The 60948-nt window shown below is 52.4% G+C and overlaps 24 protein-coding genes across 24 annotated transcripts in view; 11 read left to right on the forward strand and 13 right to left on the reverse strand.

The window, feature by feature from the left end:
- The window catches only part of MYCFIDRAFT_63916 (uncharacterized protein), a gene marked incomplete at both ends in the record, with an annotated part of 1297 nt that extends 881 nt beyond the window's left edge, over positions 1–416 (reverse strand). The window contains 2 exons of the mRNA XM_007931591.1: positions 1–258; positions 308–416. The exon at positions 1–258 is cut by the window's left edge and continues 881 nt beyond it. Coding sequence (XP_007929782.1) covers positions 1–258; positions 308–416 — 367 coding nt within the window. The remainder of the gene's footprint in view (positions 259–307) is intronic.
- A 369-nt stretch (positions 417–785) lies between these two features.
- On the forward strand, positions 786–1997 carry MYCFIDRAFT_124120 (uncharacterized protein; the record flags this gene model as incomplete). Its single annotated transcript, XM_007932009.1, has 1 exon — positions 786–1997. A coding segment is annotated over one exon (1212 nt), but the record flags the coding sequence as incomplete, so codon positions are not given.
- Positions 1998–4060: 2063 nt separating this feature from the next.
- On the reverse strand, positions 4061–6879 carry MYCFIDRAFT_114849 (uncharacterized protein; the record flags this gene model as incomplete). The annotated part of the gene is made up of 4 exons (XM_007932010.1): positions 4061–4877; positions 5004–5739; positions 5989–6080; positions 6188–6879. Coding segments are annotated over 4 exons (2337 nt in total), but the record flags the coding sequence as incomplete, so codon positions are not given.
- Positions 6880–9289: 2410 nt separating this feature from the next.
- On the forward strand, positions 9290–12149 carry MYCFIDRAFT_156783 (uncharacterized protein; the record flags this gene model as incomplete). The annotated part of the gene is made up of 1 exon (XM_007932011.1): positions 9290–12149. Exon 1 carries the CDS (start codon positions 9528–9530, stop codon positions 12147–12149), a length of 2622 nt encoding a protein of 873 aa, XP_007930202.1. The 5' UTR covers positions 9290–9527.
- Positions 12150–13463: 1314 nt separating this feature from the next.
- MYCFIDRAFT_143453 (uncharacterized protein) lies at positions 13464–15068 on the reverse strand (the record flags this gene model as incomplete). The annotated part of the gene is made up of 4 exons (XM_007932012.1): positions 13464–13927; positions 13985–14234; positions 14328–14746; positions 14780–15068. The coding sequence occupies 4 exons, from the start codon at positions 15066–15068 to the stop codon at positions 13464–13466; spliced, it is 1422 nt and encodes a 473-aa protein (XP_007930203.1).
- A 1985-nt stretch (positions 15069–17053) lies between these two features.
- On the forward strand, positions 17054–17816 carry MYCFIDRAFT_110781 (uncharacterized protein; the record flags this gene model as incomplete). The annotated part of the gene is made up of 2 exons (XM_007932013.2): positions 17054–17364; positions 17426–17816. Coding segments are annotated over 2 exons (702 nt in total), but the record flags the coding sequence as incomplete, so codon positions are not given.
- Positions 17817–18655: 839 nt separating this feature from the next.
- Positions 18656–19547, forward strand: MYCFIDRAFT_34427 (uncharacterized protein; the record flags this gene model as incomplete). Its single annotated transcript, XM_007931439.1, has 2 exons — positions 18656–19192; positions 19254–19547. The coding sequence occupies 2 exons, from the start codon at positions 18656–18658 to the stop codon at positions 19545–19547; spliced, it is 831 nt and encodes a 276-aa protein (XP_007929630.1).
- An 85-nt stretch (positions 19548–19632) lies between these two features.
- Positions 19633–20183, reverse strand: MYCFIDRAFT_178095 (uncharacterized protein; the record flags this gene model as incomplete). The annotated part of the gene is made up of 4 exons (XM_007932014.1): positions 19633–19686; positions 19710–19798; positions 19833–20106; positions 20142–20183. 4 exons carry the CDS (start codon positions 20181–20183, stop codon positions 19633–19635), a joined length of 459 nt encoding a protein of 152 aa, XP_007930205.1.
- Positions 20184–20241: 58 nt separating this feature from the next.
- Positions 20242–22414, forward strand: MYCFIDRAFT_178096 (uncharacterized protein; the record flags this gene model as incomplete). Its single annotated transcript, XM_007932015.1, has 8 exons — positions 20242–20261; positions 20328–20350; positions 20392–21630; positions 21676–21862; positions 21903–21944; positions 21978–22109; positions 22157–22299; positions 22344–22414. 8 exons carry the CDS (start codon positions 20242–20244, stop codon positions 22412–22414), a joined length of 1857 nt encoding a protein of 618 aa, XP_007930206.1.
- A 316-nt stretch (positions 22415–22730) lies between these two features.
- On the reverse strand, positions 22731–23544 carry MYCFIDRAFT_212235 (uncharacterized protein). The gene has a single exon (XM_007932016.1). It carries the CDS (start codon positions 23509–23511, stop codon positions 22957–22959), a length of 555 nt encoding a protein of 184 aa, XP_007930207.1. The 5' UTR covers positions 23512–23544; the 3' UTR covers positions 22731–22956.
- Positions 23545–25571: 2027 nt separating this feature from the next.
- Positions 25572–26853, reverse strand: MYCFIDRAFT_212236 (uncharacterized protein; the record flags this gene model as incomplete). Its single annotated transcript, XM_007932017.1, has 2 exons — positions 25572–25940; positions 25998–26853. A coding segment is annotated over one exon (735 nt), but the record flags the coding sequence as incomplete, so codon positions are not given.
- On the reverse strand, positions 25574–26853 carry MYCFIDRAFT_183736 (uncharacterized protein). The gene is made up of 2 exons (XM_007932018.1): positions 25998–26853; positions 25574–25940 (listed from the first exon to the last, which is right to left on the reverse strand). The coding sequence occupies exon 2, from the start codon at positions 25853–25855 to the stop codon at positions 25646–25648; it is 210 nt and encodes a 69-aa protein (XP_007930209.1). The 5' UTR covers positions 25856–25940; positions 25998–26853; the 3' UTR covers positions 25574–25645.
- Positions 26854–27172: 319 nt separating this feature from the next.
- MYCFIDRAFT_199247 (uncharacterized protein) lies at positions 27173–28255 on the forward strand (the record flags this gene model as incomplete). Its single annotated transcript, XM_007932019.1, has 3 exons — positions 27173–27300; positions 27402–27513; positions 28190–28255. The coding sequence occupies 3 exons, from the start codon at positions 27173–27175 to the stop codon at positions 28253–28255; spliced, it is 306 nt and encodes a 101-aa protein (XP_007930210.1).
- Positions 28256–31583: 3328 nt separating this feature from the next.
- Atr5 (ABC transporter, PDR type) lies at positions 31584–36231 on the reverse strand (the record flags this gene model as incomplete). The annotated part of the gene is made up of 2 exons (XM_007931545.1): positions 31584–32363; positions 32427–36231. 2 exons carry the CDS (start codon positions 36229–36231, stop codon positions 31843–31845), a joined length of 4326 nt encoding a protein of 1441 aa, XP_007929736.1. The 3' UTR covers positions 31584–31842.
- Positions 36232–38274: 2043 nt separating this feature from the next.
- Positions 38275–39213, forward strand: MYCFIDRAFT_178101 (uncharacterized protein; the record flags this gene model as incomplete). Its single annotated transcript, XM_007932020.1, has 7 exons — positions 38275–38469; positions 38513–38573; positions 38603–38681; positions 38709–38728; positions 38770–39052; positions 39085–39102; positions 39144–39213. The coding sequence occupies 7 exons, from the start codon at positions 38275–38277 to the stop codon at positions 39211–39213; spliced, it is 726 nt and encodes a 241-aa protein (XP_007930211.1).
- MYCFIDRAFT_79429 (uncharacterized protein) lies at positions 39188–40845 on the reverse strand (the record flags this gene model as incomplete). The annotated part of the gene is made up of 2 exons (XM_007931953.1): positions 39188–39250; positions 39319–40845. The coding sequence occupies 2 exons, from the start codon at positions 40843–40845 to the stop codon at positions 39188–39190; spliced, it is 1590 nt and encodes a 529-aa protein (XP_007930144.1).
- A 424-nt stretch (positions 40846–41269) lies between these two features.
- MYCFIDRAFT_212237 (uncharacterized protein) lies at positions 41270–42210 on the forward strand. The gene has a single exon (XM_007932021.1). It carries the CDS (start codon positions 41534–41536, stop codon positions 42032–42034), a length of 501 nt encoding a protein of 166 aa, XP_007930212.1. The 5' UTR covers positions 41270–41533; the 3' UTR covers positions 42035–42210.
- A 51-nt stretch (positions 42211–42261) lies between these two features.
- Positions 42262–44596, reverse strand: MYCFIDRAFT_208814 (uncharacterized protein; the record flags this gene model as incomplete). The annotated part of the gene is made up of 13 exons (XM_007932022.1): positions 42262–42845; positions 42881–42986; positions 43013–43047; positions 43090–43119; positions 43149–43888; positions 43918–44012; positions 44046–44123; positions 44153–44263; positions 44293–44308; positions 44345–44362; positions 44395–44416; positions 44468–44480; positions 44504–44596. The coding sequence occupies 13 exons, from the start codon at positions 44594–44596 to the stop codon at positions 42766–42768; spliced, it is 1437 nt and encodes a 478-aa protein (XP_007930213.1). The 3' UTR covers positions 42262–42765.
- Positions 44597–47680: 3084 nt separating this feature from the next.
- MYCFIDRAFT_124842 (uncharacterized protein) lies at positions 47681–48150 on the forward strand (the record flags this gene model as incomplete). The annotated part of the gene is made up of 2 exons (XM_007932023.1): positions 47681–47961; positions 48012–48150. Coding segments are annotated over 2 exons (420 nt in total), but the record flags the coding sequence as incomplete, so codon positions are not given.
- Positions 48151–49718: 1568 nt separating this feature from the next.
- Positions 49719–50938, forward strand: MYCFIDRAFT_204848 (uncharacterized protein; the record flags this gene model as incomplete). The annotated part of the gene is made up of 3 exons (XM_007932024.1): positions 49719–49849; positions 49915–50132; positions 50278–50938. 3 exons carry the CDS (start codon positions 49719–49721, stop codon positions 50820–50822), a joined length of 894 nt encoding a protein of 297 aa, XP_007930215.1. The 3' UTR covers positions 50823–50938.
- Positions 50939–50981: 43 nt separating this feature from the next.
- On the reverse strand, positions 50982–52074 carry MYCFIDRAFT_34055 (uncharacterized protein; the record flags this gene model as incomplete). The annotated part of the gene is made up of 2 exons (XM_007931419.1): positions 50982–51685; positions 51750–52074. The coding sequence occupies 2 exons, from the start codon at positions 52072–52074 to the stop codon at positions 50982–50984; spliced, it is 1029 nt and encodes a 342-aa protein (XP_007929610.1).
- Positions 52075–52440: 366 nt separating this feature from the next.
- On the reverse strand, positions 52441–53315 carry MYCFIDRAFT_34034 (uncharacterized protein; the record flags this gene model as incomplete). The annotated part of the gene is made up of 2 exons (XM_007931416.1): positions 52441–52635; positions 52686–53315. Coding segments are annotated over 2 exons (825 nt in total), but the record flags the coding sequence as incomplete, so codon positions are not given.
- Positions 53316–53904: 589 nt separating this feature from the next.
- MYCFIDRAFT_143599 (uncharacterized protein) lies at positions 53905–55436 on the forward strand (the record flags this gene model as incomplete). Its single annotated transcript, XM_007932025.1, has 5 exons — positions 53905–54056; positions 54111–54462; positions 54528–54704; positions 54758–54767; positions 54817–55436. 5 exons carry the CDS (start codon positions 53905–53907, stop codon positions 55434–55436), a joined length of 1311 nt encoding a protein of 436 aa, XP_007930216.1.
- A 1203-nt stretch (positions 55437–56639) lies between these two features.
- On the reverse strand, positions 56640–57254 carry MYCFIDRAFT_100847 (uncharacterized protein; the record flags this gene model as incomplete). Its single annotated transcript, XM_007932026.1, has 2 exons — positions 56640–56752; positions 56804–57254. Coding segments are annotated over 2 exons (564 nt in total), but the record flags the coding sequence as incomplete, so codon positions are not given.
- Between the last annotated feature and the right edge of the window lie 3694 nt (positions 57255–60948).

Consider the following 60948-nt stretch of genomic DNA (forward strand, 5'->3'; position numbering starts at 1 on the left):
CTGCAGCCTGGAAGGTGTCGGCGGTCTGCCTGATCACCTTATTGTTCCTCTGCGCTTCATCGCCGCCGGTGAAGACTTCTAGAGCGAAGTTTTCTATGTATGCCTTGGCTGCAACATCGTCTATTACAGCATCATTTGCAGCATTCTCGGCCTTGTAGGCTTCCAGCTTGTCCATTAATCGTATTGCATAGTTCGTGCAGTCTTCGTCTGACGTATGTAGCTGTCGACTTAGGATCTGTTGCAGAATGTAGTATTCGCCTGATGTTTCTTAGTCCTACTCATCGATCTTCCGCCTGGAGGGACATACACCAGTATGTTACGATCGGCCTATGCTTTGCAAGCTGGGCAGCTCTGGTCGCGAAGCGCTGTACATCGGGGGCGGCAGCTTTCAATTTGGCTGGTATCGCCGTCGCCATGTTGTATGAAGGCGGGTGAGAGTGTCATGCAAGGTTGAGGACGGGAGCGTATGATGTATGTATGTGAGTGCCTGACCACCGATGCGGCGAAGAGCTCACTTGCCCGCTAAAGCAATGCCAAGACGCGGCTTCCCTCACTCAGGCACAGACTCAGACTCCGTGCACTGGACCCTGGTGCAGTGCAGATTGCGGGGGAAGCTAGATTAACACTATCCCAGGAAGGACAACTTGCATTCACCAACAACAAGGAAGCATATGAGTACGACGTTTTGCATGTAAAGAACATCAACCACAGCGTCCACATTGCCCGCCATCATGGCCAAGTATACGATCGCCGCCTCCCTGCTCCTCCTCTCAACAGCCAATGCCTTATACTCCAGTTCATCACCAGTTCTACAAGTCACCACAGAAACATTTGACAGCCTGATCCTCGAATCGAACCACACGAGTATGGTCGAGTTCTACGCGCCATGGTGTGGTTATTGCAAGAAAATGGCGCGAGACTACCAGAAAGCAGCTAAGGCCCTCCAAGGCCTGGCCAAGGTAGCTGCAGTCAACTGCGATGTGGAGAGCAACAAGGGCTTGTGCGCGTCCCTGGGCGTGCGCGGTTTCCCTACGCTCTATATTTTCAAGCCGGGCAAAAAGTTCGGACAGCCAGATATGGAGGGCTACGACGGAGCAAGAACATCCAAGGCGATAGTCGATGCGGTCGTCGAAAACATCCCAAACCACGTCAAGAGATTGAAAAATGCCACCTACGCTGCATGGGTCGCGGATGACACGAAGCCAAAAGCCATCCTGTTCTCGAATAAGCGCCCTGTTAGCGCCCTGCTCAAGTCAGTCGCGATCGACTTTCTTGATGCGATACACATAGCTCAGATTCGGAGTAAGGAGACAGATGCCGTTGAGGCGTTCAACGTGGACAAGTTTCCTACATTGGTCCTTCTCCCTGGGAATGGCGCTGAACCGATCACCTACGATGGCGAGATGAAAAAAGACTCGATTGTCAAGTTTCTCTCAACTGTCGCAAGTCCCAATCCTGATCCATCTACGAAGGACAAGCCAAAGGAGGACAAGGAGGCATCGAGCGGGTCTTCTGACACGGACAAGTCTTCTGCATCTCCCGACGCACATGAAACTCCTAAAGCACAACCACTAAAGCAAGCTTCCCCCAAGGCTGCGAGTGATGCCAAGGCAATTCCTTCAATTGCAGACGGCCTGATACTTCAGCAAAAGTGCCTTAATGACAAAGCCGGTACCAGTATCCTTGCCATCTTGCCTGAAGAAGATGAACCATCTGCTCAAACGAGCCAGGCGGTCAAGAGTCTCTCGGAGCTGCACCAGAAGCATGAGCTTGCTAAGCGGAAACTTTTTCCCTTCTATCAGCTTCCACCCAGCAATGACCAAGCAAACGCTCTGCGCAAGAAACTCGGACTTTCGACATCTGAGGTCGAGATCGTTGCAGTCAACGGTAAGCGCGGATGGTGGACCCATTTTCCGTCGAAGGAGTTCACGTCTATCAAGATCGAGAACTGGGTGGATGCCATTCGTATGGGCGATTTCAAGAAGACAGATATGCCAGCCGTAAGTGCGAGAGTCATTGCATGACATGCGAGTATCTGCTAACGATACATAGGGATTGATCGTCAACCCCTCCTCCCTCCCAGCTGAGCAAGTCGTGCTCGAAGATCCAGAGCCAATCAAGCAAAAGGAGACCAAGCCTGGCCCAGATCAAGAAGAGCTCAAGAAGATGTACGCTGACCTAAAAGGTCAAATGCCAGAGGGCATGGACTTCGAAATTGAGGAGATCGATGATGATGAGTACGAAAAGATCATGAAGCAGGGTGAGAAGGCTGATCCCACTGCTTCCGCGAAGTCCCAAGATCACGACGAATTGTAGACAGTACTGTAGGTGTACAACATGAATTAAAGAGCATTGGTCCATTCCACGTCAGTACTCTTGCAGGAATCTGCTGCCTACACAGCGTTCAAATGTCGATAGAGGTGGCACCCTGAGACCCATCAGCCGGCTTCACAGGCCGTCTACCATGGTTCAACCACGAAAGTTGTTTTTTCGGGCTCTTAGATTTATTCTCTCCACACCAGACTTGAACTCCAGATCACGAGCGCGGCCGCCACTCGTCATCTATTCCTCCGTTTCCAGTCATAATTCGGCTGCTCACCGCTCTCCAAACCACGACATTCGCATAGGAACATGATCCTCTTTACATTCTTCACGCTTGCTGTGCTTGCAGTAGGGGCTGGAACACTGAAGAGCTCTGAGCATCCTCCAATCGAGGGATACCGGGCACCGAAACATAACACCAAATTCGAGATCGACTTCGAGCGCTGGCGCAATCGAGGCTGCGCGCAGGACATGATTGGCCTCCGGAGCTTAGCTTAGGTTCACGAGCTACGAGAAAGTGACTCCATAACTTGCGACACGCGCGAGGCGAAGATCCAGAATGATATCCACGAAGGTGCAGTTAGCATGAAACCTCGGAAATCAAACCACCATAGTTCCCCAGATCCATGTCCAGAACGGAGTTGAAAGCAGACAGATGAGGTGAGTCCGTGAGCGCTCACTTGCATGCGCCGCGCCAGAATGATTCCATCAGGTTCCATGTGGCGAGAAACCTCGCAAACCAATCTGAGGGCCTCAGAAGCACATCCAGTACGGAGTCCAGATAAGCCCTGGAGAGCGGCTAAGATAAGTCCACGCGAGTTCACCTGCCCACACAACTCCGAAATACATGACTGGGCTGAGACCTCGAGAAAGGGAATGGTGAGCACACTCACCTCACTAATCAACGAAGCCCTCTTCCATCCACTCTTCGGCTTCTCCTTCACATAACCCGGGCAATCGATCCTGAGTGGCTGATCGCCATTACCCTGCGCACGGGCCACCGCCAAAAGCAGGAGTGAGGCAACTACACGAGGCACTCAAATCAGCAAAAACCGTCTTCGAAGGCTAAGGTTTTCCCATTGAGTCAATTCTATCTCCAAATCTTCCAACCAGGCTTCACTTTCCCACTCGCCGTCCTCCCCAAATCCTCCAATTTTCCCTCCCGATCCCCAAGATCCACCGACTTACGCAGCTTGTTTCCACCAATGATTCCAAAATATTTCTCCACTTTCGAGGGTCTGCGCTGCGGTGGAGGGGCCTGGACGTAGCTCTCGTTATCGGAGAAGGAGCCATCTGAGAAGCCATCATCGTCATTCCTGCCGTAAGGGCCTCGATGCGGAGCAGGAGCGCTGACTCGGCGGTAGCCGGAGTCAGGATATACTGCGCCAGCTCCGGTCGGGTGATGACTCTTGAGACCTCCAGTCGATGGTTGGTTGGCCGAGCCGATAGGTGGAGAAGCGAGCGAGAGGCCTTTGTGGTAGGATTCTTGCTGTGGTTGGCCTCCTGCTCTATAGCCGAGATTCGGATTTGCGTTCATGTTGGTGTTCTTCTCAGTGGCTGGGTCAAATTTGTCAGATTTACCAGGCGGCGGTGGTGAAGGCGTTCTGCTTCCTTCGCTACTTCCGCGATATTCGGTATAGTTATCGGCGTCATCGTGCTGAGCTCCATCTACGTACGCCTCTCTATTACGGTTCAGACGCAGTCGGTCCATGAGTGATTTGCGATGACTCGAAAAGCGAGCAGGATTTGGATCGCCTGAGCCTTGGTATGACAAGGCAGGTACGAGGAGGCGGTATGGGACAGTAACGCCGGAAGGATCGTGCTGGTTGACTTCCATACAGAGCGAAATATCGAGGCCGCCTTCCAGATCAATGTGGCCGAAATCAGCGTCTACAGTGCCATCGGTGTGCCCAGCAGCCTTTGAAGCGCGCCGAGCGTCCTTTTCTGAGAAGTTGGTAGGACGTCTTCTGAACGTCGGTCGCTCGAATTCTGGGTTCTGAGGAGAGCTTCCGGAAAAGTGACTCGAGGGCGCGGCGGCACGATCTGTAGCGGAGAGGCTGTTCGCTCGCTGTATAGTGGAGCTCGGTCTTCGATCATCTTCATTGACAGGGCGTATCTGATCTGGAGCAAGGCTGATTGGTGGTGGTCCTTTCTTAGAGGAGCCGCTCAGCCTACGGACCAGATTCATAGGGCCGCGAGTGAGGCTCATCGTCCGATTCATGCTTCCAGGCGGGAAGCGACGATCCTTGGGCTTCTCCTCATCTTGGCCATCGAAGTACTGTGCAGGACGCTGGTCCTGAGTATGCTGGGGTAAAGGCGTACCGGGTGGAGTCGATCCTGGCAGGTATTCGCTGATTATGCAGAAATTTCTTCTTGGCAAGAGGTGGTTATTGTTGCGCTTGCTTCCATCGACATCGTGGCTGAACATCGGAATCATGTTTTCGTCAGTTTCCTCGTCAAGGTGGTGGATCTTATTGCGCTTGTTCAAAACATCTGCCATCATTGTCGGAGGAGGAGTGTTGACGATTGCGCTGGAAATGACGTTTGGCATGTACCTGCGGAAGGAGCGTCAGTAAAGTGTCGCTTTTGAAGTGAGTGCCGAGTCGAGGTGCGGCACGATACATGCGATGCGAAGCACTTGTCTTGCGACGGAGGCAAATCAACACGAGCGGCTGGCTTACCTATGGTCTTTGTCCTTGGCAATGCCTAATTTCTGGTTTGAGAAGAACTGGCCAACAGCACCAAGGTGGACATCACCGCCTAGAATGGTGACGCGGACGCTCTTCTCGGCAGCCAGATCTTGTAATTCCTGGATGAACCAGTTCCGTTCTTGCTTGTGATGCTTGGCGGTCCAGTGATCGTCCAGATCATCGAGAATCTCTACACCGCCATCAAACTTGTTGACAAACCCTCCTAGCGCTCCAGTCCTGCCGATCGCCTTTATTGGGTCCATCATTCGAGACGTAAGCATGTTCTCGAGGAAGTTCAACCGCGGGTATGCAATCGGTACTCCAAGAAGCACGACCAGGTGTTTCGTCTCGCCTTTGACAAGCTCTGCTCGAAGCCGGTCGAAGACTATGTCGTATGTCTCTTGGCTCAGAATCTCATCTCGCATACGCTCGGTTCGACAGTCCAGTCCCAGAAAGGTGATATTTCGACCTAGAGACATGATCAGACTGCGGCTGCGTTCCTGTATGTATGGACCGGGGCTTGTGCCAAGCAACCACGATGGCTCATCTCGCTCAGTTTCTGCAGGAACAGACTGGTGCTGGAAGAGCATGTAGTACTTGAATGCGATGGCGCCCAGACCAGAGAATACTCTGGTGCTCATGAACGAATGCGGGTAGCTGCCATAGCCGTCAATGATGTCGTGGTCGTCCCAGATATTGACCATTGGTATCTGTGAGTTTGCCATGCCTAGAGAGGAGAAATCATTAGTATACGCATGAATCACTACAAAAGCAGAAGCTGGAGTGACCGGGAGATTGCGGTTCGCGACGTGACGTGCGCGGCGCACCTGCTGCGGCGGAGTCGGATGAGGTGAGGTGAGGCGAGCGAGCAAAACCTTCAGTCGCTCCAAAAGCCAACGCTGGATTGAAAGGACCGCCTGCGATTCGCAACGCGTGGAAATCGTTGCTTCACGGAGCTGAACAGAGCTGCACATACCGAAGAAACCCTGACTAAACCACATTGCATATCTATGTAAGTAAAACTCCTCAAGCTCATCCTGCATCTCGACTGTGAAATCTGCTTCGTGCCTGGAGAGCAAATGTTAGCGTGACTCCAAATTGTGAAGCAAAGCCGAGCATGCTGTCTGCGACCCAGAGCGCAGGGCATGCGGTCAATCGCAGAATTGCTCACTTACTTTGCTTGCGGATTCTTGATATGCAAATACTCCTTGAACAGCGTAGTCTGATGCATCGCAGCGTCGTTGTAAATTTGGTCGCCTCCTCCTATCATGACGTGGAAGGGCTTCGATTGGTGGCGGTTCAGAACGTCTCTCCATAGCGGGTCAGGACCAGAGAATTTGTTGCTATCGACTGTGTAGGAGAAGCCGTTGCAGGAGTGGAACATGATGTTCATCGTCTCTCCTCGAGCAGGAACCCAGAAGCCAATGGCAGGGCCTTTATTGACGCGATACGCTACCCGGCTTTGACGGCTGGTGAGTTCGATCTCGACATTGAATCGCCAGAACGTGTAGCCGCGCTCTGAATGAAGCCGTATGGCTCTCGTCTCTCGGTATCGTCCAGCCTTTTCGCCATCTCGACTCTTAATTCGCGTCTTATCCTGAAAAGTGATGTGCTGGGTCTGCCTGCCATCGGGCCCGATGCTGGTCTGAGGTCCTAAAATTGGCGTGCGCGATGCTGAGTAGAGACCATGATTGTTTTCTTCGCGTGACAGATCAACGTCGCCATCGATCTCAGCTACAGGACGCACATAGAGAGCTCGACCAGTCCTGGAGAGTTTGACTTGTCCTGCCACAGGATCTTCAAACTCGGGCGGAAGTTCGTGTCCTGAGTGCAGCAAATGCTGGGGAGGGGTTTGTTGTAGGTCCATTGGCTGAGCGAACAGACGCAGTGTGGGCGGCGACTGCAGATCTGACTGGTCGTCTTCGGTCACAATCATGATACTGCCGCGCCAGACTTCTCGTTCGCGTGCTGTGCTTGGTCTCGAGCTTCCTGTCCGGGTCTGTACTGTCTCGCGATTGATGCCGTTGTATCGCAGCAGAGGTCCGCATTTCAAGAACAATCGCGGTTGGAAGCCATTCGCCGTTTCCTCATATGGTCCATCCCATTGGCTCAAACTGGGGGTCGCACGTTTGGAGCTCGAGGAAGAGCGACGCGGCTTCTCCCACCAAGCATCTTTGGGATCTTTGGCCCCGGCGGAGGCGGACTCGAGGTCCATGTCCTCCGCCGTGAGCCTTGCCGCTCGAGCTTGCCTCCACTCTTCGAGCGGGCGAGAACCGAGCTCGTACGCTCGGTGTTCGTGGGAGCGGTGGAAGGGGTTTACGTGAAGATGGTGCTTTTTCACCTCGGGAGGTGCTGTGCGCTTCTGAAATTCTTCGGGAGCAACGCGCTTCTCAAGTATTTGTGTGGGTTTATTTCCGGTTGGATGTGTGGAGTCGCTGATGTTAGGTGATATGGGGCTCACCGGTGATGGCTGCCCTTGAGGGTGACTCTTTCGGCGCTCGTACGCAGCTTTCCCTGGCTCAGCTGCACCACGGTGATCCGAAATCATCGGCGCTGCCGCAGCGGCTGCTGCTCCTCCCGCGAAGCCAGCGTCTCTCGCTCGATACTTGCGACTCCCGGAGCGACCGAGATCTGTGGAGGCGCGTGGCGCCTGCGCGGCTTCAGGCGGTCTCACATTTTCAGAGCGCCTATCATATGCTCTCGACTGATTTGCAATTGGTGGAGGTGGTTGGTGGACTTTAGGAGTCGTTGGAGATGATTCTGTTTTCAGAGCATCGCTTGCTTGTCGAAATGGCTGTGCTGCGTTCTCTGCTTGATCTGCGGGCACACTTCGAGATGCTGTTGTCTGGCTGTGACTCGGCGCCACGGGATCGCTGACCACTCTGCCCTTCTCAGTGCGCAGGGAGGCATGATGTCTGCTGGGGTCGCTTTCCCGTGTCTGTCCTGATAGGCTACGCTGACGGACTCTCTCCTCTGCCTGCGCGACTCTTGCTCTCTTCTCTTCTTTACTCCAAGTCTCCAAGCTCTGTAGAGGACTGCGATCGGGGACACTGCCTCTGCGAATGGCCTCAGATATATTGCTCGCGTTACTTGGCTGTCTGGCCTTGACGCTCTGCTTTCTTTGGGATTGACCCTGGGTCTGGCTTTGCTTCTGGCTCTGTGGCTGGGGTATGGTCCTTGGAGACATTGGATCGGGACTCCAGGCTGTAGATCTGATATTGTTCGGCACGTAGTCGGGATCGACTGTGAGCGGCTTCGGATGGGTTGCGCCTGGCGCGGGTGCGCTAGTGCTGTTGACATGTTGTGTGCGGGCAAAATGGTCACTCGTGGCATCGAGAGTATTGCTCCTTCCTTTTCTGCTCTTGCCGGCGCCTGCCTCTGGATTGGGTATGCCACTGCGATCGGAGAAGGAACGGCGTGCATCTTGCTTTTGCGACTGCGACTGCGATTGCGATTGCGATTGCGATGCGCGAGGTGGAGGCTGATAGTACTGATGCGGAGGTTGCGGAGAGATGTGTGGTTGATATGGACCGGCAGCAGCAATGTGTGCTTGCGGTAATGGGACTTGCTCATAGAAGCCTGTGTCTGGATTGCGCGTCCACAGACCGGATTGGCGTCGGTCTGACATGTTGATACGGTCGTCGATTGTCTGCGAGATCGAGTGTGCAGCTCGCGGGTAATGGGCAGACCAGATCATTCGTCAAAGTGAGGCGTCCAAGTGGCTAGAATATATGCGCGCTTAAAGCTGCATTGCATGCTGCGTCAGATATGCCAAGTCGCGGAAGCTGCGCGCGGGATGCTACAAGACATTACAACGAAGAGAACAATGCTGAACGGCGGCAGAAGGAATTTGAAGTCTTTACAGACTTCTGCGTGCGCGGTGGCTGGCAATGGTGATGACCACTGAACACCGACCACCAAGCTCGTCAAGCACCTGCATCTGCATCGGCACACGTGGTGTCGCCAGCCAGCTTCACAATGCTTTTGTCTCGGGGCGTAACTTGCATGGAAGACATGCTCCGTATCAACTCGCTCACGTGAAAGTGGACTTGACCTCGGATTCCGGTGCCAAAGCGAAGAGAAAAATCATGTTCGGTGCTTCTGCCAATGATTATATAATCCTGGAGTCTCCACATCACAGCTCGCTTTGTCCCTGCTTCCCGCTTCTGACCAATCGGGACCCCAGAGTCGGGCCGGTCGATCCCTTGCCGAGTCAAGTGCTTGTGGTGCTATTCGCTCGCCTATTCGACTCCGTTTCCACTCACCACCTGCACTCTCCACTGCTTTGAGTGTTTCTTCCCACAGACCGACAACCATCCAATTCTCTACGAGCCGACCACACCTCTCGAATCGACCAAACGCCTCTCCACATCCTGGCGTTGGTAATGACAACGCCTATATGAGATTGCCCATCGACGCCATCCACCGCCGCCGCCGCCCTTCTACCCCCAATCGCCGCATGCCGGCATTCCTTCTCTTCCGAAGCATCGCATACCGACACCTCTCCTCGCCGCTATGAGGTTGCCGATACTACTGCCTCTGCTTGCAGCTTCAGCAGCATGTGCCATATCTACCCATTCTCCCCGCCGAATCCGCAATTACGATGCCCACGATTATTACGTCGTCGAGCTTCCTGCTCACATCAGTGTCCAGGCTGCTGCCCAAGACTTAGGCTTGCATTACGATGGTCCGCTGGCTGGCCTGGATCATCACCACATCTTTCGCACTGACGACGTGCAGCACGGCTACGACCATATCAAATCAGTGAAAGAGGATCTCAAAAGGAGGAGGAGAAAACGAGAGCTTGGCGCAGACAAGGAGCATGTCCTGGACCACAGGCTACTAGCACAAAAGCAAGAGTTACACAAGCGCTTCCCCTTGGTCAAACGAGGTGCTATACCAGCTCCGCCTCCAATCCGAGTGAGCACAGAATTCCACTCCGAACTTGATGCTGTGCCCGAACTTTTCGAGGAAAACAAGAGAATTGCCTCAAACCTGAGCATAAATGATCCTACCTTTCTCGAACAATGGCACCTGTATAACCACGTCCAGCCCGGCCATCATATCAATGTTTCCGGTGTTTGGGAGCAGGGCATCAAGGGGAAAGGCAGCACCGTTTGCATCGTCGACGATGGCTTGGACTTCGATAGCGATGATCTGAAGGACAATTATTGCGCCGAGTGCAGTTGGGACTACAATGATCCCGGTCCAGACCCCAAACCGCGACTAGATGACGACCGCCATGGCACACGATGTGCAGGAGAGGTTGCCGCTGTGCGAAACGATGTCTGTGGTGTTGGCGTCGCATACGAGGCGAGAGTTGGAGGAGTCCGCATCCTGTCCAAAGTCATCTCGGATATTGACGAAGCTGAGGCCATGACTTACGCCAACCAGCAGACCCAGATCTACTCGTGCTCGTGGGGACCGCCAGACGACGGCAAAGCAATGGAAGCACCGGGCATTCTCATCCGAAGAGCCATGCTCAAAGGCATTCAGCAAGGTCGCGCCGGTCTTGGCAGTATTTTTGTCTTTGCCATTGGCAATGGAGCTGCCCACGACGACAATTGCAACTTCGATGGCTACACCAACAGCATCTATTCCGTGAGCGTCGGAGGCATCGATCGCAAAGGCCTACATCCCTACTACAGCGAGGCATGTTCCGCACAGCTGGTCGTGACCTACTCCAGTGGCTCCTCCGATGCTATCCACACTACCGATGTTGGACAAAACTCGTGCTATACTAATCATGGCGGAACTTCGGCCGCCGGCCCATTGGTGGCTGGCATCTATGCTCTCATGCTCGAGATCAACCCGAAACTCACTTGGCGAGACATTCAGTGGCTGACAGTCATAACCGCCGTGAAACTCGAGGACCAGCCCAGCGACTACCAGATGAATAAGGCCATGAACAAGGACTTCTCCCATCAATTCGGTTACGGCAAGGCTGACGCTTGGGCCATGGTGGAGGCTGCCAAGACCTGGAAGAACGTCAAACCTCAGGCCTGGTATTACAGCCCGTGGCAGCACGTGAACCACGACATTCCGCAAGGAGATAAGGGCCTGGCTTCGACCTTCGACGTGACAGAGGACATGCTCAAGGAGGCGAATCTGGCGCGTATTGAACACGTAACCATCACCATGAATGTCGAACATACTCGTCGTGGTGACCTGTCTGTAGATCTCATATCGCCAACCGGAATGGTGTCGCAGTTGTCCACAGCTCGCCGCGGCGATGAGGCGAATGTAGGATATGTCGATTGGACGTTCATGTCTGTTGCTCACTGGGGAGAGTCTGGTGTCGGCACTTGGGCGGTCATAGTCAAAGACACCAAGGTCAATGAACACAGCGGGAAGTTCACGGATTGGCATATGAAGCTGTGGGGTGAGGCAATTGATGGCAAAAACCAACCACTCTTGCCATTGCCCACGGATCGCGATGACGACGATCATGACCTGGTCCTTCCGACCCAGACAGCCACCGTTCACACCACAACTGTCGCCGTGCCGACCGAGACCGGAACCCCGGCAGGCAATCCGGAAGACCACCCAGAACGTCCGGTCAAGCCAACAGCAACACCTACACTTGAGCCTATTCCCCCAATCCCGACCCCAGACAAGGGTGACGGCAAGGCAGAAGATCTATCAGATATCATGCCTCCGACTGCCACCGACACATCCAATCTCCTCCCACATCCCTTCCCAACCTTCGGCGTCTCCAAAAAGACCCAGACTTGGATCTACGGCTCCATCGCCCTCATCCTCATCTTCCTCACCGGCCTCTTTAGCTGGATGCTCTGGCAGAAACGCAAGAAGCAGAGATGGGGACGAACCGACTACGACTTCGAAATGGTTGATCGCGACGATGCCGACGAGTCGGCTCCTCTCGCTAGCAGCGGCTATGCGAATGGCGGAACTGGCACGCGCAAGAAGCGCGGCAATGATCTCTACAATGCGTTTGCGGAAGGTAGTGAGGATGAAGCTGAGGCTTTTGAACTGGGAAGCGATGATGATGAAGACGACGGTGTAGAGAGTCCGAGCGAAGGTAGCAGTAGAGATGCTGGACGAGGTGAGATGACTGGCCGGCATGGAAGATATCGCGATGAAGAGCCGAAGAGAGAAGGACTCAATGTCGATTGAGTCTGAGGGCGGAATGCATTGTTTGGGCTTGTGAGCACTGGCTAGGCGCACATCAGTCTCAACTTTCGAGTTGAGAAATTCGGAGCATTTCCAATTCCTGAAGCTTGATCACACATTTCACACTGTGTTACCTGCCGTGCCACACACCATCTTCTCGTCCAGCGCTACTACCATTCATAACGTAACTGAAGTGTGGGCATGCAGAGAGGACCAATCATCGACATTGCTCCGAGTGAGAGTCATCCAACGAGTTGGGATATAACTGCCAATGAAACCCGCCCAAGTCGCCTGCTGCCGAATTTCAAGGCCAAAATTTACATATTGCGTTGAGCAGAGAAGAGGAAGGCGGCGGATCGGTCAAATCATACTTTCGTTCGAAAGTGCAGCAGATAAAATTATGTTTGATAATTTCATATTTGAGATCGGAGCTGGGCACCCACCCACACATTGTGAGCTTTGCCGCGTGCATTGGAGAGATCTTCGTGCCGCGCACTGTCAGATCGCCCGCGTCAGAGGCGTACGAAGCATCATCAGTCCGTATCCGCGCTCGCCCAGATATTCTTTCTACTGGGCTCGCGATAAACGACTTCGAAATTGATACCCAAAATCGGGTCTCGGACAAAAGCGCCGTAGTATCCAGGATGATACTCAGGTCGAGGTCCCGGCTTGCCATTATCTTCTCCGCCGGCTTTCACCGCAGTCTCGTGCCATTGATGGACTTTTTCAACGGCTGTGCGCGTCAGTGACCGAGATATTGGGTTTCAACAGGTCTTACTGACATTCTACGGTGAAGGCGATGTGCTGTTTCCTCCATTGCTGGATTTGGTAGTCCGAGGCTTGAGTCGACGGATCACTCCAGATCCAGAGGTAAGGGCGATCTTCTCCTAAGCCGACGACGTGAGGAAGTGGTCGCAGAATTTCTTGGAAGTTGAAGAGAGAGTTGGAGGTTACAAGCCATGCGACTATTTCCTCTAATTTGTCTTCCGGGACAATGATGCAGAAGTGGTCGAGAGGCATTGCGAGTATTGGGAAACGTTTTCCTTTTTCAAAAATGACGTTTCCTAGCACTTGATCGTAAGAGACGTACTTAGAGGGCATTTGTACCATGCTTCAGCTCGCGTTCGCTCGAGCTCCGCTCAGCCACGAGCCTTGGCCTCAGGTTTCATTGGCGCCAAATCAGGCAGCAGTGCACGTGTGCCCACCTCACGCGTCAAGTAGACATCTCAGGTGAGTAGTGTGGACCATGGGAGATTTGACGCCTGTCGAGCAAGCGCGACGGTTATGGTGACTACGAGGTCGATAGCCTTAATTGCCTCAATCAGATCTGTCCTGCCGCTGGTGATCCGATGACATAGATGCAGCTTGGTCGGCGTGTGTCTCATCAGCTTCTCGGTGCTTTGCATCAGATCTGGCTGCGGCGTCTCGAGCACGCAAGGCTGTCGATCCGTCCTTGATGTAGTCTGATTTTGCCCGGACGTCCAATGTGCTGTAATCGATATGAAACGTGCGGCCTAGATGGGTCACCAGCGCATCAATGGTGTACTTGCGAAGCTCTGCTTCTTCTCGCTGATCTTCTGCGCGCAGTCGAAATATTTCGGCCTTCGCCATCTCCCGTCGGCGCAGTGATCGTATCTCATCAAGGATGTGCAGCAAGACTGGCTCGGGACATCTATTGCGGACCAACGCATGGTCGACAGGATTGCGAACATACCGCCTGGTGACATCGTTGCAGCCGTCAGCTGAGAAAGCTATGCAATAAGATAACTTCTTCTTCCATCCTGTGGCAGTATTTCGGTCAGTCGGACCAATGAGTGAGGAGTATGTGATCAACATACCTTGCGTATAGAGTAGAGGGGCATTCCATGCTTCTTCACAAGCGTCGATATGTATCCATCGTCTGAGATGATCACTGTAGACTTCAGTCCAGACATGATCTTCAGCATTCCATACCCATCTCACTCTGCTTCCCATAGCTCGACAAAGCATGGTGAAGCAATTGGCCCATTCACCTACTCGACCTCTTCTCGTTTGAAGAAGCACAAAGGCGTCGTTGTACCGAGGAAAGCGCTCGTATGACATGCAATTCTGTGGCAGTATTTCATTAGCCGTCATTCCTTGGGAATGCATACTAGACCGCTTGACCAAAATGTCTATCAATAGACATCGCGTGACACTTACCTGAGAGCTGCATTGATACAGTTCAACGCGCTGCGCTCCGCGTGCGGATTCGTCTGGTAACGGCGGCACCATCCCTTTGCCAGTGGTTGGCGCGTGACAAACCGAGCATCGCGGATTGTTCACCCAGGAAAAGAACTCCCGTTTGAACCACCGTAACAGCGCTCGTATCACGCAATCCTGATAGCCCCATGCAGGTTTCTTGTTCGACCCTAGAGAAGCCGCTTCGGCTGTGAGAAGGTCACATTCCTCCTGTGCCTCATCATAAATGCGCTGCAGTGGCACAAGCTGTAATGCTTCATCCAGTAAGCCAGGATTCTCCCATTTGAGAGGAAGGGACGATAGCGAAATCAACATGTTACGCATTCGTTGGGATTGAGTATCTTGAGGCGCCATTGGAACAATCGGCATGTTCTTGAGAACTTTCGGGAAGTCCTGCGCAACAACATTGTCACAAGAGAAGTACTTGGCTGCAGGTCCGGAGTCGTGCTCTAAAGTACTCCGGGGCCGGTCTCGGGAGATGCCTTGACGTGGTTGCGGATATAGTGCAAGCTTCTCCAGTCGCTTCTTTGACAAATTTCGTCGAAACTGTGTTGTCAGATCACTCACCCAGTCCGAAGGCAGGGATTTCTGCTCAGCTTTGATGACACCTGTCTCCGGTATGGATTTGCGTCGCAGAAAAGTTCGTCGTTCATTTATAGTTGCCTGTCCCTCCTCCTTCGCTGCACTGCGCGAAGTTGGCATACATCCCTCGCACTGCTCGGAGAGTCGAATTTTGCTATTGAATCTTTGCTGGAGGTCTTCCATCACTTGATATGCGGGGACGATCAGCGCAGTTCCTGCTTCTGGGCTGCCCGCGACAATGTGACCTTCAAGCGCTTCTGAATCTGTGCCGATTACTACGGATCCGCAATCACCGTCGACTAGAGTTCCTTCGAGATGAACGGACCACAATTCTTGAGTGATCTTACCGCCCGTTAGCGAGAGGAATAGGGGGGTACCTGATAGCGACCCATGTGAAGCTTTCCGTGAGCCAGTATAGGCGATTATGGGGCTGTCATGAGCCTCTGGGCCCGAGACTTTCTTCGGCAGGACTGAGTGATACGAGCAGTTGTCTACTTCCGTTGGCGGTTGTCTAAAAACTCTTTCGTCGTCTGTGTTCAAGCCGATCAAGCAGTAGTCGAGCCGAGACCTGTCCTTGACTTGGGAGGAGAACACAACATCCTCTTGTGTGTAGAAAGGCGTATCTGAAGTTATTACAGATTGGCCCAGCGATACCTCAGCCGCGCTTGTAAGCGGTGAAGTGTGTAGCTCCTCTAAGGGATGGTCGTCCATCTGATCGGACACCAAGTTTGACTCGTCAGGCGAACAATCGATACAGCCCTCGTCTTCTTCGCCGAAGTCAAATTCCAGATCGATATCAATGCCAGTACCAAAGTCGAAAATGGCACCAATTGCGTTAAAGGCATGGGCCACGGTGGTGAAATAAAGCGATTCCCCTACTTCCAGGATAGCGCCAATTGTAACAGGGACCAGTGAATTCGAGCCCTCGGTTTGCTTTACCATAATACTCGTACCCAGTGGATTACTGCATGTAGTAGTCAAATAGGCCGGCGGCGGCGGGATTGTGGATGTCGCTTCTCCCATAGCCAGAGGTCTGAGCTGACTCAGGTGTGGAGGTCGATTGCAATCACCTGTGCGGAATGCTGGATAGCGCGCCAGGATGCCACTGCTCTCGATCTCTTGCCTCACGTCAAGGCGAGCTCTCGTATCATTGCTGCAAAAGAAGACTACCGGACTTGCTGACTTCTGAACTCGGCCTACCATGTATGCGGACCAATAGACTGTCGAAGACACCGTATCCCCATGCTTCTCGAGATGCTCTTTGATATCGCGTGCGAGTTGTAGGAACGACTCTCGGGCCTTGCCGCACATCTCCCAGTATTGAGCCTTTCCAAGAGTGCCGTAGAGCCTGCCGATAGACTCCTCTGGATTCGGCCATGGTGACGTTGATGTTCTCCCGGGCGGCTTGAGCGTTCCCAGCCGCATGCGGCGAAGTACGGACGTGGTGGTGCTTGTCGTCGACATGACTGAGAGAACATTCTGGAGGCACGAAAGGCGGCAATTGATGTGTTCAGAACAATCAAGGGTCATGTTCAGCTGCTGCGGCATTACAGTTGGACAGGCGAATCCTTCGTGGCTTCAAGGCCACGTCGGCGCCGCGAGCTCAGCCACCACATTGCGGTCGAGCTGTCCGAGTACAGATCGATGCTGTACTTTCTTTCTGCTGCTTCACTCAGCATTCGACAGCCATTGCGATGTCGAAAGTGTCGAAAGAGGACGCAGACTCTGCCTTTCACGACCACGACTCCTTGGCAACCGCGGTAACATCCGCTCCCGCCTCACTTCCCGCAAGATCCCGCCTCGTCCAAACTTTGCTTGGGAACTCATCGCGTACGACGTCGTCCTCATCGTATACGCGTCACTCATTCGACGCGTACCTCGACTACTATGCTCACCAATGTGACCTCTTCTCCATCGAGCTGAGCGGCTGCTTATCGCACAGTAATGCTGGACCATCTCATATCACCACCCATCAGGACATTGCCAATGTTGCTGAGCTGCTCACTGCAGGAACCCGCACCCGGGAAGCCGTGATCCACGACTTACAGGCGCCCAAGCCTGCATCGGACAATGGCCCATCAATCACCAGAGACGATATCGCTGTTTCGATCAATTGGGCTGCGCGACTGATGACTATGGTCGACATTGGCAAGCTCTCATATGCATTCTCATCCCGCAAACCACTGCTCTGGGAGACGGGGTCGTTGCGGCACTTCTTGGCTGAGCTTTTCCATCCCAGAGAGCCAGATCAAGGACATGTACGGCTGGAGAAGTCTTTCAATGCTCGAAACCTAGGTCGTCTTGCTGGCGTAGAAGTCGAATGGACGAGCGACCTATCGAGCCATTTGAGCCTCAGGGATGATGACACAAGACTGTTCGTGTTCCATCACGCAACTTTTCTGGAAAATGTAAACAGGTGTGTCATGGCCTGATCGCTTTCGAGTTCTATCGGAAGCTGCTGACCATTGTGTGTTTAGTGATATCTTTCCGCCCGGCTTCTGTGAAGAGACCCTGCAGACTATCGCTTTGCTATGCCCGTCCTCAGACCCAGACACCAGAAAATGGTATCGCAAGCAACAGCCTGCCCACAATCTCGACAGTAGAGTCATGAGCTGCCGCAAGCTTCGAGCAGATGATCGCAGGATAGAGAATTTTCATTACTGGCGAGAGCGATTATGCATATTGAAACAAGTATTTGACGAGGCCGAACCCAGCACATTGTCTCAGTGGTGGTATGACCGGCGAAAAGGCCCTCAGTGGTACACATTTTGGGTTGCCGTCGCCGTTCTGATACTCACCGTCTTCTTCGGAGTCATCCAGTCCATCGAGGGTGCTTTGCAAGTCTACAAGGCATACCATCCGTCATGATGCTGGGGTCTACGATTTGCACCTGCGCACGGAGAGAGACCTCAATTCTGACAAGCACAATCTGCTCACTGTCTTCCTGCGAGTTGAGCATTCTACGAGTGTTGCTTGTGCTTCCTTTGATGAGAAGGAAGCTGATGCCTTACGCGAAGTACGTCGCGCAGAGTGGCTAGAGAATCAAGCGGCTGAGGAAGATGAGAGGCAAAAGTATCTGGAGAGAGCGCTGACTCAGAGCGAGAATCTGAGCAAGGTCTTGAAGACGAGTTCCTAGGGCCTCTAGGCGTCGGAGATAGCTCTTATAGAGAGCGGAACGCTATGGACGATCCTCGGAATGAAGTGAATGATCAAGTTTCGGGAATAGACCAGGACGATTGGGAGGACGTTTCTAAGGAGGTAGTTGAAGGGTCCGAGCCCACAGAACACGGAAAGGCTGCGAAAATTCTGGCATCATCTGAGCGACAGAGTGCCAGGACTGCCGAAGGAGACTCTCTGGGCATCTTGAGGCTGGCAATCAAGCAGAGCATGAACGGCGCGAGAAGAATATTCGCAAGTAAACGCTAAGAGTTGGGCGAGTCATTCGATGACAGTGGGCCGTGAGAAAGTCATAAGGCGGTATTATGTGGCCACAATCATTGCCAGACAGTACGTAGCGCAGATGCGGTGACTTAGATAAATGCAAGTCTGTGGTGTCTCTCTTTTTCGAAATATATAGGTGGAGTCAGGTCCGACCAATCAGCTGCGTCTTGGCAGGCGTTCAATCGCGTCCATCTCCGCAAGTTTGCAGCCATACCATAGCATTGACATTTCATCTCCACCATAGAATAATGCATTGCACAACGAGAATGCTGCTCAGCGGCGCATACAGTGTACCGCTTGCTCGCGCAGCATCATCAGCCCTTCCGCTCTCATTCCTCCTCCCAGCATTCGCAGCAGCGCAAACGCAAACCCAGACAAGCTCCTTTTCCACCTCCAGCGCCGACTTTGCTCGTTCTCGCCCGAAAAAAGATCGCAACCCAGCACGTGGTGTCTCAGCTCTTCATCGTACTGGTCTGAAGAAGCAGAGAGTATCCATCAAGCCAGAAGACCTTCCCAAGCCGGTTCTGGATCCTGCGCGAAGAACGCAAGTACAAACGGATGAGGATCATGGCCTGTGGGAGTTCTTCCCACCAGACAGGAAATCGATGGCGACTCCTGAGGAGATGAACGAGCACGGGAGAAGTTGGTATGTTGAAGAGCTGAGAGTCAAGGACTGGGATGACCTTCATCGCTTGTGGTGGGCTTGTTTGAAGGAGAGAAACAGGCTTATCACGTACGCAAATGAACGCAAGAGGGTGGGCAATATGTATGGAGGGTACGAGAGTACAGAGAGGGATAAGACGGTATGGTTCCAGCTCGCTTGAGATGCTGATTGAGAGCACTGCTGATATAATCATGCGACAGATCAAGCGAACGATGAAGAACATCAAATACGTGCTGACGGAGCGATGGTACTCCTGGGAGAATGCGCGTGTGGCTGCCATGCAAGATCCAGAGATCAACATGTATGCCGATTTGGATGCCGGCGAGCCTGCATACCTGCCACGCGAGGACAGCCTTGAGGTGAGTGAGATCTTCATCGATTTGGCGCAATATACTGACACAGAACAGCCCGAGTCTCACACGGCCTCTGAAGAAGCTGAAGCGCAATCAGGAATGCCACCTCCAGAGCCACCGAAGCCTGAAGTAAGGGCATAAGAGCCCTGCATTTAACATTTGTAGCATGAATGTACAGCATGATTCGACCACCGTTGTTTTCCATGATATAAGGCCGTCATAGAGCTCAGTTTTCATTACAGGATATCTGCCCAGTGAGCCTAATCTTGGGAAAGGGTACCTGAAGGCCAAAAGCAAGAGCACGAGAACAAATATAGTTAGGGGATGGGCAAAGCCGTACACACTCGAGTCGTTAGCAGGCGCAAATCGAAGCTCGTCGTCTCGCGGTCCTCCTAGCGCATAAACTGTGCTGCGACGAATATGCACTCTTCCAAAGACGGGTCCTCAAGAGCGATGCCTTCGTAGTTGGCGGAGCGGCGGAATGTATCGTGGACAAGCACGTCGACTGTGCCCGGCGCTTTACCTGTTGATGCCGACTCGACCTTGCCAGATGCGCTTGGCTTGCTCTGGGGCTCGCCAGAGTTAGGAGCACTTTGGCATGTATGCTGATTGGTAAAGCTGGGAGGTCTCGAATGGGGAGTGGAGAAAGTAAGTGCATGTGGCGCCAAGACTTTTCGAGTGAATCCATCCCACGCTCCTGCTTGTCCACCACGCTCAGCCTCGGACGGATTTCACGACCTTCGGCCAGAGAAATTTGATCATCGCATTGGTCGGCATACAAGCTGCTTCATCGCGATACTAGTCGAATGGAAGCATGTAGCGATGGGGGAACCTTATGTTGAGTAAGATAAACATGTGGACTTTCGCCAAGAGACTACCTCTACTAACGATAGCCGCTCCATTTCTTTGTTCTGCTTAAAGCATTCCTGAAATTTTGCAACATCGTGCTCTTTGTACTGAATACGGACACCTGCATAAGCGCGAGTTTCAACAGAAACAATCGAAAAGCAGGAAGCTATCTCATCCACCGTTTTCATCAGATATACAGAAGAAGGGCAACTGGCAGAATGCTTTCGCGCGTTCTACGGACCTTACGGCTCCAAATACTTGGTCATGACAACTATTGCGTGTTCAAGAAGTACAAAACACCAGGACGTAGGATTCCTAGTAGGATGGTCCCGTCAGTTCTCGACAGGGCGCACCGTTGTACAAGCTCCTCATCATGGAAGAACGACATCGCCTTACACGAGCCACAGGATTCTCCCTTTCTTCCTCAGCAAAAGCAATAGCCATCTTACCCACAATCGGTCATGTATGATGTCCCACCTCTGCGACGCAATAAAGCTGGACATTTTCTCGAATGAGGTAGCTGCAGATATCCAATCCAAGCAGCAGCAATTCGAAGATAAGGAGTGGTGCTTGACTAGCGGCATCGAGCTTCTAAACGTCGTAAGAAACTCTAGATTGCTAGCGCTGATCAGAAAGCGAGAGAGCTATGAGCAAGCTGTGGAAGAAAGACTCAGCGAACACGCACGACTGTGGGCGGAACAAAAAGATCTAGAGAAGCTCGCTGGACTGATCAAGAGGCGGAAAGCTTCCATGACGAGGCAAGCGTACGATGCTGCCAGCAAATTTTCCACTTCGGCGTCTATTTATGTAGAAGATGACGACTACGAAGAGTACAGAAACCTCCTCTTGTATCAAAAGGTACGTCTTCGGGCATTGTTCTGTCAACGACTTCACGAGCAAGAAATGGATTGCAAGAAGTCCTCCGACTTTTACTTGAATAATCGCCATCGAGTCTCGGCATCGGAATCGCACAACATTCCTTCCATCGAGCAGTTGAGATGGAAGAGAACTCGATTAGAGATCGCGCGTCGGGCATACGAAGTTGCTGTGAAAGAGATGCTCGAAAACACCATTGCTCCAATATTATTACTCGATGAGACATTCCCAATTTATAAACTTACCACGACCAATCTTGAAAAGATCCCAGACACTGTACCTATCACATCACCATCATCAAGCATCGGATCTCTTTTCCATGACAAGCAACAGGGATCACGAGGGCAGACCTGTAATAAGAGATTGGTAGTTCACTACCACCACCTTTTCCAGCCCAACGCCTCACAAGCCAAGAAAGTCCACGACTTAGGCAAAATTCTAGAAACCCAGGAGCGAGATTTGAAGAATTTCCAGGACGAATTTTTTTCCGCTCAGTTGAGTTTTGTACCTCGCTATAAGTTAACGCCGACAGGGACGGCACAAGATTTCGAAAATTTGTGGATGCAAGAGCGTCGAAGTCACGTTGGTTTTGAAGAGCGGGAGCGGGATATGCTCGTGGAAATGGAAGAGATCCGGGAAGAGTATCTTCGGGAACGAAGCAGGTTGCGAGAAATGATGGAGGATATGTATGTCTCATCAACGGTCGGATTTGGAATTTGGGGATCGGACGAGTGATGGGTTTTCTGGGATTAGTGCGGATCATGAGTTGAGGAGGACTGCGGAGGCGTGCACGCCGTATGCGGGTATTAGGAAGTGGCAGAGAGGGGTGGCGAGGGATTGTGATAGGTTTGTCTCCGTACCGCCGTCTGATTATTGTGAAGAGGAGGCTGGGTTGGAGAGTAGTGTGGAATTTGAGGAATGGATTTCGAATGGGAATGGTTCGGATTATTCTGAGACCAGTCGAGCTAGGAAGCAGATGTGGATTCCGGAGGCGAGGGCGATGGAAAGGAGCGGTTCTGATGAAGGCTGATTGCCCCGGTGTGTGATAATGAGACTTTAGAGCTTTGGAGAATTGATGTCGACGAGAAGGTGTCCGTTCCCATCAAGCTTCCCCGGTCCTGCTTGAAGGAGAGGCCATTCGAGCATCTCTACGTGGCCATGTCCCTGTGTCTTCTACATAAGTCTGTCACCAGACCTCTCCATTCACACGAGCCCTTGGCCTGAGCTTGACATCATCTCACAATCTGCTCTTCCCTCCTATACCTGCCAACCTTCTCACTTGATAAAAAGCCTATTCTATATTCTATATACATACTTCTTCTTCTAATCTCTAAAAATCATCACAACTCAAATCTGTCACATATACCAAAAACAGCAATATGCGAACTGCGAACTGCGAACTGCGAACGATAGCAAGGGAAACAAAAAAGTATAAAAATGATGACGTACATGATGGTATACATAGACAGACAGTTCTAGTAGATTGTAGATTGTAGATTGTACGTCGGTGCAGACCTCGAAAGAGACATGAGGGAAAATTTTTTCTCTTTTCCCATGGTTCATGACTAACTTATGTACAATACACACACATGCAGCGGTGAGGTTTCTGATTTTGTGCACCTCACGCAAGGGCTGTTGGAACGCTCACCTAGCATTCATTCCTCTTCATCAATCGCATAATGGTATCCTCGCAAGTAACAAGCAGGGCATCTTAAACATCATCTCCTTGGCTCTCTCCACACACAACACACGTAGATAGATACTGGCAGTTGATGGTGCAGAAGAATTTCTTTTTTTCTTTTTTTTTTCAATAAAAGCTGTACATCTAATTCCACCCCAAGCTGTTTTCCGCCATGATAGGGTTGGAGATGCCTACTTCTCGCACACTTCGTCCATTGCTGCTGCCAGCAGAATTTCTGCTTCCTCTGCCTATTCGGCCACTGCTACGTCCGCTGTGAGAGCCGGAGCCGGATTCTCGTCCTCCATTGGCGCCAGACATGAAGTAGCCACCCATGCCTCCGCCACTGAGAGTGCCAGGAGTGCCGGGTGATCTTTGACTGATTTCGCCTGCTGTCGGGACAGAGCTTGCGCGACGGTGTGATTGTCTCTTTTTCCGGTAGCGGCGAGCGACGTAGACCATAGCTGCAGCGTATACAGCTGCACCACATACTGCGCCAACACCAATGCCAACTGATGTACCATTGACCTTCTGTGAACTTCCAGAGTCGCCGCCAATTGGCGCGCCGTCTCCACCAGAGCCAGATGCGCTGGCAGCCGGGTCGTTCTTCTTGTTGTTGTTGTTGGAGGCTGTTCCGGTACCATCATCCATGTTCGCGCCGGGGACAATAGGGATGGTTGGGTTGATCATCGACATCAGCATGTGTACAGCCTCGACGGGATCGGTGTACGCCTTGGAGACTTTTGTGTGCAGATCGAGAGCCAATTGATCAACCAAGTCACTGGGGATATATGCCTGGGCGAGAGTAGTGATGTAGCTGAGTGTCTTGGTCGTGTCATACGGCATCAGCGCCTTCATCTTAACTTGATCGCAGCTGATGTCGAGCGCATAAGCGATACCTTGAGGCAGATATTCGAAGATCTGAGCCGCCGAGTTGTCAGTGCTGACGACGAATGGGAAGTTCAGTCCATAATTGAATCCCACTTGAATCAGGGTCGAGTTGGCGGGCGGGACAGGGAAGCCGCCCGGGGGCTGAATGATGCGTGGCATGGCGGTAGGCAGTCCTGGGGCAGCAGAAGTAGTCGTGGTGTCCATTGTCATGGTACTGCCACTCGCTGTAGCACTCGGCGATGCGGTTGGGGTCGGCGCATACTGAAGAGATGATGGGATGCTGTAGGAAGTAGCGGAGTCGGTGCCGGTGGGCACGATCGTGGTTGGACCCTTTGATGTCAGTGTTGACGTGAGGCTGGCCGATTCTGATGATGGGGTTTCTGTGGTCATCGGCTCATATGTCAAGGTAATCGGGCTGCTGGAGGGTGTCGTCGCTGATGGCGTGGATGTCTGGATGATGATTGACATGTTCGATGGCTTCGTCGTGGTCGCAGATGTGCTCGTAAGCGTAACCTGAGTGTCCGTGGTAAGCGGGATGGATGTCGAGATCGTGCTGCCATATCCTGTTGGGACGATGGTTGAGTTGTCCTTCAGAGTAGTGCTGCTGCCAGATGATGCAGAACCCGTCTCTGACGCAGAGCTGGAAGAGTCTGTGGTCGTAGTGGGCACGGGAATGACGGTTACACCATTCGATCCAGTGGATGTGCTCAAGCTGTACGAACCACCTGAGAAAGCAGTGCCACTCATTGTGGAGGAAGATCCTGTCACAGTGGCTGAGACGGAAGGTACACCAGTGGTCTGTGCTGCAAGGGATGAAGCAGCACTAGACAGAATCCCAGAGAACTCAGAGGCCAACGAGCTTGAGACGGCAGCATCAGTGACTGTCGCGACGATACTAGAAAGCTCCGCACTCAGAGAAGACGCGATGCCTGAAAGCGCTGAAGTGATGCCTGTGTTGATGGGTCCGTATGCAGTCGTGCCATTGCCGCTGTTGGATGCTGAAGACAAAGCTGAGGAAGCCGCACTGGAAATTTGAGAGGCGACAGAGGATACCAAACTGGACACAGGAATACCCCCGGAGGCAGTCACGTAAGGTATCGGAACAGATGGCAGAGTGGCTGCGGAGAGAATGCCTGAAGGCAGAATGCCTGCGGTGGCGTTCACAGCAGTCGGCTCTGGAGTCGATTGGGCTTGGCTGCCGGAGGGCACAGTCGAGGTTGTTGCGCCGTCGATGATCGTGTTCACTCCCACAATGATTGGCCCACTTGACGTGCCCGATGTGGAAGTCGTGGCATTTGCAGACGTGCTGGGTGGTGGCGTTGGAGGCACATTCGCCGGCGCATATCCGTTGGTACCAGTGCTAGGATTGCCAGTTCCAGGTCTCTGTGGGTTGAAGGAGTAGTATTGACCCGCAGATGAGCTAGATGAGGAACTGCTCGACGTAGGCGCAGTGCCGAGAATGGGAAGCGGCGAGCCACCAGTACCCTGCGGTCGAGATGGGTTGAAAGCGTCGCTCGAGCTCGAGCTTGACTGCCCGGTGGGGTGAAGGATACTGGTTGGCAGACCTCCGCTAGAAGGTCCATAGCTGACTGACCATGGTGGAGGTGGCCTGCTAGTAGTGGAGTACGCGGTTGGCGATACACTCTCAGATCCAGAGTATCCCGTAGATGCAGCACCGCCCAGGATTCCCGGCACAACACCCTGGGACGACGATGAGCTTGACGTCGAATCGGGACTGGTGCCGTCGTATGGACTACTCGACGATGTTGTTAATTGGGAACCTGAGGTTGTAGTCGAAGTCGAGGTTGTGGGCGGGTGGTTCGCTAAGTCGTCAATGACGCTACTGTAAAAGGAATCCGGTTCGGTGCTAGATGCACTGGGATTGAAGTGGGATGATGTACTGGACGAGTGAGCAAAAGGATTGAAGGCACCGCTTGAGTCCTGGCTACTCGAGCTGGATGACGACGAATGCGATGGTGGCGGAGCATACGTCGAAGAAGTCTCGGCGATTTCCGTCGAATTCGGGTACTGTCTCTTGATATGCCTCGGGAAGTAGTATTTGGGCCGTTCTGGTTCCTGGGGGTGGGGAGCGGGCGCAGCGTCCGCTTTCGTGACAGGTCCTCGCATGGACATGACCGCGAGTGCGGCAAACCATGCCTGGGTTGATGTGGTCTTCATATTAATATCTTGGGGGTGAAAGTGGAAAAAGTGGAAGATCAGGTGTGGAATGAGCAGTCAGCCTAGGGTCAGTCAGCGCCAAACACGTCCCAATGGCCATGTCTGAATGTTCCGCGTACCGTCGAAGAGTGGGGTTCAAACGAGTGTACGTGACGATTGTCACAGAATGGAAAGCTTGCTGAAGTCGATCAAAACGGGATGAAAGACTTGTAGGCAAACAGGGTGACTTTTCAGAACATCCTACCCGCGGTCGTTTCTGCTGTCTTGGAAAAGGAGTGTCGGTAGTTGGTACAGCGAGTGGGGGAAGTCGGAAAGCGCAGCAGACGTGCCAGCAGTCGAGGTATTTGGCGTGGGCGATGGGCGATGGGCGATGGGCGGTAATTTGGGCGTGCCCAAGGTGCCGGCGACGGTCAAAGGAGCGCACGTGGCGCGGCTATTTCGCAGACAAAGAAGGCGTTCTTTGAGCACGTATATGCAAAAGCCACAGAAATGGTGCCAGACCACTGAGCTCGGGTCAGCGTCAAGGTGCTGCGCTGTGTGTTGCTTTGAGGTGCTGTGTTGTGCTGCGGCTGAGGAGGAGCTTCGTTTCGGCTTGGCGTTTCCGGACAACGGCCGAGCAGCAAGCGCGTCTTTCACTCCTCCCACGGGCAAATGACACTCGGAGATCTCGAATGGCGGGCAGACAGCGGAAAGAATGGGCGTGGATATTAGAAGGCCGTAAGTCGGAAAGTCGGGTTGAGGCAGCGTGTGGAAGCGAATGTGGTGTGTTCGGTGTGGAAGCGCAAGGGCGAGGGCGAGGAAAGGGGTGAGTCGAGGAGCCGGCGGCAGCGGGTCAGGATTTGATGCAGGCGAGTTCCGGCTTTGTCGACGGCGAAATTGGCAGATGCGGACTGCGGCAGAGGAGCAGGACAGCGTGTCGGAGCGGTGCACGGCGGTGGGCGGAGGGCGGAGGGCGGAGGGAGGTGGGAGAGGGCGAGGGCGAGGGCGGCGAGGTGAGCGGTGCTGGAGACAGAGAACAGAGAGAGCAGGAGCAGAGAGTTGTTCCAAGGCACACACAGCGTGCAACGATCAGGCTGGCTGGCCTGGCGCAACGCTTACGCAGCGTGCGTGCGGCTTGCAGGCTTTGCTCCAAAGCCGTCGCGGTACGAGAGATTAGGTACTAGCCGTTCTCATCATCCTGCCCACCACCGTGCACTGCACTGCACTCCACCTGTGCCGCCACTCGTCCTATCACGGCACTGTATATCTGTATGTGACCGTCTGCGGATATACCGTACATAGCGCGAGGCCAATAATGAGGCTGCACGCACGCTTATTTGCGCCCTCTTGTCCTCTGCGAGTCTTCCTTGCGAGCTGGCCGCCTGCGAGGGGAGCCTTTGACTACGTACAGCGGACTACTGTGCAGCGTGCAGCTACACACAGGTATCGATACAGTACAGTACAGTACTTCCTCCCGCTGCAGTCTATTATCGCCATCGCCCGTGCCTGCCCTTCCTTGCCATGCATCTGATAAATGTCTGCAGCCCCGCAGTTCAGCCTGTAGCAAGCGCGCCTACAAAGAAATTGCAGTGTGATGAGGCCGGCTCAACGAAGCATGCCGCATCGCCAGGCCCACGTTTCGACCGCATCCTTACCGTATGCGGCATCTTCCCGCCAGGAACACCTTCATCATCAGATCATACGAGCTGTGCGAGCACTGATTATTGATGAGCAGGCATCGCAGACTTTGAATAGCCGATAGAATACGCCGAAAAGTGTCATTTCAAACTTCCCGTTACGGCTGTAGCGCTACGTGAGAAAAGACAATAATTCCGAAGAGAAGGGAAGGGCAAGGTGACCTGTCGCAGTGTAGCAGGCAAGAAATTTAAATTCAGGACCTGTCCGCGTGTGCCTGAAACGGGCGAACTGCCGTGCCGTACGATCGTGGCAGATATACAGTAGTACATACACGAGTGGACACTTTTCTTCTTCGCACTTCTTCTTCTTCTTCAGCTGTTCATCGTGTGAAATTTTGTTTTATTATTGATTACATACATGTACATACATGACCTGCACTGCACTGCAATCCTAAGGCTGCAACGGCAATTGCAATGCCGATAACGCGTAAGCATGACGCCCAACGATCGAACGGTACTGTGTATATCAGCAACTGCAGGGGTGGCACGGGGCATATAGAGTTGCTAGCAACTCCAACTATACCAAGCCCCGCTAAACCTAATACAAATCGTACTCTTAGCATTCCCACAATCTCCGCTAATCCTAAATTCCTTTCTATATAACCTCTTCTAATAACTACTATACTATATAATAGACCTATCTACGCCTAACGACGTCGGTGCCCTTTAGCGGCTTCGACAACGAGTGTTTAACCTTATAAAAGACATTAAAACAGACACTAAGGGTTAGAAATTAATATAGAGACTATATAGCAATTAATATACCCGGAAATCTATTAAGAAGCTATCTATAATAACGCCTAATATAGAGACAGGGCTATACTATAAGAAGTCCTACTTCTATTATATAGAAAAGTAGCGCCTTAACAAGCTAAATAAGGAAGCAGTAGGTGTTAAGGATAGGCGTGTATTTAAACCGCTTAAGAAGGAGTATAGAATAGGCTTCGTTACTAAGGTTGAATACTATAATAACAACGCTACTAGAAGAGTTAGTATTCGTCGCTATACTGCTATAACGGAGTATACACACACACTCGACTACCTTAATAGCCGTAAGGTATACTAGTATATTAGAGATAAGGTTAAGAAGTAAATCGATTACTCGCTATAAGCTAGAAGAACCTTCGACGCCTTATAGGGGCAATATAGTAACAATCTCGGCGTGTCTTATCTCGATATTACTACTATATACAATGCCGCTAAACAGTCGCCTTATTATAACCGTAATAAGCGCTTTATAACTCTAGAAGAGAGAGGTAATATAGAGCTTTAATTAAAGGGAATTACGAAGACTACAAACGATAACAACCTGTACTTTAAGGAGTTTAGTGTCTATACTAAAGATAGTATTAGAAGGGGCTTTGTATAGGCTTCGGAAGAGGGCATTTAGCTACTAATAAAGTATAGCAAATTAATACTGCTAGACGATATACACGAAGTTAACTAGCTCGATTAGAAGTTGTTTAATATCTTAGTATACGACAACAATATTAAATAGCGGCCTATAGTATACGCTTTGCTAGAAAGCAAGCATAGTGTTGTCTACGTATAGGCACTTAGACACCTGTCTTCTTAGGGTCGTTATAGCGAGCCTAGCGGCTAGCAATTACAATAGTCTATTAGTAATAACTTAGCATCTAAACAATAGGCTATTAAAGACATCTTTCTATAGGCGTATACCTATCTTTGTACACGGCACTTATTACAGACTATTCGCCGCAAGTTTCTACTTAAAGGCCCCTATCGGAAGGTCTATAAGAAGCTAGTATAGGTTATACTATACGCAGAGTCTAAGTAGGAGGTAGAGGTTGGAATACAGGCTGCTTTTAATGCCTTACCTCGCGGCAAGAACGACAACCTATATAATTATATAACACGAGAATAGTTAGTTAAGTACGCCTAGATATAGACTACCTGCGAGCGGAGGAACAACCCCCTACTTATGCGCGTAAGTACTATATAATAGCTACCCTCTGTCCTCTTCTAACCGATCGTTGCTAACCGTTCTTGCTTAGATACGCACAACTTCGCTAGTCGAAGGCTACTACTCGGATTTTAAGAGCGGCATTACGACTATTAAAGCTAACTTCTTACTCTCCGGTTGCCTTATACACTCGTTAGACATCGATAAGAAGTAGCACAATAACGCAATAAAGGCCTCTGCTAAGGACAATATGCTCTACTTGTTTAGTCGCCTTTAGGGTGACTATAAGCGGTTTAACGAATTGCTATACTATCTATAAAGCCTTATTGCTAAGCAATATCGATTAGCTTAAAAGCGTATAGACAACGGCCTTCTAAACTAGTTAAGATATTAACTATAGATCGATAACTACATCCCTAATATATACTAGTGTTACTTCTAGAAGCAGTATTACTAACCGTGTCGGTATATCTAGTACGATTAAGAGATTGAAGGTAATAGAATAAGTGCTAAACAGGTGGATTGCTATATAGACCGTTTCTTCGATCCTAAGGGCTTTAACGGCGATATTAATTCTACTAAGACATACTTAGAATAGCTTATTAACGAGAATCTACTAGAAGAAGATAAAGACGGTAAGGTCGATACTCTTCGCACTATTACGAAGGACCGCTATCTTCTATTGCGTAGTATACTTAAGAATATTATATATAACTATTATTAGAAGGCGAAGTAGGTAGAGGCGGTTATTCTAGCTAACTTATTATACGCCTATCGGACTAATATTGCTATATAGTATTAGGCCGAATATATGCGACTGTCGGCGGCGGTAGAGCTATTATAATAGCTCTAGCAATATTAATAGCGACACGACAATAGCACGTTGTTTGCTATCTAATAGACGCAGGTCGAAATAGGCGTCGGCGCCTTACTATTAATCTACTACTACTAGCGATAGCACCCGCGATAACAACCTTATTAAATACAATAGCCGCGGTAGGTAAGGGACCTATTTGCGCTAGGCGAGGGCACTTAACGCGCGCTAGAGTATACGGCGACTAACCTTTATACTAATTAGTATAGATATAGTTACTAACCTCCTCCGCCGTCCTTCTAGCTGCCTTCCTCGTCGCAATTTAAACCTATATAGGTTACTAACTCGGTACTTTATAATACGTATGCCGCAGGCGACGGCACCTTCTAATATAGCATACCTTCTTTAAACGACGGCAGTTTAATAGACGTTATACGCTACGTCCTTTACTAATAGCGACTTCTATATACGCCTACTATACCGAGCGGTCTTCGTTACTCTATAGCCGCCGCTAATACACCTATACCGTAGCTATTAGACCTGCGACAATATACGCTAATCGATATATTATAACTTAGTTACGAGGAAGCTTCTACCTTTATTAGAGACCGCCGATTTCTATTAGAAGAATAGCAACGAGTGTTTAATAGTAGGACCTTTAGTAGCGGTAGCGGCAGTAGACATAGTAGCGGTAGATATAGCGGCAATAGACAATAAGGGCAAGAGCAAGTAGATATACCTCGAATTTAGCGTAACGGCTATACTATACGTTAACTTTAGCTTTATTTAGTTATCGCTAGCGACCTTAGTTAAAATTACTAAATTCCTAAAGCCCTTTTGAATTTGAAGCACATTTCAACCAAATTCATTAGGGGAGTTGCTAGCAACTCGAAGTAGGGGGTAGGACTGGGGTAAAAGTGGGTCGAGCCAATCAGCGCGAGTTGCTGATATACAGACCACTGATCGAACGAGGAAGCAAAAGCACCCACGTGATTTTCTCAAACTCATCGCATGTTCTTTCTGCAGCACAGCACAGCATGTCATGTATGATGAAACGTCGCACAGCACCACACAAGAATCCGACCATGTACTCCGAGTTGTATGCATTGATTGATTGCCTCGAAGGATTTTTTGATAAGAAGCTTTCGATAGAACAATGGCGACTGCTGGCACGGAACTCATCGTCGGACTTGAACGCACCGCCAAGTCCAACCGCAGCAAGCAGAAAAAAAAAATAATCACTTTTCATGTAATTTCCATCATGGCATGCATGTATACCACCATACCAATACCAATACCAATACCAATACTTCTTTCTCTATCTACTAGCGAGCGAGCGAGCGACTGGGTCAGATTAAATATACAATGTTAAAACTCTGTGCGCGTGCGCGTGCGCGTATGCGTGTGTGTATGTAAGAGAGAGAGAGAAAGAGGCCGTCGATCAATCCGATCACTCCTCCTCCACACCTAACAATCTATCCACGCCGCCAAGGCCCATCGCTATGCAAATCTACGAAAATCCATCCCGGTCCAACGTGGGATCAAGTCGACTACGCCGACTCCGCCTTCTTCGACTGCTTCGTCCTCAACTTCATCAGCACATACACACACCCATACGAACTGAGCGCGAAAAGCACCACGATCGCCGCATCCCTCCATCCATAATAATAATCGTGGATGTTGAGCGTGTACAGGTAATCAGCGCCGGTGCGGTACTGACAAACCTTGCAACCACTCGTCGCATCCGGGTTGACGAGATTCGCGCGAGATCCCGGTCCGACCATGTACTCGGCCAGATACGACGCGCACGTTTGGCCGTCGGGCGTGTCGAAGACGGCGAATTCGCTTTCTTTGCATTTGACTTGCACGTCGAAGGTGGTGAAGACGAGCAAGCTGCTCATGAGGTAGTTGAAGGGGTTCATCCAGTAGATCCAGTATCTCCAGAACGGTTGCAGTTGCGAGTAGGGCTCGAGGACACCGCAGAAGGACGCGAGCGTGCCGATGATGAGCGGGTTGACGAGCGCCGCGAAGACCTCGTTGGGTGCGTAGGCCGCGATGGCTTGGCCGATACCTGAGGAAGAACATGGTCAGTGAGATGTATGTGGGGAGGGAGTGAGGACGTGATGAAACTTACCCGTGTAGATGAACTCGTAGAACAGCATGACGAAGAAGACTGCACCGGCCTTGTTGCTATCTCCCGGGAAGCCGACGGTATAGTACCAGACAACAAAGTAGAGCACTCCACAGATGCACAGATACGGGATCTCACTAATGATCTGCGCCGTACAGAACGCGAACCAGTGGTACATCTTGCTCTTCTTCTCTCGAGCCTCGTAGATGTCTCGTCGTGATAAGAAGAGCGGTTGCAGTTGAGCAATGACACCAGGAGCGACGAAGATGAAGTTGAAGATGGTGAAGAGACGCAGCTGGAGCGATTGTACGCTGTTGTCGATCATCCAGAATGAGAAAGCATTGAACAGTCCCGAACCGACGTGCAATCCAAACTTGTTGTTACAGTAGTCCGTGTTGCGGTAGAGCGCGACGTTCATGCGGTGCGTGACAATCTTCATTTGCTCCCACATGGGCATGGCGAACTCGTGCCCATCATCTACCGTTGCGGGAGGTTTCGATGCCGCGTCAGCGATGATGAAGTCGAGCTCTCTCGTCATGTTGTGATATTCGGGACTGCTCAGCCAAACTTGGTTCCAATCTCTGTCCCTGCTGAAAGTGCCCGAAACGACGTCGATCATGTGTTCAGCGGGGTTGGCATTTGCCGGGCACGGTGCGCCGTAACGACCGAAGTAGTCCTTGACCGTCTGACCATTGTCACCGATGTCGCCGAAGTAGACCGTCTTCCCGCCTTTTGCAAGAAGGAGGAGCGTGTCGAATTGCGCGAACAAGGAGGCTGAAGGCTGATGGATGGTGACAAGAACGGCCTGACCAACATCGGCGAGCTTTCGCAGGAAGCGAGTAATGTTGAAAGCAGCTTGCCCGTCGAGACCGGAAGTAGGCTCGTCAAGGAAGATCAAGATGCTGGGCTTCGAGACGAGTTCGACACCAATCGTAAGTCTCTTGCGTTGCTCGACCGACAGACCAGCCGTCGTGGTTCCGATCAATGTGTTCTCGATGTCGTGCATTTCGAGCAAGTCAATGATAGTATCAACATACCTCAGCTTCTCAGCCCGAGGGGTGTCGCGACTTTGGCGGAGCAAGGCGGAGAATTCCAAAGCCTCACGGACAGTGGAAAGAGGTTCATGGATATCGAGCTGCTCACAGTACCCAGCAGATCTTTGAAAGGAGATCGGAAGATCACGACCGTCGACGAGGATGCTGCCTTTGATTGTGCCTTGAGTCTTGCGTTGCGCGAGGACGTCGAGCAAAGTTGTCTTGCCAGCACCAGACGAACCCATTAGAGCGCCAAGCATTCCAGGTTTGACCCAGCCTTGGACATCGTCGAGCAGTAGGCGAGGACCCGAAGGAGTGCTGACAGTGTAGCTGAGGTGCTTCCAAGTGAACACAGAGGTGTTGCGAATCAACTGTTTGTCCACATCGTCATTCTTGTAGTCGCGCTTCTCAGAATCGGAGGGCACAGTCTTCTCACTGCCTGGTAAAGACGAGGCAGACTGAGATTCCTCATCCCTCTTCACCAAGTGCATGGCTTTCTTCTGCTTCTCACGTGGGACGACGAGGAATCCACTGTTGCCCGAGATTTGACTCCAGCCGCTGGTGAAGTAGACAGTCAACACCACCCAAAGCAGCCACCAGGCCCAAACAATGCCAAAGTTCCTCCAAATGTTCCCAGAGGAGTACGAAAGACCTTTGAGATATTGCTCTCCGGTGAGGGCTGCAGCGCCCTTCGGAGCACCTCTGACGCCGGTACAAGCTTGGAAGCTGCTGTCATTGTAGCTCGGACCGAATGGCGCGAGATTTGGAGGAACGCAAGGGATCTCAGTGTCCCTGAACTCAACTCCCGAGACGGCTTCGTAGCCGAACGCTATCGGATTGATCCAAAAGATCCAAACGAACCACGGATGCATGTTAGGCTTCGGAATCATGTATCCAGCATACATGACCATAGCACTGAGCCAGAAACCGGCCACGTTGGAAGCGCCGTCGAATGTCGGAACGGCCGCACCGACTGCCCTGAAGTTTGCAGTCACGCACATAGTACAGGTGTACAAGATACCCCAATGGCTGAAAAAGGCCGAGGCTTCCGATTTGAGACCAGTCATGAAGTAGTTGGGAATTGCGAAGATGGTGATCTGAAAAATCAGGATCGGAATGTCCGCGCAAATTTGAGCAATGCAGAAGGCAGCCGGGTGATAGAGAGCGAATCCACGATGCTTTGCCAGCACAGGTCGTGCAGCGAAGGAGTTTGTTACCTCAGCGAAGGCCAGGAGACAGTTGAACAGAAGTGCAAAGAAGAGCGAACCGCCTTTGGTGAAGAGACCACCGGTGTTAGCCTGAGCGTTGTAGAAGAGCGAGCCGGCGACGAGGGACTGAACAAGCGTTGAGCCTTGTTTGATGGCGAAGGTGGCCTTGTCACCCCAGATCAATTGAAACTGTCGGGTGACAGCAGCCCTGACCTGTGTCACAAAGCTGACCGTCAAAGGCGACTTCTTTGGTAGACTTGGGTGCCTCTCGTATTTTACGCTTTCCCGGAAGTCCTCTGTCATTCTCTTTGCTTCGTCGGTATCTGGAAAGTCATATTCCTTTTGCATTAGAAAGCGGATGGACGTCTTCTCATACACGGCGCGAATCTCGTCAGCCGTGCGTGGGAAGCGATCCTCGTAGCCAGGTCTGATCATGCGCTCGGTGGGCACACAGACGCCAGTCAAGAAGTCTGCAATGTTGGCACCATCGCGATAAAGGAAGCCGAGGTCCTCGAGGAAGGGTTTAGCCTGGGGCATTGGACCGTAGAAGATCTCTTTGCCCTCGTCGAGGACGAGCACTTTGTCGAAAAGCTCGTAGATACCATTGCCGGCCTGGTACAAAGATACGATCGAGCTGAGACCCAGGATGTCGGTCATTGCGCGAACGCACCTGGTATACTCCAATGCTGTGGATGCGTCCAGTCCTCTTGTTGAATTGTCCCAGCAGAACACTGAGCCGCGTGTGGCCATGGTCTCTATGATGGAAACACGTTTTCGCTCGCCTCCCGAAACACCACGAACATACTCGTTACCAATTTTGGTCTCGTGGGTGTGTTCGATGCCCATAGATCGTAGGAGGAAATCACGTTGGAGCTTTTGGAAGTCCTTGGCACTCTTGATGTTGCCAGGTAGGTGGTGGGGCACCTTCATGCGGGTAGCAAAGTCGATCGTTTGTGCAGTGGTCAGTGTGGGAAAGAAAAGCTCCTCCTCTGTGTTCATGACGATCTGGCCTCGATATTGCTTCGCCTCAGAAGCATCCATCGAGCCATACTTGATCGAGCCAGTAACTTCGGCATATCCCAATCGCCGGTTGGCGAGCATCTTCAGCAACGACGTGCATCCGGATCCAGGTCGGCCAAGAACGAGAAGCATCTCTCCAGGCTTCACACAGCCATGGCTGTTATCGACGATCGTCTTGAGTGGGGGCTTTTGTCGGCTTTCTTTGGCAAGCTTTGGGATGTTGAACTGGCTGAGCATGTTCTCGTTGAAAGCCGCATCGGCACCAATGCCCTTCACCGTCAAATTGGTCCAGGTGACTCCCAACTTTCGATACTTGGCGCCGTCTGCGTTCGTCTGTGCAGCCATGGTCTTCACTTCCTCCATCATGTGCCAGTCGTCTGCCTTGCTGTGTTCGACATTGCTGTCGTCGTCCTCTGGAATTGAATCCCTCCTGCTCTGGCCCCGCGACAGGACATTCGACACGGTTCTGAAGATCTCATCTCCAACACCACTGCCCAGGGACGGTGCCCATGAGCTGAAAGACTGCTGTCTCTGCAGAGACGGCATCTTGGCTGTGGATGTCCTGATGAAAGACTCGAAGCCAAACAACCAGACGCAAGGTTAGTTAGGTACACAAGACAAGACACTCCCAGGTTAGTGGGGAGAGGAGTAGTTTTGTACGTGCAGCCTGTACGATTCGCACGAATGATGATGAGACGACTCTGCTCAGAATAGAAAGAAAGGCCGGCAGAATGCCATGAGCCTGACAACATCCCCTAAACGAAGTCCGTGGTTAAGTCCGTAGAACTGCTGTATAAGATCTAGGGGATCTGGTTGGTCGAATCCGCTTTGCATAAGTTGGCACAGACGTATTTTGTATAAGAACTCCACCAGAATCCTAGTTTTGCCGACGAACGCTCCGAGGCAACGAGTTTTTACAGGGGATGGCGTGCGTAAAGACAAAAGACGCGATAGTGGCCCAAGCGTCCTGGAACTGGCAGTACCCATAGCCGGATCCCAATGGGAGAGGCGGCGGCAACCATGTCGCACAACGGAGCATGCGGTACAGCCATAGGTCCGGGTACTGGCATGACGATATTGGCCAGGGATGTAACCCAGCAAGACTCCAAGATCCTTTGCTACGGAAGATCGAAGCTTGTTAGCGCTGCAGAATACATCGAGTCCTTTGGCTAGGCAAAGCAAAATGGAGCAAGAATCACGCCGTGCGTGTCTCCCGTTCTTGCGAAGGACTGGGCGTGTCAGCGGCGCATTCTTCAGCGCAGGCGGTGTTTCGACGACGCGGTCAAGGGCAATCTGACCGACGTGCCCAGAGCTTTGGCAGGGCCAGAGTCGGCTTCTCGAACTCCCCAAGCACCGACGATGAGTGATCCATGTCGAGAGGAGGCACATCTCTAGTCTGACATGCGCCTTGCGCTTTCGAGAAAAGACTGGGCGGGGACAGGCTGGTGTAGGAACGAATCAGGGCCACTTTCGGTGGTGCGAGAGCAAGCGGTAAGTTGAGCGGTAACGAGCAGAGGTGAGGTGAAAGAGACTCCCGTCGGATGACCAGAGCTCCCTGATCCGGGTGCCGCCGGGAACAACGCCAAGCTTCGGAAGCCGGAGGATGCATTCTTTCCGTTGGGTTTTCAGCGTCGGGCCACGCTCTGCCAAGCCCTCGTCGAGATGCGAACCATAGAATGAAATAATAATCAGGGTTCCTTGTGAGCGAGTGAAGTGAATGACTTCCCACGGTCCGCAGAGAAGGTGTGCCTGTGCCTGTGCCTGTGCCCGTGCCTGTGCCCCATCGAACAAACACACACTTGCACTCGCGCTGTTGAGCACGGGGTGCAGCCGAGAATATGGCATTCCATTCTCGGCGAAGACGACCCTGTTATCAAGCAAGACACGGGTGTAGATCGCGCGCTGACGAGAAGCTGTTGTGAAGAGAAGAGGATGGCCAGGATGGCTGGGGCTCAAGCCTCACCAAGTGACAAGTGTAGCCTCACTCACTCTCATCAGCAGCGGATGCATGCCTCAAGGTTGTCCCTTCCTTCATCGTCATCATCATCATCATCATTATCATCCTCATCAGCTTGCCCGTGGTTCATCCGAGGCTCGGTGCCCATCATTACGATCCAGCTTCATCAAAGCTCGACTGCCGACTCCTTCAATAATTCAGCACATCCGCGCTCATCCACTGCCGTGCTGATGCAGTGTCATCGCCATTGCTTATACATGATTCAAAACAATCGAGCCTACAGTGTCGAATCGCGTTCAAACATGCTTGAAAGAACCGCCATGGCAGTCCATGTGAAGCCACTGAAGTGGAAGCGTCATAGCCATGGCTCATCAGCGTCAAGAGGCTGACTGTCACAGCACCGGCGAAAGTAGATATCTACAGATGTACTCACTCATCATGGCATACCGACCTTCGAAACCATCGCTACTGAGCTTCACATGTGAGTGAGTGCACAAAGCAGCAAGAGCATCAAAATCCATCTCATTCGCTCCAAAACAACGCATGGCCCGATTCATTCATCGCTCATTGAATAGAGACATCGACCGACGAGCGACAGCCTGAACCGAACAATATTCTACCATTGGACAGCAATGCAACGATTCACGGAGACGCAACCCAAACACACTCCGTTCCCCGTTCCGTTCAGCACACCACCGTCAATTCATGCCATGCCTCGACAGACCTTCTCATATCAGCGCGAGCCAAGACTCCACCCCTCAGCCGGATCCCGTCTCTCCCCAATCCGAGTCGAAAACCAAACCGGCCCATCCCAGCTCACGTACCTCGTCCCGTTCCTACCCTTCTAGAAAAAAAGATGACAGCACCAAGTACCGCTCAATGCGCTCATTGCCTTCTATTCTTAGCCCATCGTACATGTGTGTACATACATGTGTGTACCCTCTCGTCTGCATTCCTCAGGTACGTACCTTGCCTTGCGTGCAATGCAAGCCGTGCCTGGATGGGATGGGCTCACGGGACTCAATAATGCTCGAGTAGTGTGCTCACACCTGACATGATGTCGCAGAGTCTATTGCGGCCAGCGAAGTGTCTATATATTGTCTCCCTATCTTCTGGTCGATGGTCAGAAGAAGCATCAGTCATACGCTCACGCTACTCACATGTCAGTGAACCGATCACATTCAGGAATCTTGAAAATCGACACAGCATTTCGCAACGCTGTCATCTCATCCTCATCTCATACCATCATACCTTTTATGTCATGTATATAAAAGTGTATGCAATGCCTATCCCCTTCGCTCGTGCTCCCATTCAGGTGTCGTGTCGTAAAGCCAACCCCCAAATCGCTCATAACCTGCAACTGGTACCAAGGCCAATGACTGATGCAATCGCAGACCTCCACAATGCGCTGTATTCTCTTTCCAACTCCTAGACCTTTGCAGCCAGGCTCCTGGTCGTTCGTGACCTGATCAAAGACGGTTCTTCTCTCGCCTGCGCGAAGCTCTTCTATCGACGACGACGACCCGTCCGAGACTCGCGCTTCAATTACATGCTTGCTTGCAGATCCTTGATCTTATCGTACAGCTCGAGCGCGTTGATGTGCTTCAGCTGTGGAAGAAGTCAGTGTTGGCCTTTGCGAAATTCTCCTACGTTGCATGCCGCGCTCTATCACTCACCTTGAGTTGCAAAAGCGCCAGATCCGGCTTGTCGTCAATCGTGCCAGAGAAGAGGACATTTCCACCCTGAGGCTTTTCACCACACCGATCGCCAAACTGGAGCTCCTTCTTGATGGGCGTATTGAGCATGATGCGATGCGATCCGTCGGCGCGTATGAGTAGTCGGGCTGTCAGCTTCGCATCCTCGTCATCCGGTGCAGGCTTTTTGACATTGAGTTTGAGCACGCCAATGCCACGCTCTCGCCACTCCTTCTTGCCACTCTCGACTGCCGCGTAGTTGTAGAGTTTGGAGCGACAACTGAATTCCGTGACTTCGCCTTCTTCGCCGGTCTCCAAAGATTGCTCGTAGAAGCGCTCATCTTGTTTTTCTTCCTCTTGAGACAGTGGACTCTTCATGCCAGATCGATCGTCCTCTTCATCATCGCCTCCATCGTCCTCATCCTCGTCATTTTTCGCACCAAATGGCTTCGCGCTCTTAGCGCTGACACCGAACGGTGCCGTAGGCTTGCCGCTTGCGAAGCTGGAAAGACCGCCACCTCCAAGAGAGCCAAATCCGCTGCCGCCAGTCGCGCCTGCGAGGCTGCTTCCAAAGCCACTGGCACTCTTGCTGCCGAGTGACAAAAAGCCTGAAGACGAAGATCCAAATCCACTCCCGCTACTGCCAGCAGCGGAAAATGCTGACTGTTGGCCAAGAGCGCCTCCGAAGCCACCAGTAGATGGTGGTTTATCGTTCTCTTTCGTGTTCAGTGGACTCTTTGCGCCGCTTCCAAATCCACCACCTACACCTGGTCCTCCTGTCGTCTTGCCGAGCGCACCAAATCCAGAAGATGACGAAGCTGCTAGAGCACCGAAGGCTGATGAGCTGAATGCGCTGGCAGACGTCTGTGCTTCTGCTGAGGGAGATTTGCTACCGGCAAGAGCTCCGAATGGTGATGCTGACGATGCATTTCCGAATGCGCTTCCGGGCGGAAGCTTCGTTGCTTCTTCCTTCTTCAAATCTTCTTGGGTTGTCGTAACCTCAGTAGCATCAGTGGAATGCAGGCGACTCCTCTTAGTCTTCGGGCTGGTCAATGTTTCTACTGCCGGTTCGCTACGTGCGTCTGTGCCTTGTTCGGGTGTGCCTGGCCGTGGAGGCTTGGCAGATGCGTTGGCTTCAGCATGTGCATCGGCTACCTCGTTTCCAGTTCGCTCGAGCTCGTGAGACTTTCTTTGGCCATTGTTCAGCACATCTTCTTCTGCTGTACTGTCGCGCGAGCGCTTCCTCGTGTGCTGTCGGGTAGATGTTGTAGCGTCCTGTGCTGACACGCCCTCGACCTCATCGTAACTTCTCTTTTTTTGTAGGCGACCTCGAGCTTCGAATGCCGTGCCGATTGTATCAGTCGAGGTCACGGCTTCGTAGGTTGGATCGTGTGCGCTCGCATCTGGCTTATCGGCATCTTGGAGGTGGGCCTTCTTCAGCTGCTCTCGGGTTGCCTTCTCGCTGCCCTCGGTGTCGGACAGCACGCCGTTATCTTTCTCAGCGGCCATGTTGGTGATATGGAGTTGTGGTAGGGGAAAAGAGGGTGACAGCAGGCACAAAGTCGCTCATTCGAAAGTCGATTGCAGTTTGCGAGGGCAATCTTGTGCAGGCGGATGGGGATGTGTGGCTCTGCTTGTGACTGTGCGGGTCAAGGCGCACACATGAAGATCTGTTGCGGAGCGGAGCGGTGCGGTGCCAACACACTCTGAGCGTGCTCGTGATGGTGCGTGTTCTGGGTGCAGTGCAGTGCAGTGCAGATGCTGTCGACGAGCCTCATCTGAATCGGCGGATCAAGCACCCTGGACCTTGCTTCTTCTGCGGCAGAGCTCCCGAGTCGAAACTCTACCACAACTTGCCCCTCTCTCTCTCTCTCTCCCTTTCCATCATGCTGACCCTCCATCTCCTGGAGAACGACACATCTCAGAGACACGACTGACCCTCATCGCCCGTGATGTCTCCCACGCGCCTTCCTCGGAATTGACAAGAATATGATTTATGGGCCATGGTGCGCTTCGACACACGCTGCGGGCGGCCATCGGACCGGCACTGATCAGCACAGCCACTTGAGGCCTCCAATGCCACTGCCAATGCCACTGAACTGATACTGTAGAAGAAATAACGCTCCGCTCGCACTGTCAAGCCGTCCAACTAAGAACCCTTCTCGCGCATACGCCTTCCTGGGTGTCCGTGGCCATCATGTCTGCTTCCGCCGCCATCCATCAGGACGAGATATACCCCAGCCCCACCATGAACATGAACATGAACGTGCCAGCATCAGTACGAACCCTAGCCGTGGCGGAGCTCGTCGACATGATTGCAGGCCATCTCCCCTCCGAGGATCTCATCGCCGCCTCACAGGTCTGCCGGATTCTGTACATCCATTTGCATGAGTCCAGCACCACACGAAAGCGACTACTGCGCGCAATCCAGATGAAAGCTACGAGGAATAACTGGAAACAAGTGCCGTTCGCAGATCGCTACAACAAGACTCCCAATTTGTGCCCGGCAGAACCGCCAGGAGTTGACGTGGAGCCTTTTTCGCCTCCTCCAGCACCTCTGACCAGCTTGCAGTGGATATGGGAAAGGCTGAAGCGCGCCCGAGAGCCTTCGCCTCCGCCGCCTGGACTACTGATGCGACCAGCCTGGTGCAGTAACACGTACTGCACTGGAAGTTGCATGCTTTGCCGTCCTCAATGATTGACGCTATTGGCACTGCCCGCTAGCAATATTGGAATTCCTACAACCTGGCCACCTGAACACCCCCATGTCAAGAAGTAGATTGCTTATTCTTTGCTGGAAGCTCAGTGGCCCCGTCCACGTCATTTCGGCAGAGCGACTGGCGGAACTACTTCTACTTCTACGCAAAAATCTGTACTGCCTATGATCTCCAGCTGCGGCCCGCTTCCAGCAGCATAGGCCTCCTTCCAGGTTGCGACAAGGATCCACTCTGGCTGAACCCTGACATACAGTATTGCTGGTCGGCGATGTGCCAACTTTGACATACCCATTCCAGCGACCGAAAATCCAAGGCTCTTGAGCTGTGCATCTTACGCAAAGTTGACATGGACACAATTGGCTTCCTACGTACGGGCATGTCACCCATCTCAAGTCTAGAGCGACTGCTGCAAGCCTCAAGGACCAACAGGATTGACATAAGAACCCCCGACCAAAATCATTCTCAACAAAAGTTTGAGTTCTCGTCCGTTTTGCCCCGAATACACTACCTCTCAGACGGACCACAATCTTATGACCAGGATGCAGACTCTGATCGACAATGTCGACGATCAGGTCTCTGAACCTGTCGTTCACGGCCTTTCTGGTCGAACTAAATCCCAAATCCCAGACTGTGGCTGGTGACTCACCTGGAAAACCCTCCTCGGGAATATATGTAGCGGAAGGCGCCCTCTGAGGTCTAGAATAGAGGCCAGTCACAATGGATTTCGACTTTTCCTTGGAGAAATGCTTCGGCAGGGAGGCCTTAGATTCCCATTGTGTATGTTAGGGATATCTCATGCCATGCGCTTGCGATCGGGGGTGTGGCACTGCTCTCGATCATGCCCAAGAATAGCAAACAAATTATATATTCGTATAGAACAGTGGCAGGTGATAAGTTACGATTGCGGACTAGGTGGTCGCTCGGGGATAGATTCTTCATGATGATGTATTCTGCATCACGTCGGAGTTCGTTGGCATCGTAGGAAAAGACAAGGCTGTTTCAAATTTGGTGTGCCTAAGCCCGCAATGCATTCCACTTTGCGTAAGGAGATCATTCCCTCGAAAGACTGTATATTCAAAAGATATGTCGTAGCACCTCCATGACTCCCGCCGTACAGCGTGTGATGGGCGCAAGGGGCGTTTGGACAAGCAAGAGAATTGACTTCGGCCAAGCCCTTGGAAAATCCACTGCGCTTCAACGCGAGCCACAGTGGCTCCTGCCCTATGGCCTTCTCCATTAACTGCGACCCAGCAGTCTCCATCGCTCCAACCACGAAACAACCCAGAAACCAAACAACATCCAATCCCCAATATGTGTCGCCAAACAACCACGCCGTCGCCGCATGTGCAAGTCCAGAGAGCCCAAATACCACAAAAGCCACCACCATCCTCCTCTCCATTCCTGCCCTCCTCGCCAAAACCCTCCCGAAATTTGAATAAGCTCTCACGATCAGTCTGTGCCAGAACACTCCCCAAAATCTTCGCATACCATACGCTTCAGCGAGACTTCCGAAAAGTGGCGGCCACTCCTCTGCCTCGTCTGTGCGTAGAATGGCCACGAAGAAGATGGCAAAGAGCGCATGTGCGCTTTCGAGGGTTAGGTATGGACCCAGAGCCCAGAGAAATGTCCAGATGATGCGGACGAGGGTTTCGTGATATGTGATCGGGGTGTTGTTTGGAAACAGGAGGCGGCGAAAGTAGGTTGTATAGACGGGAGAGAAATCGTCGATCTGGACTGGGAAGATGGCGGGGGAGAAGGTGAGTGGGAGGATATAGACGTAGATGAAGAGGTAGGTTGTGGCTTTCGCGAAACGGTCGGTTGTGAAGGTGAGCAGACTTTGTTGATGCTGAGTTTTGGGACAGACTTGGAGGGATGTGCCATGAGGCGAGGATTGTTCCAGATTTTCCAGATGCTAATTGGCTTCCTCCAAGGCTTGTCTTCTGCCAATTGACCAGGAGACTCCCAGAAGTGCTAGTCCTCGATCCAGAGGACGGAAATCGAGTGTGAGATCCAGACGGCCATCATGAGTGCCCATGTGCTGTCCCATGGAGCTGCAAGCTGGCCTGACATCTGGATGCTAGTATGGCTGTTTGCGGTACCAAAAGATTAGGTTTTGTCGGCGAAGATATGGTGAAGGTGAAGGCAAGCACCGAAAAGGCCAGAGACAGGATTGAAGTGGCCATGAATGAGGATATTGACCTTGGAGGAGACTAGTTGATTGAGGTTTGCTTCGTTGGACAAGAGGGAGACTATGGCTGATAACAAGTCGGGACCTGCGCTATATATGTTACGCAGCGCTCAGCCGCAACCTCCCGACATCTGGACACGAAGCGACTATCACAGACACACGATGGCATCCATGCCTTACTCCATTCGAGGTTCATGATTTTCATCGTCGAGGCATTGCGATCCACTCCAAGAAGTCACCTAGGCGGCGTTGGAGCGAACACAAATTGGGAATGTTCAAATGTGAGCAGAAGAGGGAAGTCGAACCCGAAGGAAATCAATCTTGATCTATGAAAACTCCTAACGAGCGACAGCATCCAAAGACCCAAGGCAATCTAGACAAGAAGGATTAAAAGGTATATGTTGAATGCCCAAATCCATCCCTCCAATCCTAAATCCCCTCTCCTTGGAATACATCCCCTCCCTTCCCTCACCACTGCTCCAGACCTCTTCTGCCTGCTACACTCGTCTAAGAGACCTGCAAAGCAGCGCTCAAATTCTGACGATCCTCAACAGTCAAATCCTGGTACTCAAGACTGTTGCTGCTCATAGGAATAGGAACCGGTCCCCCAGCCTGAGCCGGGTCACCAGTCAAAATAGTCGCAAGATTCATACAAGCCGGGGGAACATTGCTAACAAGAGCAGCTCCCAAACAGAAATCATTAGTACACACCAACCACATCCACTTTCCATTCCGATCACCATCTCACTTACAAGTCTCCCCAGAATCCGTTATCTCAACGCTTCCGCCCCCGTTGTTGTACTGATCGTTCAACTGCTGAGTGCATTGATCGATCGATTCCTGAGAGACGTCAGGTGGAAGTTGGCGGCGCACGAGTTGCGTGAAGGCCATGGCGTGACGCTTCATCTTGGCGTCTGGAAAGTATTTTAGGCACAGTGAGGCCCCGCCACTGATTACGCCTCCTGCGACACCGCCTGCGATTGCTGCGACGAAGGCTTGGGGTGCTGGGCACATTTGGAGGAGACCGGCTGCTGCGGCGACTGTGACGAGGACGGATTTGGAGGAGACCATTTTGAATGAAGTGTTGTGGTTGGTGGTTTTTGGGGGGGGGGGATTTGGAGGTGATTGAGATGCTGATGATGAATTTTGAAAAGAGGTGCTGAGGGGAGCTTTTTATGTCTCTCTGGTCCCAGCCGGAGGGTCACTGCCTTGACGGTAGCTGCTTCATTCACTCTCTGAGCCCTCTACGATCTTCCCATCGTCGTTCCATCGCTCATCCAGATTGGGAAGGCCGAGGACTCCAAAGGCCCTCCAAGGCTGTCGGTCGATTCCTTCTCTTGGTATTACGTTCGAAGAAGACATGCTCCGAAATAACCAACATGCTGTCGCTTGGATGGGACTTCCAGATGCGTTGTGGTATCTCATCCTTCATGTATGTTCGTCACCTTGGTTTGCAACACCATGATTGAGGCCGCGAGTCAAAAGTCATCGCCGCCCACCTCTCTCTCCATACTGGAGCGTCGTTTCCGTCAGCAAGGCACATACGGAGCGTTTGGAAGGTGACAACCATCCACAGCCCTCTCGATGAACCCTCAAGCGCTGTGCGAGAAGGAGTCCATACCTACACACATCATCCCTACTAGAACATTGAGCTGAAGCCCATCGTCAGAAAGGATGCGATATTTCGTGACCTCCCCACCCGATCTCTGCGCCTAATGCATCGAAGAGCGCATATCGTCATATCTAAATGTCTCCGATGATCGACACACGGCCCTTCTACGGTCCTGCGCAGCCTCCTCATCTCATGAAGCTGACAGGGATACGGTAAGAACCCGAAGGTTCCGGGACAGAAGCCATGAGATAGAATTTCCTGATTCATACAGCTTGATAAATGGGAGAAGGATGGATGCCAGGTTGTGTTCGACATTCTGACGCAAGACGGATTCTTCGTTTAGGTACTATCTACAGTATTGAGCCCAGCGGGACCCAAAAATCCATCTCGTGTCAAGAAGTGCCGTAGATGTTTAGATTGATGGGCGGAGCGAGCGTTGGACGGCAATTTTCCAATGCGGAGAGGATGTGAGGTCGTCACCAAATCACAGGATCTCAAGTTCAGGTACTATGGATTTTTTTCTGCTAGCCTGCATGCTGGAGTTGTACATGTTGGCCGCCATGACCACAATAATCACACTGGCAAGACTCAAATCCATACCCGTTGCCACAACGACATCCCATTCGATCTTCCTTCCTGGAAGATACGTAGATAGCTTATCCGTTCTTTTGGCCGTCATCATGACCCTCTCTCCCACGTAGACATTTGTTCTTTGCTTCCAGATATCCTGATGGTAAGGTAGATCAGCACGTAAAACTTGCGCGCGAAGGTGTTGCTTTTGGTTTTTTTTTCTTCCCCTGCGCCTCTGCTTAGGTACTTACCTGTCCGCGAACCTGAAGCGCGACATCCCCCTGAGTTCCATCCACAGCAGCCGTGTTCTTGACGTGAACGTCCAGGCTGTCTTTGAAGACGCTGAAGTTGGGTGCGAGTCTGGCGATGGCTGTGTCGTTGCCCCCAGGCAATTCAACGTACCATGTTACGCCTATGGCTTTGTGATAGAGTTCGAAAAGTGGGAGACCAGAAGCATCTCGAAAGGAGCGTCGCTCGTCCAATGTGCCATATTTCCCGTCAACGGAGAAGAGGCTTTGAGGCTGAGTTTTTGCCTCTGTATCGTCTCGATTACTCGGGAAGAAGATGGTGAAATTGCCACTGTGAAGCCCTTTGCCATGTTGCTAGACGCGGAAAGTTGTCTGCTTGTCGACAACGTGCTCGTTGCGAATCGCTATTGGAGCTTTCAAGTCGGACAATTCTGGTGCTGGCATGGTGGAGAGAGTTACAACGAGCACGTCGAATGCTTGAAAAGTGTCGATTGATAGGTTGGGTGAGAGAGAACAATGGACGAGACAAACTCACCTGCCCTTCGAAACGAAGTAAGTGAAGCTGTGCGGCACTGCACAAGGATATTCCCGCCCAGTTGGCATACTAACAATTAGCTTATACAGCTATACATGCAAATGGTGTTGTATATAGAGTGCACCCCACAGTGTCTACTCAAAGCAGTGCTATGGGCGCTAAATGCTACTGGTAAGGGATCGTGCTTGTGGACGGACAAGGAGGTGATGTTGGTGGACGAATGCCGAAGGATTCAGGCAGTCTCAGAAGAAATCAAGATCAAGCAAGTACCTAGCAGATGGACCGACATCGGCGCCGAGTGCTGCGGCTGAACAGTCAGGCTGTGATGTCGACCTCTTCCTGCGGCTGACACGAAGCGAATACCGTGTTGTTTTCTTGGCTGATGCGAGAAATTGCTTACTTCTTCTCACCTCACACGAGTGCGAGTCGAAGAGTTGTCCATCTTGTTCAAGCATAGCAATTTTCATCATGCGCCAATCCCTGCTCAAAGCACTGTCTTTGACGCTCTCCGCCTGCCATGTCTTCATGGCCTGGAAAATATGGTCGCTCGTCACAGCCACAGCTTTCCCAGCGATGGTGGTCATCTCCGAGTCAATGGCACCGGCTTTCCATCGAGGTGATTTGATTCTGTTGTGGAATCGCACGAGCGATATTAATGTTGGCGACATTCCTGTCGTTTGGTTCAAGGAGCAGAGTCTACCAATGGTACATCGCTGCGTCCAAAGCTACTGGGAAGACGGCCAGAACGGACCCATGTACGATGTGCGATTGCATATTCAGATCTGAGCTGACCATGCCCATGCAGACAGCACTTTCTAACCAAGGGCGACAACAACGATGCAGACGATACTTCGCTGTATCCTCCAAGAAGGACTTCAGTGCGTCGAAATGAGGTGGTCGGAAATGTTATCGCGTATATTCCATTTCTCGGTTGGCTGATCATTGCACCTCGCGAGATATTAAACCGGATCTCGATGGCTTCTTCAAAATACTGGGCTATTTCGCGGGTATGACTGGTGTATCGCAGGTAGTAATATTGTAGGGTCGGTTCGCATTTCGACTCCGTTTGAGAATGCCCGGAATGCTGCTGGGTGTCTCGTCAGCAGCCAGACCTCGCATCATACTATGAAGGAAAGCCGGGGGAGCGATTGGGGTCAGAGAGAAGATTAGACAGTCGACATCAACCAATGCGAGTCCTTCAACGGGTAGGTGCCCGCAGACCGAACCCAGAAGCGGTGTTCTCGAAAGGCTTTCCGTCTAAGGATGAACATTATTCATCATTTGAGGTGAAGAAGGACATTGGGAAGTTACTCACCAGAAGAAATGCGCCGTGGCAAAGCCTCGTTGAAATTCTGAATGACCCATTCAGTAGTCCATCTCAATGGGCTCAGTCTGCTGATCGTCTAGCTCGCGAGCCACTCGGCGGTGCGTCAGAGAGCCCTCGATGGGATCCTCATCATTGATGTAGCCTTCCCACTTACGCTTATGGCGCTGGTCATAAGGAACGTTCTGCTGCGACGGACGGCCTCTCCGTGACCCAGAATGAGATTCAGTGCGACTGCCGTGCGAAGATTGTGGCTGTTTGCGCTCGGCAGGCTGCGACTCGAATTTTTTCACGGTCGCATACGCCAGAAGCTCGTCTTCTAGACTGGACACATCTGAGACCGGCGAAGCAGGACGGACAGGCTCCGGCTCAGGCGCGTCAGCGGCATTTTCTTGCGCATCTCCTTGTCGCTGTTCCTGTTCGTGCTTCATCTGCCACAATTCTGTTCGCCGAAAGACAGCAATTTGCTCGTCAGTGAGAGTGCGCTTGACGCCATCTTCGTAGTAGCCAAGTCCATCATCTTCTTCGACACCGAGGGCTGCCTCTTTGGCCACGAACCAGTTGTCGGGCTTCGTGTCATCTCCGAAATGCGCGAACTGGAAGCTCAGGAGATCGTGCTTGACAAGTCAGTACTTACCATGGAGCGCACAGTTGTCTTACTCCTTTACCTCTGAGAGTTTTGGTAGCGACGCGTAGTACTCGTCGCGAGCCTTCGCCGCCGCTTTGGTCTTCACCTTGGCCGCTCTGGACCTCGCGTTCTTCTTGCGCTTCTTCTCCTTCTGATGCTTGGCGGCAGCTGTCCTGCTCTGCCTCCCGCGGGCGGAAGACTCTGACATGGGCGGCGGCGACGTCAGGCCAACTTCGGCCGTATCGTGATATGCATGCAGTGAGGACGCATTGAAGAGGAGAGCTTGATCGCAGCGCAGCGTGACAGGCCAGTCGCGCCAAGACTGCCAAGAGAAGCCAGCGGACCGTCCCTCCCTCGCAAACCGAGCCAAGACTGCCAAGAGGAGCCAGCGGACCGTCCCTCGCGTTCCGATCGGCAGGAAGATCGATGACGATGGCCGCAGCCACGGTCAAAGCCCGGACAATGCAAAGGAAATACATGTAGGCGTCACTTCTACATAACAACAATATGACACCAACTCCATAGACAAGTCCAAGACCATTCCTGCGAGCTACACCGCCATGGCCCTCTATTCCCCGGTCCATGTGCTGGACCATTACTACCTAGCCATCACCCTCCTGGTCACCGTGGCATACCAGCTCATCGGCTTCGCAGTTGCATTCACCTTGAAGTTTGACAAGCTGACAGATTTGTGAGTGTCGTAATGCTGCAAACCCTTGTCGCTCGAGGCATAGTGCTAACAGAGTGATTCCGAAGCATGGGAGGAACGAATTTCGTCTGGCTGGCCATTCTCACGCTAAGCATGAGCGGTACCACCCATGCAAGGCAAATCGTGACATCGATCTTGATCATGCTCTGGGGAGCCCGTTTATCAGCCTTCCTTCTCTTCCGAATCTTGAACACTGGCACTGACACCCGATTCGACGACAAGAGAGACAAGTTCTTCCCGTTCCTCGGATTCTGTCTTTCAGATGGTTTGGGTCTGGACCGTCTCTATGCCGGTGACCATCCTCAATTCCCCAAATGTCCTTCAGTACCCGCAACCATCGTTTGGCAAGGCCACGGATATCATTGCAATCATCGTCTTCGCCATGGCGTTTTCCATGGAGGCCATCGCAGACATACAGAAATATCGCTTCAAGCAAGGTCCAGGCAAGGAACCGGGTGCTGTTTGTGATGTTGGCTTCTTCAACTGGTCCAGACACCCCAACTACTTTGGCGAGATCATGGTGCAGGTTTCGATCTACATCATTGCCGTCACCCCGGCAAGCTACGGCACCGTCCCGTCAGGATCCGGAGCATACGCAGCACTGTACGCCTCTTGTGTTGGCTTCATCTTCCTCACGACACTGCTCATGTTTGTCTCTGGCCTTACGCTCCAAGAGCGACCAGGTGCGAAGAAGAGATACGAGAAGGGCAATGGCTGGCACGCGTATGAGAAGTACTTGCAGGAAACCAGTATTCTCATTCCAATGCCACCTGCGATCTGGAAGAGACTACCCACGATAGTGAAGAGAACGGTCGGACTCGAATTCCCCATCTACGTTTTCGATCCTGCCAAGCATGCCGACCCAGATGCAGTGAAGCAGAACCGGGCTGAGCAGGGACGCTCAGAGAGTGACGCCGATGGCAATCGCCCAAGCAGTGAGCCACTAACACAGTGATTGCTGCGGCGAAGACTCATTGAGGGTATTCCGACATCACGCGGTCTACAGCGTTCAGCATTGCCAGCATTTTCTGTAAATCTAGGATAGATCTCCTTCGAACGACCTAATCATGTAAGAGATGACGAACAATTCACCCTCCAATCCCCAACTCCTTCCTCACTCAACAACAACCTTCTCCTCCTCCTCCTCCCTAACCTTCTGCCTCTTAGCATCCGGCATCTTAACATCATCCCCCTCAACAACAGCAACCCCATCAGCCCCAGCCCGACTCTGCCTCCCCCCATCCTCCCTAATCTTCTCAAAACACCTCCTATACGCCTCCCTCACCTCCACCAACTCCACCTCACACCCCTCCTCCCTATACTCCCGAACCTTCTCCGCCAACTTGCCCGCATCCAACCAACAGTTACTCCTCTCCGCCTTGATAACCCTCGCCTGCTCCTCGAGCGTAAAATTCTCCCAAGCATACCCGGGCGCCAAAATCTCTCGATACAACCGCAACACCTCATTATGCGAAATCGCTTCTCCCGGGTTGGTGAAATTGTAGACTCCCTCCTCGCGGTGTTCGGACATGGCGATGGCGATGGGGAGGAGGTCCGGGAGGAGGGAATGGGAGTTGGGGACGTTGACGACTTTTTTGTACGTGGAGATTTTGGTGACGAAGGAGCGCGGGTGCAGGTCGGCGGAGACGGGCATGCGCAGGCGGAGGATGAGGGTTTGAGGGAAGTTTTTCAGGAAGGTTTCGATGGGGGCTTTGGTGGCGGAGTAGAAGGAGCCGGTGAAGTTGGGGCGGTCGGTTTCTTTGAAGGGCGCGCTGAGGACTTTGGTGTAGTCTGGGGTGTAGGTTGAGGTGTAGATGCCTGGGGGGGTAGACACGTGTGGGTTAGTGGTGATGTGGATGGATGAGGGAGGGGTGGGACGTACAGCCTGTGGCTAGGTGGGTGAGGTGAATTCCTCTCGTGTAGCATTCGTTCGTCAGGATGAGGGCTCCGAGACCGTTGGCTTGCATAGTCTCGATCTTGTGGTCCTCGCACCAGTCGACGTTGGGTCTTCCTGTCTTGCCAGCACAGTTGATGACATGTGAAGGTTTGATTGTGTCGAGGCATTCTCGGACTTCTTGTTGCTCTTCCATGCGGATCGTGGTCCCGAGAACTGTCTTGCCTTGTTGCTTGAGAAGATCGATCATCTGACCACCGATCCATCCTCCTGCACCCCATACGAGGAACTTGTTTTGCTTAGCTGCGGGCATGCTGGGAGGAGAACGTTGGTATGTCAGTGACGGAGAGGCTGAATCTTGAAGGGTGGAACGAAGAGCAGAGAGCATCTGCTGACGGTGAGAAGGAAACTTGCTTGAAAGTGAGTGTGGGAACGGTTCTCTATCGACCGTGTGCTCTAATAAGTGGGCAAGAAGTATGTCTGGATTGTGCTACACCATGCAAGGGATGAGTAGGCGGTATGCACCTCAAGTGAGGAGCTTGTCGACTTGAGCAAGGCACAACTGCGTGCAGTCTTGATGCGTGGTTCATTTCCGCGTCTGTCGTTGCATGACCACAGAGTATCTGGGCACGGTCAGTAACGTTACACAATGCAATAAATCAGCACATTTGGATTTGACTTACGCAATGATCCCTCCCACAGCAAGTACAACTCCAACCAGGCTTCCATCTTTGAGCGGTTTTCTGGATATGATCCAGCCCATAGCAACGATAGCGCAAGTCTTGAAGTGACCAACAACGGTACTGCTGACAGGCCCAGCTTCATTGATGATCACGAATTGGGACAGATTGATGAGACATGCCAGGAGACCGCTCTATATCGTGATCAGTAACGTAGTCTGTCAACACCAGCGATGGAACTTACCAGCAATATCAAATACCATGAATGAGACTCGGTGCTTCTCCAGACCGTCACATCATCCGAGAAGGGAATCACATACAGCAGGATCAACACGCTCATCGGTGCTTGATTCATCAGGAGTTGGACGCTTGTGCACTCGAGCGTCTTGTGGTACTTTGCGATCCAGACCGTATAGATGGAGCTGGCGAAGACACCAGTGAAAGCGAATAGAACGCCCCAAGAATTCGTGCCTTGCATGTTCGCCTCTCCAGTAGGCTGTGTGTCGAAATACGATACCACGGCTACCCCAACACACACCGGAACCAGCATCAACGCAGCATATCTTGGGATTTTGGCCTGGTACAGGACGTAGTTCAGTGTCGCGACGCAAGGCGTGAGGAGTACGCGAGCGACTTGGTAAAACTGAATGCTGGAATTCGCGAGCGACGCATTTGGCAGGACGACGTTGAAAATCATGGCCAGAGCGAGTGGCACCACCAAGTATGAGTCGATGCGTTTTGCCTGGAAGATTGGGATCGAGGTCCGAGAAAGAGCGTACAGAAGGGTGAAAGTGACGGCGAAGTGGAAAGCGGCGAAAGTGACTTGAGCGTGCTTGAGAGAAGCATTTGAGAAGATGCGCTTGTTGACGAAAACCTTCGCAGATATCAGTCAGCCTTGGTTCGTCGATGTCGGTCTCAGCGCTCACAATCGCGGCTGTTCCAGTGGTGTTCACTGCTGCGCTGAGCCAGAATCGTCTGCTCAGACCTCTCGGCACAAGGACTGGCGGTGGTGGAAAGTTGTCCTTCTCATCTTGCTGCTGCAGGAACGCTTGTGCCTCTTCATAATTTTCGTTTGAATCTCTTGCTTTCTCGTCCATTGTGCTGAGCCTGATGCGAGTACTTTTGAGGTGAACGGCTAAGGGCTGGCTCGGAGCAAAGTGGTGGATCTTGGTTCTGAAGTGCCTGAATACCAGTCATACACGTCCGCTCTTCGAAGAGATCCCAAGTACGCAACCAATGTCGCGGATGGACGCGTTCCAGCGCGTGGGCAGGCGTATGCATTCCATTCAAGATATGCGCTGCGCCCTTGCTGCAGTCACAAAGAACATTCATTATTCGAAGAGAGACCAGCAAAACAAATCCTTTGCGCGTCAAAAAGTGTCGCCTTGTACTTTTTCACAATGGAAGCTCTCGGTGCAGGCTGGCAGACGAGTGGTAGGTGGCCAGGAGAATGGACTGGAGAGATGCTGATTGATAATCACGCAGGTAGCCTGGAATCGCGATTCTTCGTCGACGATGGGATCTGGAGAGACGCACCACTTTTGACAGGTCAGACGTCCTTCGAGCCTTTGCCTGATGTCAAAAATATCCTGGTGACTGGAGGAGAAGGATTTATGTAAGTCAAATGGACGGACCTGATTGCAAGGCCAGGAAGGGATTGACGATGCAGTGCTTCTTGGCTGGTCCGACATCTGGTTGTCAAGTACCCCGATGCGTACAATGTTGTCTGCTTCGACAAGCTGGACTATTGCAGCTCGTTGAATAATGCTCGAATGCTCGAGGGTCGACGGAATTTCAAGTTCTTCCATGGAGAGCTCACCAAGCCCGCCGATGTCTTGAGGTGCGTCCGCAAGTATAACATCGACACCATCTTTCACCTTGCGGCACAATCGCACGTGGACTTATCCTTTGGGAATTCATACAGTTTTACCGTCAACAATGTGGTTGGGACACACGTGCTGCTAGAGACTGCAGTGGCTGTGAAGACGGTCAAGCGGTTCTATCACATATCCACAGACGAGGTCAGATACGGCTATGGATGGAGTGTGCGGAGGAGGAGAGAAGGGGGGTTGCTTACGTTGAACAGGTCTACGGCGAAGTCGCGATGGATGCTGCAGATCTGACCGAGCACAGCATCCTGGCACCAACCAATCCATACGCAGCCAGCAAAGCGGCCGCAGAGATGTATGTCAGAGCATACGTACAAAGCTTCCAACTGCCTGTGGTGATGATCCGCTTGAACAACGTATACGGGCCTCATCAAGTGAGTGGAATGTTGGCCGCAACATATGCAGGGCACCGCTGACTGAACGCCAGTTCCCGGAAAGTGGGTCAGCGGATTGCGTGTGCTGGTGGTACATGCTGATGTGTGGCAGAGGTGATTCCCAAGTTCATCAACTTGCTGCAGCGTGGCAAGCCACTCTGGATCCATGGTGATGGGCAGAACACAAGGAGGTACCTCTATGCCGGGGATGCCGCCGACGCATTCGACACGATCTTGCACAAGGGTGAGATGGGGCAGATCTACAACGTCGACTCGCGAGACGAGATGTCCAATCTGGGCCTGGCCGGGCGACTGTTGGAATCGTTCGGGGTGAGCGATACGCCGAATGCAATCCAGCACACCCGAGACCGTCCATTCAACGACATGAGATATGCCGTCGATGGCAGCAAGTTGCGCAAGCTCGGGTGGAGGCAGAAGGTGTCATTCGAAGAAGGGCTGGCGAACACGGTGGCATGGTATGGCAAGTTTTCCGGGTGGTGGGGCGAGATAGAAAACATCCTGGCTCCGTTCCCGGAAGTCAAGCACGATGGCCATGGCGATGTTGGCGTGGAAGAAGACGGCTTTGTGCAGGAGAAGCAGAGGGCGCGAGCATCATGTCTACAGCAGGCCAACGTAGGCGCGCCGATTTACGACCCGCTTGGGAAGGGGAATTTGCAGACGGCCAATGGCGGGGGGAGAAAACGGAAGGCTGATGCGCTGGATGAGGAATGAGGCGAATGTCAGCCTGATCGCGTCGTGGGCATGTGCGCGAGTTGCTGCTGAGAAGGTGGTGGTGGAAGGCGTGCGTGATTCCTCAGGCTCACGTTCAGGCTCAGGCTCAGGCTCAGGCTCAGGCTCAGGCTCAGGCTCAGGCTCAGGCTCAGGCTCAGGCTCAGGCTCAGGCTCAGGCTCAGGCTCAGGCCTTCCGTCAGGCTTCTTTCAGGCATACCATACAGACATGGGTGGTCCCTGTCGTCCATGCAAAATGACGCCGACCACGGCAAGCCCCGGCAGAGCGAAGCGAAGCGAATGTCATCACCTCTCTCTCCATCGCGAAAAGCGAAGCAGTGTTTCTCGTCGTCGTAATTCTTCACGTGTAGGCAGGCATGACCACATGCCACTCCATTTGTGCGACATGCACCACTCGGCGGTGCAGTGCAGCGCAGCGTCATAGGTGCCGTGCCCTTTGCATGCATACCCCCCAAATCCACTACGCAAGAAGATGAGGCCAGTGGCTTGCACATCAATCCTCTAGCGAAAAGGCTTGAGATTGACCTGCCCTGCTGCAGTAGGCTGCAGACAGTCATCAGACATCTGTGCTTTGACATGCACATGGGTGTATGGAGAGAGTCTATTCTCCATACTCCCATGGCTCCAAGGTAATGCGCATGACGGTCTCGGGTGATGTGTGAATGGTATGCTGAGCACCGCGAATATTCCCCATCGGCTTGTATTAGCATTTCGCGAGAGGTACAAACGCATGCAGAGGAGGCTTGATGCTCAAATGTTCTGAACGTTATGTATTGGTACATTCGTCCCGCCACTGCTGTCCTGCCTCGAAACATCATCAGTGTACATAGCAAGCGCCCTGATAGCGACCGTGCAACCTCATTCGACTGGACTTTTCATCTGCCGTTCATAATCAATGGCCCTGTCACCACCCGGCTCCGTCTTCGGGGTATTGGTACAAAAATCATCCGACCCTGTATCTCGCTTCTGTGCGCCTCAACGCCTTGCAAATCAATCCATCAATCAATCAATCCAAGAACCCATGCGCCATCGAAACTGGGGTATCAAGTCGAAGTAAGCGATTGTCGTGGAAGTAAAAGCCTGTAGCGTGCCTGTTCAACGCTCTCTTTCTCAGACGCCATAGCGTCGTCGCTCTGTACACGCAGTAAATTCGTGTGAAATGTATTAAATCGTTCACTCGTCATCGTCATCAGGCGATGCATGTTCGTGGCCCTCGCCCTTGTGGACCTTGCGATGTCTTCGCAGGTTTGAAACCACCGAGAAGTGGCGTCCACATCCCTCAACATCGCATGCAAAGGCTGCAAGTGATCAGCGTGATGGCCCGACATCTGCGGGAACACAAAACTTACGCTTCTCGCCAGTATGGCTGTACATGTGGGTTTGCAGAGAGCTGGGTCTGGTGAACCGCTTGTCGCAAATCTTGCACTTGTGCTTCTTCTGTGAGCTGCAAGACACTTTGGAACTGAATTGGCCCATCATCGATTGTGGTGCTGGTGGAAGGCCAGTAAGACAATTTGGTCGGGGTAGAGTCCTCGAGTTTGGCATGTCGACCGATTCGCTGGCGGAGCTGTAGTCGCCTGCGGACGCCTCGCTGACCGAGCTGTTGTAGTAGGTCGGGTACGCGCTGGCGGAAGAGATGGACGAGTGGGTGGAGTGCCCCGATGGGAATCCATACGAATCGGTGGGGCTTCTTCCAGAGCTGTGCGAGGTTCCGTAGAAGTTTCGTGGTGTAATGTCGGTCTGGCTCATGGCAAGCATGCCGCGGCTAGCATCGAGAGCATCGTTAAAGCTCTGTCGCTCAGCTTCAGACGCTGAGTTCAGTCTGTCGTTCAAGTCAATCAATGAGCTTTGACGGAACTTCTGTGCCTCAATAGGCGTCCCCATGAACATGGTGGAAGGTACTGACGGGTGCGACGAGCGCCTGTCATAACCGTACGCGGTTGCGTACTGTGGCGCTGGAGTTGGAGCATATGTGCCTGCACTTGGTGCGGCAGATGAGTAAGATGCAGCGTATGGCCTGGGCGCGCTCATGTCTTGCGCGAGTTGTAAGCTGGTCTGCTCGTAGAGCTGTGGGTCCACCTGGGGAAGAATACCTGAAGCCATCGAGGGCGCCGAGACGTGGTCACCAGCATATGCAGCCGAAACCTGTGGGGCCTGAACATATCGAGCATCGGCGCCAGCAGTCGTCTGTGGCATCGATGTCGCATACATCTGACCTTGGTTGGAGGCCGGAGCAGACACCCAAGGATTCGTGAAGTGCGGATGCTGTGGGTACCTCATCGCGTCGTAACCCATTGGGTGGAAGTGCTGCCGTGAATCGACGGCCATGGCCATGTCGTCTGTGTAGCTTGGAGGTGGAGGGAGAATGAAGTTGTAGTCGTCGACGACGTTGAAGCACCGATATTAGCGCTGGGCCACGAGTAGGCGATCAACGCTGGTGAACGAGTTTCAGAAACGTGGAGAGACGATCAAGAGTTGGAAGATGTGCGGGATCAGCGTGCTTAAGTGTGCCGTTCCTCGAGGCTGGGAGCATCCGAAGGCCAGCGGGCTGTGGGGATCGGTTTGCGGTAGGAGGCAGTGCCGATCCCAGGCGTTATGGTTCCTGGAGGGAGACAGCGGAGTGTCAATGGGTAGAGGATGGGACCCCTATGCACGTAGCAGAGCCGGGGCGATGAGCTGTTGCAGCAAGAGGTCGACGGCGAGTGTTTCAGATGTCCGAGTCGTCTTGCGTGCAGCGGTTGCAAAGTCCAGACGCGGTGATGGGCGGTGGAGGACAGAGAAAGCAGTGATTGTCGGCAGCCTATGTGATTCAAGCAAAGACTATCTCAGCAGGACGGAGGGGGCTGAAGCGCAAGATAGCGTGGGCGGCGAGTGGGAGCAGGGACGATGTTTTGTGGGTATGGCGCAGATCATGGACAGACGGGGCCAGGCGAGGGCGAAGGCGAAGGGAGTGTGATATGTATGTCGAACGAGGTGTAGGGTAGGGTAGGGTAGGGTAGCGCGCCTTTACACAATGACGACGTGGTCTGCGAGAGGAGCCGCCATCCCGGCAAAGGGTCCATGCACGCCGCAAGCCCATCCCATCTCTGAAACGCAGCGCCATCATCCAGCGACGGCCGCACCCCACACATTTCAAGCCATCGCAGCAGGGGGGGTCGGCGGGCGAGGTGTGTGCACGGCCGGCACCATTCAGCGATCGCGTCCTTCCTTGCTTAGCGCGCCCGTGCCCTGCGTCATTGCCCGCTTCTCCGCGCGAGAACTGCTGGGACGCTGCGTAAGTGTACGCCGACCCTGCTTTCTGCCTCGACCGCTGTGCTGTGCTGTGCTGTGCTGTGCCTGTACATACAGTAGTAGGCACGTAGGCGGTCGAGTACATACAGCACACGCCATCCAATACACTCCCGTATGTCCACCTTCGCCTCAGCGCCACGCCATCGCCGCCGCCGTCGCCCGCCGCCGTCGCCATTTTGGCGTCCCTTCAAATCGTCCGCGATGCTGCCATATCTCACCGTTCAGCGCTCAATAATAATCACAATCTCCCGTGGATGAAGTTGAACTTCGCCAGATCCAGATCCAGATCCAGCAACACCGAGTGCGCTACCAGCCGACCAGCCCGCATCCAGCGCGCTGCCAGTTGACATGTCTCGCATTGCCATTTCGCCCGCCAAAAATAGGGCATTGGAATTGGACACAACGGCCGTCTAGTGTGAAGCCATCCCGCAAGCAAGATATATCAGCAAACGCACTGCCCTCTCCTCTCAACCGTCGCAATTTGCCGCCTTTTCACCACCAACACGCCAAATGCTTCCTTTCTCAGCGCCGAAGCAGTATGTCCAAATTCCATTCCTTCTGCTACAGTACCGGTGCAGTCGACTCGTGCAATGAATGCATTTGCCCTCCCTCTACAAATCTGCTTGCATCTCAACAGCCATACCGCCTCGGCTTTTCCATCCACTCAGCATCTCCTCCCGTCTTGTCACCTCTAGCGCGCCGCCCCAACGACGCCGACCACTCTTTACTGGCTGCGCTTGACTGCAAGATCCACGCCAAAGGCGCCGCGCCGCCGCCACATCTTTCAAGCTCAACTCAACTCCTTCGGCATCACTGTTCCGAACAGCACACCAAGCCAACAACAGAGACACCCGACATCAAGCAGAGCTGAGCCAGCCATAGACGTTATGCTTATGAGTAGCCTCAACTCTAAACGCCTACTCTCGACGACAAGGGATAAGCACTGCAACTGCCCGATACGACTCTGCGTGATCCCGCTTGGAGCCGAGAGCGCCTCATCTTCTTCTCTCCGATATCCGATATTCCCAGCTGACCCGCCGGTGACTTTACAACCAATTTCAGCGCTACAGCACCTCTTGCAGCTTATCTATGCGGAGAAAGCTCACATGCTGCTGCCAGCTGGTGAATAATGGAGATGAAAAGACCCGCTTCGTGCTCATTAACCGCGGCTTTGATTCTCCCTCGCGCCAGCAGCAGATGCGTCCGTGCCTGCAGGACCGATTCGGTATCTTTGACAGGCAGTCTACCGTTAAACCTTGTATTGCGAATGATCCACCGGTTTTGGCATATGCATGCAATCTTGTGATACTTGCGAGTCGTGAGAGCTGATGAAGTCTTCCAGCAGAGTAGTGGCAAACATCTAGGGATGGCATTTTGCGCGACACGGACAGCCTTTATTATTGACTGATTTGGCACAGTACACACGTGTTGGTGATTTGCGCTGCACCATGCACATTGTTTCAGGTACGCGTGCGAGATTGTCGCATGTTGACTGCAACTACTGTGTTCTTGCACATGATGAATTCGGCACCTCGAGCGGCACTATCATGAAAACTTCAGCGCTGTGCTCGACCAAGGCGCTCGCCAACAAACTCTGCGTAATCAATATAACGTTAGAATATGCACATCGGGTATACAGAATCTTTTCAAAAAGCCTCTCCCAAGTTGCAAACTCAACATACGAGTTGATACGACCACCATGGCCCACGGGTCCACTCTGGGAAAATAAGCGCCACCACTTCGCCATACCTCGCAACTCCGGGAAATGCGGTTGTCGTTTAGGTGCTGTTTTTGGAGCTTTCTTCGATCTGCAGGCGTAAGGGGTGCGAAACGAGCAGCAGAGGCGCTTTAAGCGTAAATCAAGTCGGCTGTAGTGTAACACGCCACAAAAAAGTACAGTAGGCCGCTTTTATCCCGCATCTCCTGCTTGTGATGGAAACGGTTTTCGTCACGGAAGACGCGTTAGCAATGTGGAGATTGCGTTCAAAACTTTTACAAACAACAAGCGTCAAGGGTCAGTCGAACACCGCATCGAGGACTTTTCAACCCAGCTGATCCGGTAGAGCTCATCTCCTGCAATAGATGTACCTTTGTGCTACACACGTGGTGATTCATTTCCTGGTTGTTTAGCTGCTAACAATAGTGATTTGGTTGATGAAGGAGGCGGCACCGTGATGTCGTTCCTTGGTCTCAGATGGCAGGT

The sequence above is a fragment of the Pseudocercospora fijiensis genome (assembly GCF_000340215.1).
Source record: "Pseudocercospora fijiensis CIRAD86 unplaced genomic scaffold MYCFIscaffold_8, whole genome shotgun sequence".
Taxonomy (NCBI): Eukaryota; Fungi; Ascomycota; class Dothideomycetes; order Mycosphaerellales; family Mycosphaerellaceae; genus Pseudocercospora; species Pseudocercospora fijiensis.

Excerpts from the sequence above, each read along its gene's own strand:
- MYCFIDRAFT_212235 (XM_007932016.1), bottom strand. The coding sequence starts at position 23,511 with ATGCTGATGTCGATGATCAACCCAACCATCCCTATTGTCCCCGGCGCG.
- MYCFIDRAFT_183736 (XM_007932018.1), bottom strand. The coding sequence starts at position 25,855 with ATGGTTTGCCGCACTCGCGGTCATGTCCATGCGAGGACCTGTCACGAA.
- MYCFIDRAFT_212237 (XM_007932021.1), top strand. The coding sequence starts at position 41,534 with ATGTCTGCTTCCGCCGCCATCCATCAGGACGAGATATACCCCAGCCCC.